The sequence below is a fragment of the Gossypium hirsutum genome, chromosome A12 (genome assembly GCF_007990345.1).
Source record: "Gossypium hirsutum isolate 1008001.06 chromosome A12, Gossypium_hirsutum_v2.1, whole genome shotgun sequence".
NCBI lineage: Eukaryota > Viridiplantae > Streptophyta > Magnoliopsida > Malvales > Malvaceae > Gossypium > Gossypium hirsutum.
This window is the reverse complement of record NC_053435.1, coordinates 21,244,829-21,316,917: the sequence shown is the minus strand read 5'-3', so window position 1 is coordinate 21,316,917 and position 72,089 is coordinate 21,244,829. Positions and strand designations below refer to the sequence as shown.

The 72,089-nt window shown below is 33.9% G+C and overlaps 2 non-coding genes across 2 annotated transcripts; one reads left to right on the top strand and one right to left on the bottom strand.

The window, feature by feature from the left end:
• Window positions 1-25,849: 25,849 nt before the first annotated feature.
• On the bottom strand, window positions 25,850-25,956 carry LOC121211583 (small nucleolar RNA R71). Its single transcript, XR_005906804.1, has one exon. It is a non-coding gene; the product is annotated as a small nucleolar RNA R71 (small nucleolar RNA).
• A 22,173-nt stretch (window positions 25,957-48,129) lies between these two features.
• LOC121211921 (small nucleolar RNA R71) lies at window positions 48,130-48,236 on the top strand. Its single transcript, XR_005907137.1, has one exon. It is a non-coding gene; the product is annotated as a small nucleolar RNA R71 (small nucleolar RNA).
• Window positions 48,237-72,089: the final 23,853 nt, after the last annotated feature.

Here is a 72,089-nt window from a genome sequence, read left to right as displayed (position 1 = left end):
CATAATTTTATTATAATTATATGTATAATATCTTTGATAGCGTGAAAACAAAATTAAAAAACAGAGATATTTATTGAGTAAATAAATTTTACTATTTTTTATGGGGAGAAAGGATTGTATGAATCATAATTTCTAGCATTTTTAGTTAGATTTGAATTTTTTCAGGAGAAGAAAAGTTAAAAATTAGGAGGAAAAATCTAATTTGTCATTCTCCCATTGGAAAGGGATAATGATGACATGAAATCACAGCTTCATACAATCACTTCTCTTCTTATGGGTTCGATTTTACTCGTCATCATTATGAAAATGAAATTAAAAAAAATTATTATATTTTATTGAGTAAATAAATTTTGTAATTAAAGTGGAAGACACACAAATATTAAAGTTGTGTTTAATAAATCATTAAAAAAAATTTATTCCTTTAATATTTTAAATTTGTCTTATAATTATTTTAATTTTTTATTTAATACAAAATTTAAAAAAAGGGGTGTTGAATAAGATAAATAATAGGTTGGTTATGTTTGATAAACCAAAATATTAAGTACAAAAAATTAAATATTGAAAAATTAAGTGTTGAATTTAAGTTATAAAATATGTTTGATATTTTATTTAAAATTAAATACGGAATATAATTAGATTGTTTGATAAGATATAATATTATCTTAAATAAAATAAAAAACCATTAAACTTATTCTCTATTAAGTGATAAGTAGGTCTCTATCTACTTATCATTTTCTACACCTTTTTGTACAAAAAATTCTATCTAATAGTTTTCACCGTGGGTTATCAAACGTGTTTAATAAATTAAGTTGATGAAAATATTAATTTTAAGTTGATTGAATTTTTTCAACACTTTATCAAACAGGGTCTAATGTAGAAAATGTTAAGTAGATTTTATTTTTATTAAAAAATTAAAATAAATTATCTTTTTTAAAAAAAATAAATATTCAAATTACCATATTTATCTTTCATCTAAAACTATCTAAAATAATATAAAATATTATATTAATAAGATAAAAATTTAAAAAAATAATTGTTTAAAAATTAATATTTATTTTTATCAAATAACTTAATTATATTAAATACTTATATTTAATAATAATTTACAAAATACTTTTTAATATAAATTCTTCACTTATAAAATTTTGGGTCTGCTAACGTGGCCACTGTTATAGGCATATTGGAAGGTAGATGAATATAAATCCATCATATTCAAATTTTATGATAATATGATTAAATTCTAAATTAAAAATATTATATATATTTTTAAAAATTCTCTTCAAAACAAAAATAAAAGAAAAGAAGATAAAATAATTGGAATGATAAACTTGAATTGATAATTTATTTATTTAAGGCCTCAAAATTATTATTTTGGAATTTTAAAAAAGTAAAATTTAGAATTATTGTATAATTTTTAATATTTTTAATTATATATTATTTATAAAAATTGGAAAGAATTATTTTATAAATATTTTGAATTTTTTGTAATTTTTTAGAGGGACCAATTTGCATCTTTTTAAAACTATTAGGGACCCACTGAGTATTTACATCAATTTATTATTTGAGTTGTAAAATTCAATTTGACTCAAATTCAAAAAATCAAATAACTTGTTAGAGTTGATTTGAAAAAAAAATGAATAACCTAATTCGATTAGTTCGACATTCAAAAAAAAAATTAATTTTTTTAATTGAATCGAAATTTATTCACGCCTAATTACACTATTCAATTCTTGGGAGGGGCGTGAGAAAGAAGAGAAGCGCATGGTTAATTAATCATAGTGACCTTAAAACTTTATTTTTATCCTTTTTTAAAGTTCAAATTTAAATATAATTGCACTCTCCTAGTCAAATACATCTTAAGAAAAAGAATTGTTTGTAATAAAAAAAAGATGTAATTAATTGCTATCCTCATAATTACACTCCCATACAATAAATTTATAGTGTTCATATATACCCTTAATTCACATAATCTTACTATTAAAAAAATATAAATAACGTATATTATGTAATTTATAGGAAAATTATCCCATTGTCGGTGAAAATTTTTTAGACTTCACAAGTGTATCAAATAATTACTTTATATTATTAAAATAATATTTAGGAAAATATTTGATACATTGTTAGTAAAGTTTTTAAACTCCACAAACAGATTAGGAGTTAACAAGTATCCTATATAGATATAATAAATTATTAAAAATATAAATCTACCTAAAAAAATCCACATATTAATTTTTTAAGATTATTTATGAAATAAAAAAATACACTATGTACTAAATATTCACCCATAATATTTATATATTTGTAGAAAATTTGATGCACCTATATTGCATAAATATTTTATACTAATATGTATTATTTTATTTCGAAAACCATTGCGCTTCTTTTATAATTAACTTCTATCTCTCGAAATTTCAAGAACTTAATTTCTTTTAAAAGCATTTTACCTAAAAAAACACAAATACTACTATCTCATAATATCTTATTGCTAAATTACTTAAGAATTTTAAAAATTTCCCTCCAAAGTTATTGTAAAGAAAAAAAAGAATGCATGGAGTCATCATCCCATTCCAGCCCAATCTAAGGAATTAAAAGGCCTCTTTTAGTTCAATCTCACTGTGGGTGTAGGCTGATTATCTAAGCCTCTTTTAGGTCGGGTATACAGAAAATATATAGCATTGTTTAGTCTTTCCTTCGGAAATTCCTTGCAAATAACAAATAGTAAGCATTAAATTGTTAGGTCAACAGTAAGAAGTTGCAGAAAGCAAAATCAGCTTCAATTGCAAATGCTTTTCATAGCTTCTAAAACCTACGAGTCACTTCACTTTTAGAAGCTACAAAGAAACGAGAGAGAGAATGGGGGGTTTATAACAGCTGGGAATTTGAGTTGGAAAGCTGAATATATTGTACATGGTACACAACAAGACAATATATTAAAAGATTCTTGACAGAAATATGTTTTTATAAACTCTTAATGGTGAGCAGGTGGGGGCTAAGTTAATTAAGTACACTACTCTATGTATTCAATAAAATAGATCACATATACAAAAGGATATATTGATAGACTGAAAGTCTTTAATTGATATTAGTAGACAACTCATAACTCTTATAAGAGAATAATATATAGTAGAAATCACATTAGGTTAAGAAGAGAAGGAGAATAAATGAATAAAGAACAGTTGCATGGCCCATGCAAAATGTTGTTGGAGTTTAAGTGACCATAACCTAAGCTCTATGGCCGCATGTGGAGAAAGATTATGTAATTTATTTACACCTTTTAATATATATATATATTTATCAGTCTTTTGACACCTCTTTTCTCGATCGATCTTCGTCTATAAATAGAGCTAGCACCATAGGGAACGAAGAAGTCTATAAGCAAAGTTGCTAAGTATCTTCTTCTTCACTTGTTTTAATTCCACATTTTAAGCTTTACCTATTTTATATATGGCCCAAAACAATCTTCTCTCTATTCTTGTTCTCCTTTCGCTTGTTCTCTTCCTGGAAATTGAGGGAATTTTAGGAAGGCATTTGATTTTGGAGCAGAATCAGAAGGTGAGAACATTTAATAGAATCCTAGCAAAGGAAAGTAGGAATATTGTTGATCCCAAAATTAATGGTGTTAACAAAACCAAGTCTCCACCTTCACCACCAACTGTGGTAATTGGAGCCTCGCCGCCGAAAAACGACCAAGATTTCAGGCGCACATCCCCTGGACACAGTCCTGGCATTGGCCATTCCATTCAAAACTAGGTCCAAATATCCTTACTTCGAAGACAGACAGATGGTATTATAGTGCCACACAGATTCCTATCCTAGAAAAGATTTCAGCTTAAGTGGTTCGGTTTCTATTTGTGTTGTCTTATCTTAGTTTAAATTTCAGTTTCAGGTACCTTAGGTTTGAGTGTTTGTAAATTATATTTAGTGAAGTCAGTGAGCAAATGAAATTCTTGGATTTTTACATTTTATAACTCCTTCTTTGCCTATTAATTAAAGTGGTATAAAATATATTTGAAGAGCTAATAAATAATTTAATCAAAATAATTAATTAATGATTTATTAAATTCTAAAATTGTTTTTATTTTTTAAATAAATAAACCTATCATTTTTCCATCAGTGAAACATTTTAGTCCCACTAATATCCAGGTCGTCTACTAAACTGGGGTAAAATTATCCAAACAGAAAGAATGGTGTGATTGCACCAAAAAAATCCTTTAAACTCCGTACTGGAATTGCTTGGGTATCCAAAGGAGCCCAAGCAACTGAGGTATATGATAGGGAAAAAAAAGGCGTAATTAACAAGATTACCAACTTGGTTATAGAATTGAAGATGGCCCATCATAACTTCTTGATGGACGAATGGGGTCGTTTTGGTTAAGGATAAATATAGTCTTTCGAAACAAATGCGTAAAAATAATACTAATATCAAATGTAGTGTAAGAAGTTTATTTATTCTACTTAAGATGTCAAACTCCTTTAAGTTGAATGCCGTTTTATGAAATCTGAAGTTCAAATGGCGGATTTGAGGTTTGATTGATATTCACTAATTACTGTAATATTACAAAAATATGGACATTTCTTTCGTATATCGTCTATAAGAAAAGGAAGTTGAAAGAATGGAGAAACCCTCAGAGCATATATGTATTATATACAACGTATAATGCTTCAAATATGTGAAAAGAATTGAGTAAGCTCAAAGAGACACAAACCATGTGAGGCAGTGCAACACAAACTATAGAATTGGGATATTTGAAGTATTGGAGTAACAGGACCAGTTAAGAATAGGAATGAATCAAAAGATCACGTGTTTGTCACTCTCTCTGACTGTACAGTTGCATTTTACAGCCTAGCACGACACAGAATCAAATGGTTTTGTTCATTGCAAAAGCCAAAAAGGTAAAAAAGAAGAAAAAAAAGTCTTTAGCTGCCTTCCTTCTCTGTATGCCAATCAGTTGCAGAGGCTGAGGACTTCCTTAGATGCAGGAACCATTAAAAAAGAAAAAAGTCCTTTTGGGAGATTTTAATTATCAAATTTATTAAACTCTAAGTGGAGAGGTTGAGGGACGGCGAACTGGGGCTCGTTATTTGCTTCATTTGACTTGATCGATCAGGACAAAATTGCCAAATATTTCTTTAGTGCATTCAACGTTGGTGGAGGTACCCTCTCCTTTGGTTGGTGCCCTTCACTCTTGATTAATATTGAGCATGCTCGTCTAAAAAAAAGAAAAAGAAAAACCAAACTATAAGCATGCTAATAGCAGGTAAGACAAACAAGCTTGAAATTAGTAAATAATATTGGGTATATATATGAAAATTATTTGGTACCTTATTGTTAGTGGAGTTTTTAGCTTCATGAGTAGAGTCAAAGGATTAACAATTATATTATAGGGTATAATAAAATATTAAGAAAATAAATATTTAAAATAATTGATTCATAATTTTTTTAAGGTTGGTGGAATAAAAAAAAGTATGTGTACTAAATACTAACTATATATATATATGTGAGTATTGAATGTAACAATTTCTTTTTTCAAATTAAACATGAACTAATCCAATCAACAAGTGTTGTGCGTAGTGGTAAGGCCCATTGCACTCCTAAGAAGAGAATGCGAGTTCGAACCTTCGAGACAACATTTTTAAGAAGGACAACCACAAACACTGAACATGAACCATAAAACAAATATGAAAAAGCATGTCATAGATGCAATGGCAGTTGGAACTCACCTTGGACTAAATTGAGTACTCAAAATTTTTTTTGAAAAATATTAAAATTTTTTCAAAGGTGCAGGAGACACGCTTGTGTGACACATAGCTGAGATACACGCTCGTATCTCTGCCCGTATGGAAGAAAATAGGTAATTTTCCAAGCCACATTTCTCACCCAAATTGACATCAACCTATACACATTAATTTGCACATCACCAAGCCATAACAAGACATTTAAATCAAGCTAGAATCATGTCTAAACATGTGTTACCACAACATACAACCAATATGCCTTTAGGCACCTCAAATAACATCTTATAACATTCAATCAACATCCACAATCACCTATTGGTCCAACCACATATATGCATAATTATGCCAAATATACCAATTTAAACCAATCATCAATATACTTATAAGTTCACCATCACTCAAACATATCAAACACACATCAAACATGATAAGCCATATATATATATATCAAAATATATCAAACACAAGCCATTGAAATGACTAATCACAACAAAACATTTACATGTCAACATTTGGCCAGCTGAACCTATACATGCCATTATAACCAAAATTGATTTACTATATATACTGAAATGGGCCGATGGATAGTGTGAAGTAACTCTAACCAGCTTTCAACCAAATCGAGCTTCCTAATTACTATAAAACTGGGAAAATAAAATAAAGTAAGCATTTAAACTTAGTAAGTTCATATAACATGGAATTTAACTTACCAGTATTTCACATATAAGGCAAGCATACAAAACATATTCCAATAAACTTGGCCAAAAGCCTAAACACATATCTTCAACATGTTAGCCATGTAAGCACATATAATAGCCCATCATCATGGATGAATAAAGTCATTAAACAAGTTCTACATACATGTAAAAATCATTTCATGCTTCAAAATATCAAGTAATATCATTTACATGTACTTCATGTATATACGGGCAATAGTTCATTTCGAACTTGTATTATATCATATCAGAACTTAGCCCGTTGAACCATTTAAAATATCATTGGATACAAGAGTTGTAATCCGTCAATTCATGCACATGTATGTTTATAAAAATATGTAAACGGGAAGCTTTTCCAAGCCATATAATGAGAAGCTCATGTAAGTTGTATAACGGAAAGCTCTTGCAAGCCAAATATCGGGAAGCTAAGAGAGCCATTAATCGGGAAGCTCATGAGAGCTAAATAACGAGAAGCTCGTGAGAGCCAAGTATCGGGAAGCTCGTGAGAGCCAAATATCGGGACGCTCATAAGAGCTGTGGTGTGTCCGCAACACATGCAGGATCACAACCAATTCGGGAACCCTAATGACATTTCATTTGTATCCTTCAAATTTTTAAGGTTCAAACGGGACTTGGTACTTGTCGGATATGTGGTCGATATTATACATGGCATTTTATACAAATCACACACAATAATATTCAATTTAAAACATATAAATATACAATTTAATTACACAAACTTATCTCGACAAGTGTACGTAAATTCGTAGGCTACTAATCCAATACTTTCTCTTTTCCTTGATCTAACTTCGTATTAGGTCTATCTGGATCTATAGAAATAAATTTAACTCAATTTAATATAATTCATATTCAATTCAGTCCAATAGACATCTTCGGAAAAATTACTATTTTGCCCCTATACTTTTAATTAATTATGATTCTGTCCCTAGGCTCGGAAAATAAAATTCATACAATTTAATCCTTATTTCAAGCCTAACTGATTTTCATACATATCCATAGTAGCCCATATATTTCACAAAATTCAAAATTTTTCCATAAATTTTTCATCTTTTCAATTTAGTCCTTAAATTATAATTTTATTAAAATTCTCCTTACAAAAGTTGTTTATCTATCAACAACCTTTCATTTTCTACCATAAAACTTTATACTTAAACTATACTCATCCATGGAAAAACCCTAACTCTTTAATAGTTTTACAAATTAATCCTTGAGATAGCTAGATTAAGATATTACGGTTTCAAAAACATAAAAATCATTAAAAACGGGACAAGAATACTCATCTAATTAAGCAAAATAAGCTTGTCTATCTTTAAGCTTCCATGGCTAGGGTTTACATGTTTTTTATTTTAGGAAAGATGATGAAAATGATAATAATTTAATTATTTAATTCATTTATCATCATTTTATCATTTACTTTCCAAAATTAACTTACTAATTTACTGAATTCCAATGATGAATAATCATTCTTATCTACTAACTACACTAAATGGTCTATTTTCCATATAAGGACCTGTAACGTATAGGTTATGCAAGTGTACACAGGCATTATCTAGTAATAAGTAAGTATCAAGTTATCGTCTCCACAGGGATTGTATTTGTGTTAAATCACTTAATTGTAAAATTATATTAACAACTTGGTAAATAAAAACACTGTATGATTGAGAAGTGATGATTAAAATTAAACATATTAAACTAAATGCAATAATCCCCAATGCAAATTATCCTAAATATGCAAACTATATGAATGAAATAGATTTTAGCAAAATTAAACACAATTTGCAAAAATTATAACATAAATAAACTAGGACATTACTTTAATTAAACTCAATTTATTATTAACATGCTTAATAACATTCAGAAAAACATTCCATGACAACTCGATCTTTCATGAGTTTGGAAACCACATTAGGTCCTCTCGGAATCCTTTACTTAGTAAATATGCATTTTACTGATCCTTATTTACTAAGGGTTTCTTAGCATTTGTGCGAGGCAACAGGGACGTGTTGGGTTTGAAACAGTTTAATTATACATATCTAACAACTATGCAGATAACAAAGCTTGGTTAGAGTTGTTATGTAACCTGCAATTTAATCGGGTTAGGATCTAAATTGAGCATGCACATTTCAATTACGTGGCCACTAGCTGTCGTTTGGTTAAGATCAGTCAGCTAATTCAGGAACATTTCAATCACGTATGAACAAAATACAGACTTGATTTTAATTGAAAACATGATCGATTGAGGCATAAACATTCTAAGCATGAATCAAATAAATATTATTCAATCAAAGAAATCATTCTAGATTAAATAAAATTAAGCTAACATTGTTGTAACAAGAACAAAAAACACATAGCAAACATTTTCAGATTAATCAAAGAAAATAAAGATTAAACCCAAATCAAAGTGGCTGCCACCCAAGACTCTGGTCGACGAGGCTCTTTCGCTCATTCGCTTTGCTCCTTTGCTGATGGCTCTCCAAGGTGGCGGACCAAGGGCTTTTTAAGAGGCTTAATTGCTAAAATCTCTATGAAGAGATTATGCTAGGTGTGGGGAATGGAAAATGCTAAAGAGAATTGAGAGAAAAGAGAGAATGATGAGGGATGAAGGATGATTAGGAATGATGAAATGAAGTCTTATTTATAGGTGAAGAGAGGAGAATAGTTTGCTAAAAATAGAAAGGTTTAGTCTCTTCAAGCTTCTTCAATGAGTGGCCGGACATGATTAGTGGATTTTGAGTTGAATTTTTCTTGATTTTTAAATAATTTAAATGCCATAACAACTCAGGACTGAGACTCGGTCAAATGTAAATCTTCGGGCAAATTTCTAATTTCTTTAACATTGCAAGGACCTTGTGTAATTAAACCAAACAGTGGTTTATATGGACAGCCATGTGTAGCTGGAATTGGGTTAACTTGGTCTTCAATTTGGATGGTTTTTGTAATCCAACAAAGCTATCAGACCTGTCCAAAATAAATCAATAACTTAAATGACCAAAGAATAAAATAAATAAATAATTAAGACCCAAATTATTAATGAAATATTTTAAAATGAATTATTAAATATAATTTTATATTTTATTATTTAATTTAATCATGCATGGTCCATTTTATGTCTTAAAAATATAATATGTTCAAATAAATATAAAATAAGCCATTTTATGCATGAAAACTATATAATAAAACATAAAATCACATTTTAATAATTTTTATGTCCTAATTTCAGATTTTCACACATTTCATTAATTTAACAATTACTTTGTTTTAACAACAAATTTAAGTAAAAAGGTGATAAATTGCATAGGAAAAATCTTATATATTTTTTAGTTTACACACCCCCAAACTTAAATCATTGCTCGTCCCTAGTAATGTTTATGCACAACAAAAGGTCTTTGCTAACTGTGTAAGCAGCATCAATCTTTGTCCCATAATCATGCATTAATAAATTCATGTTCATAGATCTCCTTTATTAACAAGTAATTTATATGCAAACATTTTTAGAAATTTATACTAAGTTTCAAAATATGCCAATATGAATCATAGTTTGTATGTATGTCACAGCCACAGATAACATTCTTTATTCAACATAATTTCTTACCAATCAAGCAAAAAATCATAAGGCTTATTTATGATCTTCATATGTTGAACTTAGTACTTCCTCTCCACTAATGTAGGTGTCATAATCTTCAAATCAATAGGTCTTTTATAAAGTTGTAATGGGGCTTGGTTAAAGGTAGGGATTTAAAGAAATGAGACATTTTGATTTCAAAATCTTAACCTTTAACTCTGTCTTAGATTTCTCGAAATACATCCTTTTTCTTTAAGTGAACTTTTGGAACACCCCCAAACTTATTTTGAACTCATGCTCATACATTTTTCTTTTTGGAGACTGAGCAAACTTTTTTTTTTGCTCTTTCTTCGTCTTTTTTTTAAGCATGAGCACATACATCTTTTTGAAAATTTCCTCAAATGTTGAATACCAATACAACTTGAGTTAAGATGGGTGCACAAAATTAGGATAACTTAAAAAGATGGTAATGTGGCTTATAATGTAGATTCATTGCAGTAAATAGGCCTTTAAGCTCAAAATTACAGTTTCAAGGGTCTAATATCATAAGGTTGGCTCGAAAAGGCTTAAACGATCCAAAGAAATAGTGCCTATATCATTTTAGATTTTTATGTCTCCTAGGATTTTGCCTCAAGAAAGTTACTAAGTCAATTCTAAAGATATAAACCTTCATGCATGTCAATCTCAAGAGAAACTAAGTTTTCATAGCAAACATTACTAAGCCTAAGATCATACAAGCATTCCATTCTTCATGATGATAGACGTTCACTTAGATAGAATCATAATTCATACTTGCATACAAAGTATCTCATTAACAAAAAAAAATGTCTCTAAACATTCATTTATTAAAGCATACTTATGAAAGAAATGATTGAAACATACTTGAAAATTTTTAAAAATTTGAGCAATTTATTTGCCTTACCCCTTTTTAGAAATGTCTTATTACAAGAATAAAGTAATAAATGAAAACTGAACACTAGGTAGGGTTGCAAAGAAAAAGAGGTGAGTCATTAAAATTGCTTAAATACCAAGTCTTTCCTAATAAACCAATCCTAGACATGTTCATTCCCATTACCACATTACTTAGTCTTTTTCTTTTTAAAGAAGTGTTAAGTTTATTCATGCTTGTTATATTTTATTCTGTAGAAATTAAATCATAATTGTGAGAGAAATAAATTCCTAAAGACCTAGAAATAATTAAATAAATAACAAGACAAGAATTCCCTCTTTTATTTTTCTAACTTATTCCTCTTGTCTTCTTCAGCTCCATCTCCGCTTGCATAGTCAGTGTCTCCATCCATGTCTCAAAGATAGCATCTAGGAATCCAGGAACAAAAGTATTAGAGATATTCTTAAAAGTATTTCGAATTGAGTTATCTCTAATTTTTTGCATATTTCCAGTTTGGTGTTGATTGTGCATGAACTTGCACATATCCATCATAATTGACAATTCCAATTTCTTTGAAGTACTTGCAGAAGTTAGCATTGGAGTTGTAGACTCAAGTTCAACACTTAGCTTGACTATTTCTTCTTCTGGCTCAACCTTTGGTTCAGGGTTTGTAGATCCTTCAACTAGTTTAGGACTGTTCAGTTCCTTATCAGATTCTTCTTTGGTGTCTATAACTGAATTTTTAACACCCTTAACCCATGTCCGTTGTCGAACTAGGGTCACAAGGAATTATTGAACATAAACACAGTTCCGAACATTCTCATAGTATCACAGGTCGTATTCCTATATACAAGAAAAGCATATAACTAATTAAATGTAAAGATATTACATTTACAAATCACAGGTTAATCACTTTAATGATAATCGAATGCTATAATAAAAATTAAAGATTTTATTTCTTAATTCTATACAAGTGCATGTTTAACCAACTAAGTCATATTACAGGGCATTATGTCCTTTAGCATACACAGCATAGTCAATTTCATAAATATTCAATAATATTTCATTAAACATTTAAGTAATAACAATTCCATCATTTAATTTAAGTTACAAAAACTAACCAAATGCACATCTGTATACAAATATTATATATATTATTTATTAAATAACCACTTTACTATCAATACATACTCAACACATATTCAATATTTAATTTAATCAATTGTATCTATTTTATAGATCATATATGCATGACAAATGCATATGCACCCCCCAAGACAAACCGAAACATAATAACAAATATTATTCTACTTTACTCATATATCAACCATGGTATAAGTGCATCTATACAAATACATATATAAGTTCAACTAACAAAGCATGCCTAATTAAATTAACATTTATCTTTTGCCATGATAAAGAAATTATAATTTGTATATACCATTATTCCAAACCATATGGGATTACCGAATAAACCTTTTGCATGTATCTTACTTGCCATCTAACTAGTAAGTGATATACTTGGTACAATTAACAACCATCATATATTATATAGCCGAGATATATAAAAACTTAATAAACATTTTATAAAGTGAATATAATCTTAACATGAGTTTAATCTAAGACCAAATAACAACACATCCATTATCAATATAAACTGCCACAACTCACATAAAAAAATATATGTATATGTGCCGATGTAATAATCATTTATACTTAATACCTCTTGCTATCATTTAGCCAAATATACATGCCAACCAAAAGAGGTTATTACTATCATTACAAGTCATAATCGTAGCATTTCAACCAAAGGTAACATATCAAATATATTTTTATACTTACCAATGTGTCATGGCCGAATCATTCAAACTACCACCAGCCCACAAATCAATTTCAACGCACAAAAATATATATTACTAATAACATTCAACCATAGCACCTAGTATTATAATTAAAGTGAACACAAACCATAATTAAGCATAACCGATTTCAAGCAAGGTAGCTAAGCCATTTTCGCATGGCCAATATACATTCATTTCCAAAATAACTAACCCCAAAACTAGCCTATACATGCCATAATTTAAGTTTAGCTTAAAGGTACCAAAGCAGTAGACAGTGTCATGAACTTGGCTGACAATCCCCGAGCTTGTAGCTTGACCTAAAAATCTATAAAACAAAGTAAACATAGCACACAGAGTAAGCTATCAAAGCTTAGTAAGTTATGAGCAAATAAACAACTCAATATCATAATTGACTCATATTAACTAAACGAAATGCATTAACATTTTCATGCTTGACCTAAAACTTATAAATTCTATATACAATACATTTCTCATAGACTATTATCCACCTAAGCCGAATACACATGTAATCATTCAACACTTTGTAAATCATCTTCCAACCAAATAAACATAATAAACCACACATCCATTTACTCTTTTATACAACTTAAGAATCATCAAATGACATCCCATGTTTAATTAATACCTAAGTAGTCGTATACACAAATTATATATACACATATTAAGTAACATTTCAATACTACACAAATTATTCATTCACAAGCCGAATACACATACCAAATACACATGGATTCTTTATTTGCATTGTACATGATTTATAGCACATAACTATAGTACTTCCTTACCTTATCTTAAGTAGATATCGAGTTAACTCATACCTGACCATTTAGCTCGTATTAAACAATCCGTACACAATTTACCTTTGCCCGATGAACCAGTCGGAATTGGATAGGACACTCAGATAATCACATAAGTCGTACAATGCCAATGTCCCAGACGTGGTCTAACATGTAACCACATATCGATGCCACTGTCCCAGACAGGGTCTTACTCGTAAACATATATCGGAATCCTATGTCATAACATATGTATCCTAGCTATTCCTAAGGTTCATATGGGGCTTTCGGACATCGTATCTCGGTTGAATCGAACTCGGAAGTGTAGTAGCCACATTTAATCATATTCGGCCATAGTATATTTAAATTCCAACATTTCATAACAGCATATAAATATAACATTAAATTACCAATAAACACATCTATTTGCTTATAAACTTACCTCGGACGATACAAAACGGAATCGGGCAGCTAGTCAACAACTTTCGTTTTTCCCCGATCCAAATCTGATTTCTTTGGTTCTTGATCTAAACATATTCAAATTAAGTTCATTCAAACATATTTTCATTCAATTTAGTCCAAAAACACATAAATGGGAAAACTACCATTTTACTCCTGACATTTACAATTTTTACAATTTAGTCCCTGTTGCACAAGACACAAGATACACAAAATTTCCCTATACTTATGTTGGGCCAAATTTTTCCCACTCTCAAACAAGTTCATATATTCAATTTATTTCATATTTTAGTCCCAAAAATTATTATTTTTGCAATTAAGTCCTAATTACTCAAAATCATCAAAAAAATTCCAATACAAAACATTTTAATCTAAGACGTATCTTCTATTTTTCATCATCAAACAACAAAAACCACAAGCTATCAACAATGGCACAACTTAAAATATTCATCAAAATCAAAAATTCAAGCATGGGTTTTGTAGTACTCGAAGCAACGATCTCAAAAACGTAGAAATTATCAAAAACCGAGCTGAACTCTTACCTTGATTAAGCTTTAAAGATGGTCGAACCCTAACCTTTGTTATTTCTTTTTTCTTTTTGTCTAGTTTCAGTTAAGAGAGAATGACAAAAACATAGTTTATTTTATGTTATTATAACATATATTAAGTTTAATATTTAAATTACTTTTTTATCCTTAATGCTTTACTATAAAAACCACATAATATAAGTCTTAAACCGTCCCACTAATATATTTATGGGATATTTACAACATAAATGCCCCAACTTAGAAAACCACTAACTATTTGGCCCTTATACTTTAAACTATGAAATTTTCAATTTATGCGATTAAGTCCTTTTATTTAATCGGACATCTAAACGACAAAATTAAATCACGAAAATTTCACAGACATAAATTCACACAAAATAAACACAGAAGATAATTTTTAAATATTTTTTGACTCGGATTCGTGGTCCTAAAACCACCATTCCGATTAGAGTCTAAATTGGGCTGTTACAACTCTCCCCCCTTAGTGATTTTCGTCCCCGAAAATCTTACTGGTGAATAGGTTTAGATAACATTCCTTTATTGTATCCTCTGGCTCTCATGTTGCTTCCTCAACTCTATGCTTATGCCGCATACTTTGATACGTGATATTCGTGACAGGTCTTAAATATTTATAATTAATCGTTCTTGAAACTAACTACTATCACGATGAAGGTGAGTGTACCTATCGAACAGTAGTATAGCTTTAGCAAGACCTGATTGTCAAACCCAAAGGAACCAATAGTACTAGTAATTGCCTTCTTTTTATTATCTAGCCTAAAAATTAAGGGATTTGGTTATCTAAACTAATTACTAAACTAAGAGTGCACAGAGAGAAGATTGGGAAAAAGCTTTTGGGAAAACTCGATTGATTAAGACAATACCCAAGGAAAAATCCACCTAGACTTCACTATTTATTTGACTCTGAATCAGGCAATTTATTCATTTGACTTGATCCGTAAAAATCCCTAAGTTATATTATTATCTCTCTCGAGACTAATAACGTCCCTAGGTTGATTAATTGAAATCTCTTTCTAATTAACACCGAGTGTTGCATTAACTCGATCTATGGATCCCTTTATTAGGTTTCACCCTAATCCGGCAAAATCTTATCACCCTATCTCTAGGCGTGCAATCAACTCCACTTAATTATGACAAATTTACTCTTAGACAGGGTCTATTCCTCCGCTGAATAAGAACATTAACTCGAATCAATATCGTGGAATATTAAAATAAGAATTAAGAACACATAATTAAGAACAAGTCAAATATTTATCATACAATTTAGATAATAATAACAAGATTCATCTTAGGTTTCATTCCCCTTAGGTATTTAGAGGGTTTAGTTCATAATTATAGAAGAAAACATCTCAGAAGAATAGTGAATACAAAACATAAAGAAAACCCAAAACCCCTGAATGGAAATTGAAGGGAGATCTTCAGTTTTGATGATGAATTCGGCTTATGAGATGGACCAATCGACTTCCCTTGAGTAATTTCTTGCCTCCTACTCTGCGTCTCCCTTCTAAGTGCCTCCTCAGGTGTTTAAATAGGCTTTAGAATGCTAAGAGCCCTCAAAATTGGCCTTTTTCGAATAGGGTTATACTTGGGCTCAGCAAGGACACGCCCGTGTGCGAATACTCCAGTCCGTGGTCAAGGCTGTTGAATAGGCATGGGCGTGTAGTATACCTGTGTAAGTCGTGCTTCGATCCTGCCAAAGGGACACGACCGTGGGACACACCCGTGTGAGGAAGTCCAGGCCGTGTTGATTTCCCATGTGGGTCCATTTTCTCTGTTTTCGGCCCGTTTCTCACTCTTTTTACTCTCCTATGCTCACCTAAGTATAAAACATGAAATTAAAGAATTAGGAGCATCAAATTCACCAAATCTAAGGAGAAACCATCCATAAATGTGTTAAGCATGGGATAAAAATATGTATAAATTACGGTTTATCAAATACTCCCACACTTAAGCGTTTGCTTGTCTTCAAGTAAAATCCTCAACCAACAATCGAGATAAATTCTTCTCAATTTATAATCCCTATCAATAATGTCTCAAAACAATCCATATATATTCATACATTGAAGATTCAACTAAAAGTACATCAACGTTTCAAACATACCAAGTTGAGTATTTTATCATGAAAACATAGGTGTCTCCCCTTATCTAAGTGATTACCTTTGATCAAAATATCACAGAGTTTAACATCCTTACTAAAGATTCACTCAAATCACTTTAGGTGTTTAAGGACATCAATTAAAGCACTCATTAGTCAATATGAAAAGTTATTACCATAGGCTTGCTTGAAAATCAAATCTCCACCACTATATATTGAGCTGATACATCAATCAAAAAGGTCTTTAGAGGGTTGTAACGTGGCTATGGTTAAGGGGTGTGGTCACAAGCTAAAGGAAAAGGTTAGAATCGAGATTGAATTGAAAAATTACCTAGCTAGAAAAATAACTAGTCATCAGTTGAATACAAGTGAGCTTCTTCTCAGAATATGGAATTAACACTCAAGCTCAAAAACGGTGAATTACTACTATTATGTATTGAAGTAAATTTTTTTTAAGAACAAGTCAAATATATAGAAGAACAAAACATAGCTAAGCAATTAGTTCAAATCAAATCTCGACAAAAATAGGGATCAAATTAGGGGATTTCAATAATAATGGGTTATGGGTTAATATTGAGGGTAAATCAATTAATGGTTTGTTAGGCTCAAAGGGGTTCACTATGGATTAATATGAAGGTAGGCTTTTGTGGAGTGAGTGGGTTAAATCTAAGTGCCTTTATCATCTTGACATATCATATCAAATCAAATGGTATGGTCTTGACATGCATAATCAAGCAAGATCTAGAATAACAAATCAATACTGACGCACTCATAATAAAAGTGAGCATGAAAGAAATAAAATAAGCTCTAAAGGCTCAAGATCTTACAAAGGTTATGACTTTTTGATGTTTGAACTTGTGAATTTCAACTCAAGATAATATCTAAACTTAGGGAAACAACCTAAAAGTTTTTAATTCTTCAAAAATGAACTTATCATGCTTGATTCCCTAATGTCTTAAAGTTTAAACAATCAATGCATAATTGCCTATGTATTAATTCAAGACATATCAATAAAAATCATAAATTAATTAAAATTCATTCTAATAGTGATATGAGTGATTCACGTGAGAATAAGACAAAATTTAGAGATTTCTAATGTGATATGAAAGACCCCCAACACTTAAGATGTACATTGCCCTCAATGTACAAAGATAGATATATTGAAAAATATAGATAAATAATCATAAGATAGGGAGAGAAGTGAAACTTCCTGAATGATGAATGAACTCCTTGATTTGGAGTTATGGAGAATAATCGGCTAAGGCAAATGATGAGAGTGAAGGAGGATACTCCGGTGGTGGTGAGGTTCATTAGTCCATAAGTTCTGCACCAAAAGAATATTATATCTGGTGGTGGCTATGGTCGTGGTCGAGTAGGACATGGCAGTTGTGGAGAACCTTTCCCAGTGGAGTTTGTATTTCTTATGTGATGATGAGCTTTGGTTCTATTTAAAATTGTAATAGAATCAGGAACTTTTTAGGGAATATAATGAAGCATAATTACTCGTAATGAAATAGCGAAAACTATAAATTATTCAATAAAAATTTAAAAAACTAAAATTAAAATAATATTAAAGTAAAATGAAATAAAGAGTACTTAATTAAGATAAATAAAGATAAAAATGAAAATTAAAAATTAAAAAATAAAAATTTTTTAAACATCGTCATCACTGGATGGTTTGCGAGGTGGTGGTGGCGATAAGATGTGGAAGTGCTGACAAATCTGATGTAGAGTCGCATCAATGTGATCAAAGCGCTAAAAACATTGCTGCTCAAATCATGTAAGGCATTCAGAAATGTCAGAATATGAAGCCACCGCATGAATTGGACGACGGATGGGTGGTGGCTGAGACGGCGGGTCCTCATGACGTGGAGGGACATCATCAGTAATGTCCTTTAGGTCCTCTCCTCGGTGGACTGGATGAGGTGGTACTGAGGAGGGTAGGTGCCACGTCGTTTCTCGATCATCCTCATACTTAGCATGCTCGAGATGCCTTGTGGGGACATCTGGCCGATGAAGGGAGGATGATTGTGCTGCTGTGTTGAGGAGCCCGAAGTGCCGAGCCAGTTGAGTCACATAGGGCTTGATAGAGATGACCCCTCTCCTATGTTGCTCCATCTGATGGAGGATAGCGAGGGCGATGAAGTAAGCGAGGGCGATGAAGTAAGCAAGGTCGAGAACGTGCCCATTCTCCATACTCCATAAGAAATAGGCGACGTGGGTGGTGACAGCGCTAGTGCTCTCTCGTCTCCCTGTCAGAGTGTGAGCCAAGATGGCGTGTAGATACCTCAAGGATGGAGGGAGAGCCGATGCCTTGGAGTGGCCAGGATCGTAGGTGGCCGAGGCAGGGACGAGGTCCTTCCAGCATTTTGAGGGGGAGTAGTGGATGTGGCGGTGGAAGGTGTTGAGTTCATTATCGTCCATGAACTCCTCCGTGTATAGCCCTATTGCAATCCCGAACTCGGGTACGCTCAACTGGCGTACTAGGCCACCAAGGTGGAACTGGACCATTCCAGGATCGTCAAAGTTGGTCATGACGGTTTAAAGATGGAACATCGAGTAGAGTTCCAATGTGAACTCGAGATACGTCGGCTCGACGATCTCAAAGAAGAGCTCCCATGGGTCAGTCGTCAGGAAGGCTCGGACCGCGTCTGCTAAATGAATCTGTTCTAGTGTGACCCAGTCAATGCAGCGACCCACACTTAGGGGTCGGGCCCGTAATATCTGATATAATTCCTCCTGGGGTCCCAAGGGAACCTGGAGGAACAAGTGCCTAATCTCCATGGTAGGACCCGAGGATGATGCTGCTCCTTTCTTTTTCTTCGAGGCGGGAATAGCGGTCTTCTTACCACGTAAGGATGACATTGTGCCTACATTGAAAAGTCGAAGTTCAACCAATACATCCCAAAAATAGCATGGAAAAACAAAACTAATTAGTAATATTTCATGAGACTCGCGTACTAAATGGAGAGAACAAAACTAAAACAACTAAAGAAATTATATCAAGTCATTTAAAATAGGACTATGAGAATAATAAGACAGGAAAATCTAATGCATGAATGTATGTGGGTAAACATAAAATCCATGGAAACAAGAAAAATGAATGAATGTAGTATGAAAAATGGAAATGACAATCATGAGTATTTCTATTATTCTACTATTAATATTCACTTTAAGATAGTTAAATAGATCAGAGAAATCATGAAATAGGCAAGATATTTAAAGAAAATAGAGAGAAAAGAGTAAACAAACGCAAAAGGGAGAAGCTTCATTCATCGGAAACAGTGTTGTAGACGGTGCAAGGGCATGGCAAGTAGGGCGTGGGGAGTTGCAACGGCTAGGGTTAGGGATTTTTGGGGAGGTAGATGATGAATAGTGAGGGGTTTATATAGATTTTGGGGCACACGGCCGTAGGGCACGCCCGTGTGCCCCAATTTTTGCCCGTATGTTTCGCAATTTTTAAATTTGGGTGCGTTTGACATTCGGCCCACGCCCGTGTTCCTCGGCCGTGTAGGTGCACACAGCCGTGTCAGACAACCATTTCTGGCTTCGTTCGCTTGTCTCACGCCCGTGTTGTTTTGGCAGTTTCACCCACGGCCTTATCCCATGGCCGTGGTGACTTATCACAACCCGTGTTCGGGAAAATTTTTTCCCTGTTTTCACACGGCCGTATCGTACGGCCGTGTCTCCTCTTGTGGTACGAGCATGGCCTATGGCATGCCCGTGTGCCTGGCCGTGTGGATGGGAAAACCCTGTGTTTCAAGACTCAGTAGGTTAGTTGTGAAAAACTAGAACTTAAATAAATCATTACTGTTAGTGCTCGGGTTGCCTCTCGAGAATCGTTTATTTATAGTCTTAAGCTAGACTTACCTTTCTGGTGCATGGTTATGGTAGCTCAAGGAGTTTACACTCTTCATCCCTGCTATCAACTTTATCAATATAAAGTTTAAGATGAGTATTGTTTACCTTAAAAGTGCCGAATTTGGGATGAATTACCTCGACTGTGCCATATGGGAAAATATTGAGTACCGTAAGAGGGATTACTTCATTAGGTTCAGAAGTCATAATGCGAGGATCTGCTGCATCTAGTAGTACTTTGTCTCCAACCTTAAGTTGATTTGGTGATGTATTGAGCTCGTCCTGGCTCAGTTTTAGTTTATCAAGTGTTTTCGGTTTCTGTGTCCGCCATTCATCTAGTTCCTCGATTTGTAGCCGTGTTCTTCATAGATAGGTCTTTTGTTGTTGCCTGAACATGGCTCATGTAGGTTCTCTGAACTTATTTCCTGCAAAGTAGGTTTCACCACATGGTCAATTTTAGTAGAATGATTTATACAACCACCTTCAATATTTAATGTGTTATTCAAATTACGAGCTTGAAGGGTGATTGTTTCATCTCCCACAAGAAGTGTGAGTTCCCCTGTGCCAACATCAATAATGGTTCTAGAAGTCACTAAAAAGGGTCATCCTAAAATCAAAGTGCGTTACTATCTTCCTCCATGTCTAAAACAACAAAGTCTATTGGGAATATAAATTTATCGATCTTAACAAGAACATCTTCAATGATACCTCTAGGAAATCTAATGGTTTTATCATCCAATTAAATGCTCATCCTAGTTTGTTTGGGTTTCCCAATACCTAGCTGTTTAAACATTTTATAAGGCATAACATTAATGCTTGCCCCTAAGTCAGCCAATGCATTATGAACATCTAAACTACCAATTAAATAAGGAATCGTAAAAATCCCTGGATCTTTCAATTTGTTGGGTAGCTTATTCTGTAATATGGCTGAGCAAACTGCATTCAACTCCACATGCAACGCCTCATCCAACTTTCGTTTATTTGTTAAAAGCTCCTTTAAAAATTTGACTGCGTTTGGCATCTGCGAAAGAGCTTCAATAAATGGTAAGTTAATATGTAACTTTTTTAATAATTTAAGGAATTTACCGAATTGTTCTTCTGTGCGGTCTTTCCTTGTCGCGTTTGGGCATGGCACACGGGGATTGTACTCTTTACTTATTGGTCTTTGCTCACTGTAGACTACCTCACCTTTATCTTGACTTACCACAATGCCTTGCCTCAGTTCTGATGCAGGCTCAACTAACCCTTCCTTGTCTTGAGTGGTAATTGCATTAAGTTGTTCCCTTGGGTTAGATTCCGTGTTACTCAGTAGGCTACCTTGTGGTCATTCGGATATCAATTTAGCGAGCTGACCTATCTGAGTTTTGAGCCCTTGGATCGACGCTTGTTGATTTTTAAGTGCTGTCTCGGTATTCTGGAAACAAGTTTCTGACACTGAGATGAATTTTGTTAGCATCTTCTCAAGGTTCGGCTTTTTCTCTTGTTGGTAGGGTGGTTGTTGGAAGCCTGGAGGTGGTGGTCTCTGATTCCCTTGGCCTCCCCATGAGAAATTTGGTTTGTTCCTCCAACCTGCATTGTAAGTATTACTATAAGGATTATTTTGAGGTCGAGGATTATTACCCATGTAATTTAACTGCTCATTCTCCATGTTGTAGCCGTAGGGTGGGTATTCTGAATTGCTTGATCCACCTCCACTTGCTTCGTACTGCAATACTGGGTGAACCTGTGAAGAACTAAGAAAACCATCAATTTTCTTATTCAAGAGTTCTACCTGATTAGAGAGCATGGTGACTGAATCGATGTTATAAATGCCAGCTGCTTTTGTTGGCTTTGTCCTCATAACTTACCACTGATAATTATTTAGTGACATCTCTTCTATAAATTCATAAGCATCTTCAGGTGTTTTATTATTGATGGTTCTGCCCGCAGCTGCGTCGATCATCTGTCGAGTCGAAGGATGCAGGCCATTATGAAACATTTGAACCTATAGTCAGAGTGGTAGCACATGGTGAGGAAAGATGCCCTTGTATCTCTCCCATGCATCGTAGAGTGTTTCTAAATCCATCTGCACAAAAGAAGAGATACCATTATGTAATTTAGCTGTTTTAGCTGGCGAAAAATATTTTAGTAAAAACTTTTCGGTCATTTGTTCCCAAGTAGTGATTGACTCTCGTGGTAACGTATTCAACCATTTTTTAGCTTTATTCCTCAACGAAAAGAGAAACAACCAAAGGCGAATGGCGAAACGCCGTTGATTTTAAAAGTGTCACAAAATTCTAAGAAATTTTCCAAGTGAGCGTTGGGATCTTCGGCCTGCAAACCATGAAACTGAACAAATTATTGTATCATTTGAATTGTGTTAGGTTTCAGTTGAAAAGTATTTGCAGCTACAACAGGTCTAACTATGCTCGATTCAGTTCCTGTTAAAAAAGGTTTAGCATAATTATACATAGTGCGTGAGCAGGATTCTGATTAGCAGCAATCGCAGAAGGTAGCAGATTTTCTTGGTTTTCAGCCATCTTCTCGGTTGTGGTTGAAGTATCGTCCTCTTGCTCTTCCTCTATGTATTGTAAGCTTTGCCTTATTTCTCTTCGGTTTCTGCGAACTGTACGATCAATCTCACTATCGAACAGTAATAGTCCTGACGAGTTTCTTCTGGTCATAAACTAGAAAAACCTGTTAGAAGAAAATAAATGAAGAATTAGAGAAAAAATAAAAAATTAAATTGCAATAAAAGTAAAATGGCTAAAGTAATAAAAATTGAGTGTTCCTATTATCCTAGTTCCCTGGCAACGGTGCCAAAAACTTGATACGTTATATTCGTGACAAGTTTTAAATATTTATAATTAATCGTTCTTGAAACTAACTATTATCACGATGAAGGCAAGTGTACCTATCGAACAGTAGTATAACTTTAGCAAGACCGGATTGTCGAACCCAAAGGAACGAAGAGTACTAGTAATTACCTTTTTTTATTATCTAGCCTACAAATTAAGGGATTTGGTTATCTAAACTAATTACTAAACTAAGAGTGCAGAGAGAGAAGGTTGGGAAAAAGCTTTTGGGAAAACTCGATTGACTAAGACAATACCCAAGGAAAAATCCACCTAGACTTCACTTGTTATTTGACTCTGAATCAGACGATTTATTCATTTGACTTGATCCGTAGAAATCCCTAAGTTATATTATTATCTCTCTCGAGACTAATAACATCTAACCCTAGGTTGATTAATTGAAATCTCTTTCTAATTAACACCTAGTGTTGCATTAACTCGATCTATGGATCCGTGATAAACCATAAATTATACATATTTTTACCCTATTTTTAATGCATTTTATGGATGATTTCTCATTAGAATTGGTGAATTTGATGCTCCTAATCATGTTTTATACTTAGGAGAGAATGGGAGAGCGAAAGGAACGAGCAACGGGCCAAAAACGGAGAAAATGGGCCAAAGTAAGAAATTAAAACGACCTGGACCTCCTCACAAGGGCAGACCACACGGCTGTGTCAATTTTGCAGGCTCGAACACGGCCTGAAGTAATCGAACACGGGCGTGTGCCTTGGGCGTGTCCCTACCGAGCCCAGGTTGAATCCAATTCGGAAAAGGCCAATTTTGAGGGGTTTTAGGCATTCCAAAGCCTATAAATACACCCGAGAGGAGGAGAAAAAAGGAGGCGGAGAATAGGGGGTAAGGAATTACTCCAAGAAAGCCGATTGATCCATCTTAGAAGCCAGATTCATCATCAAGACCGAAGATCTTTCCTCAATTCCCCTTTAGGAGTTTTGGGTTTTCTTTATTTTTTGTATTCTTTATTTTTCTGAGATGTTTTCTTATTTAGTTATGAACTAAATCCCCTAAATACCTAAGGGGAAGGAAACCTAAGACGAATCTTGTTATTATTTTCTGAATCGTATAATAAATATTTAACTTGTTCTTAATTCTTATTTTGATATCCCAGGATACTGATTCAAAACATGCTCTTATTCAGAGGAGGAATAGACCCTGTCTAAGAGTTTGTCATAATTAAGCGGAGTTGATTACACGCCTAGAAATAGGGTGACAAGATTTTACCGGATTAGGGTGAAACCTAATAAGGGGATCCATAGTTTGAGTTAATGTAACCCTAGAGTGTTAATTAGAGAAAAGTATCGGTTATTCAATCTAGGGATTAGACGTTATTAGTCTTGAATAGGGATAATAACATAACTTAGGGATCTCTACGGAACAAGTTGAATGAATAAATCGTCCAATTCGGAGCCAGAATAATAAGTAAAGTCTAGGTGGATTTTTCCTTAGGTATTGTCTTTATTCAATCGATTTTCCCAAAAGTAATTCCCCAATTCTATTCTTTGTGTGTTCTTAGTTTAGATAAGTAGTTAATTAAAACAAAACCCCATTATTCTTAGGCTAGATAATAAAAAGACAGTCATTACTAGTACTTTTAGTTCCTTTGGGTTTGACAATCCGGTCTTGCTAAAACTATACTACTGTTCGATAGGTACACTTGCCTAAATTTCAATAATAGTTAGTTTCAAGAATGATTAATTATAAATATTTAAAACCTATCATGAAACATTGCAATCAAGTTTTTTGGCGCCATTGCCGGGGAACTGATATATTAGAAACACTCAATTTTTATTACTTTAGCCATTTATTTTTTGCAATTTAATTTAATTTAATTATTATTATTTATTAATTTTGTTTCCTTCTCTTGGCAGGTTTTTATAGTTTATGACTAGAAGAAACCCATCAAGACCATTACTTTTTGACGAAGAAATCGATTGTACAGTTCATAGAAACCAAAGATAAATAAGGCGCAGCTTAAGATACACAGAGAACGAGCAAGAAGATGATACTCAACCTCCAACCGAAGAGATGGCTGAAAACCAAGGCAATTAGCTACCTTCTACAATTGCGGTTAATCAAAATCCTGCTCCTCGTACTATGTATGATTATGCTAAACCTTCTTTAACAAGAATTGAGTCAAGTATAGTTAGACCTACTATTGCTGCGAATAATTTCGAACTGAAACCTAACACAATTCAGATGATACAACAGTTTGTTCAGTTTGATGGTTTGCAGGATGAGGATCCCAACATTCACTTGACGAATTTTCTGGAGTTTTACGACACTTTCAAAATTAATGGCATTTCTGATGATGCCATTCGCCTTCGGTTATTCCCTTTTCCACTGAGAAACAAAGCTAAACAGTGGCTGAACTCGTTACCACGAGGGTCTATCACTACTTGGGAACAAATGACCGAAAAATTTTTACTAAAATATTTTCCGCCGGCTAAAACGGCTAAGTTACGTAGTGATATCTCTTCTTTTGTGCAGATGGACTTAGAAACACTTTATGATGCATGGGAAAGATACAAGGATCTATTGCGAAGGTGCCCTTACCATGGGTTACCTCTATGGCTGCAAGTTCAAACGTTCTACAATGGTGTGAATCCCTCGACAAGACAGATGATTGATGCAGCTACTGGAGGAACCATCAGAAACAAAACACCTGAAGAAGCTTATGAATTTATTGAAGAAATGTCACTGAATAACTATTAGTGGCAAGTCATGAGGACTAAGCCAACAAAAACAGTAGGTGTTTATAACGTCGACTCAGTTACTATGCTGTCAAATCAGGTAGAACTTCTCAATAAAAAGATTGATGATTTACTTGGTTCTACGCAGGTACATCCAGTAATAAGGTGTGACTCAAGTGGAGGAGGTGTGCATACAGAATATCAATCCTTCAATCCTACAATCGAAGAGGAACAAGTCAACTATATGGGTAACAATAACTTTAGATCTCAAAATAACCCATATAGTAATACTTATAATGCAGGTTGGAGGAACCACCCAATTTCTCCTGGGGTGGTCAAGGGAATCAAAAGCCACAAAATCCTCAGGGTTTTCAATAGCCACCTTATCAACAAGAGAAGAAACTGAACCTTGAGGATATGCTCTCTAAATTCATCTCGGTGTCAGAAACTCGTTTCCAAAATATCGAGACAACAGTTAAAAATCAACAAGCATCGATCCAAGGACTCAAAACTTAGATAGGCCAGCTATCCAAACTAATCTCCGAACAACCACAAGGTAGCTTACCAAGTAATACTGAACCTAAGCCAAGGGAACACCTCAACGCAATTAGTACTCAAGATAAGAAAGGATTCATTGCGCCTGAGCTAAAATTGATGCAAGAAATGGTGGTGAGCAAAGGTAAAAGTAAGGTAAGTCATAACAAAATAGTGAATGAAGAATATAAACCTCGTGTCCCATACCCTAACGCGACAAGGAAAGACCGCTCAGACGAAAAATTCAATAAATTCCTTAAACTTTTTAAAAAATTACATATTAACTTACCGTTTATTGAAGCTCTGTCGCAGATGCTGAACGCAATGAAATTTTTAAAGGAGCTTTTAGCAAATAAGCGAAAGTTGGACAAGGCGTCGCATGTGGAGCTAAACGCAGTTTGCTCGGCCTTTCTCCAAAATAAACTACCCAACCAACTAAAAGATCCAAGAAGCTTTACTATTCCTTGCTTAATTGGTAGTTTAGATATTAATTATGCATTGGCTGATATAGGGGCTAGTATCAACGTCATGCCTTACAAAATGTTTAAGCAACTAGGTCTCGGGAAACCCAAACAGACTAAGATGAGTATTCAATTGGCAGATAAAACTATAAGATTCCCTAAAGGTATTATTGAAGATGTGCTAGTTAAAATCGATAAATTTATATTTCCCGTTGACTTTATTATTCTAGACATAGAAGAGGATAGCAACACTCCCTTAATCCTAGGAAGGCCCTTTTTAGCAACTGCTAAAACTATCATTGATGTTGGCACAGGTGAACTCACACTCCGGATGGGAGACGAAACAATCACCCTTCAAGCTCGCAATTGTGGCAACACATAAGGGATTGAAGGTAATTATTTAAACCATCCTACTAAAACTAACAATATGGTGCAACCTACTTTGTAGAAAATGAGTCTGAAGGAAGCACACGAGTCGTTCTCAAGCAATAGTAGAGGACCTATTCATGAAGATCGAAGACTACAAATCGAGGAACTCAATGAATGGTGAACACACAAACCAAGAACACCCGACAAACCGAAACTATGCCAAAACGAGCCCGATACCTCTCCAAATCAACTTAAAGTTGGTGATATGGTCTTATTAGATGCCGCGGATCCCCACATTGTTACTACCACACCAAATGAGGAAATCCCTCTTACGGTACTCAGTATTTTTCCATTCGGTATGGTGGAGGTGAGTCATCCGAAGTTCGACACTTCTAAGGTAAACAACACCCGATTAAAATCCTATTTTGATGAGATTGATAGTAAGAATGAGGAGTATAAACTCCTCAAACCACCATGATTATTCAACGGAGAGGTAAGTCGAGCTTAGACTATAAATAAGTGCTTCTCGGGAGGCAACCTGAGCACTAAAAATAGTAATTTCTTTCAATTTTTGTATTTAACTCCTAACTTACTAATAAAAATCTTAAATACAGGTGTTTCCGCAAAGACACGACCAAGCACACCGACGTGCGTAAGGCCGTGTGAAAACAGGGCAAAAAGTTTCCCCAACACGAGCTATGATTAAACGCCACGGTCGTGCAATATGGCCGTGGTCAAGCCTGCCAAAACAACATGGGCGTGCGACACGCCCGTGTAGAAGACCCGTGGTTGAAACTGAGAAACTAGCACGGGCGTGAGACACGCCCGTGTCTAACACCCGTGGTCGAACCTGTTAAATTAACACGGGCGTGGGGCTTGCATACACGGGCGTGAGAGAAGCGAACGAAGCTAGACACGGTCGTATGAATCTGGCGTGTGTCAAATTTCAGACGGGCTAAAATAGGAAAAACACGAAACACACGGGCTGAAATTGGGGCACACGGGTGTGTCCCATGGCCGTGTGCCTCAAAATCTATAAATAGGCTACACTATTCATTATCTTCCCCACTCAAAAACCCTAACCTTAGCCGCTGTAAGTCCACACGGCCTCCTTTCCACGCCCGTGCATCGCTTCTCACTCTATTTTTGACGCCCAATCTCTCTCCTTTAGCGTTTGTTCACTCTTTTCACCTCTATTCTACTTATTTTTAATGCTTATTCTTAAAATAATTGTTATTTTTATCATACTATGTTCATTTTGTTCATTATTTCCTGCATTATTAGATTATTTATCATGCATTTTATGTTAATGTAGGCTGTTTGTCATTCACATGGCATTATTATGCTCATCCTCATGCCCTTACAATGTCACGAAATTATGCTATCAAAAAGAATTTTGTTCGTTGATTTTGGTTTATATTTTGGCTGAAATTAGTTGTTTAAATTCATGGCTCTCCAAATTCATGTATTTACTATTATTCTTCTTTATAAGTTATAGGTATACGATGTCGTCTTCACGAGGAAAGAAATCTGTTGTCCCGCTTCAAAGAAAAGGAAGAGAGCGTCATCTTCCTCAGGTTCTACCGCAAAAATTCGTCACCCTTTCCTCCAATTCCCCAACAGGCCCAAAGAAGAACTGTTTAAATACTACGGGCTTGACCTTTAGCAGTAGGCTGATGCATTGACTGTGCTCCTGTCGAACAAGTCTAGTTGGCTGACGCGATCCGGGCTTTTCTTACCACCGACCCTTGGGAGCTGTTCTTCGGGATTATCGAGCAGACATACCTCGAGCTCACGATGGAACTATGCTCAACGTTCCATCTTTAGACCGTAATGACAAGGTACGATGATCCCGGCATGGTTCAATTTCACCTAGGCGGATTAATCCACCAGCTAAGTGTTCCAGAGTTGGGTGCTGCACTAGGCTTATATATGGAGGAGTTTAGGGGGGAATGAACTACATGCTCTTAGTCGCCACATACATTTCTCTCCCTCGAAGTGCTAGTACACTTTGGCCCCTAGCACGACCTCGTACAATCCTAGCCACTCCAAGGCATCAGTTCTCCCACCATCCCTGAGGTACTTACACATTATTTTAGCTCACACGATTACAAGGAGGCGAGAGAGCACTGGCGTCATTAATACCCACGATGTCTACTTCTTATGGTTCATGTTGTAAGGGCACGTCATCGACCTTTGCCTATTTCATCACCCTTGCGATTCAGCACCAGACAGAGCGGCATCAGAAGGGGGTCATCTCCATTGGTCCCTACGTGACTCGACTGGAGTGACACTTCGGGCTTCTCAACACTCCGACCCAAGAGTCATCCCTTACCCTCATTGGCCAGATGTCTCCACAAGGCATCTCGAGCATGCTTAGCATGAGGATGATTGACAGGCGCCGAGGAACCTACCCTCCCCAGTATCGTCTCTCCCAATCTACCGAGGAGGAGGCCTACGAGGACATTCCTGATGATGTCCCCCCACAGCACGAGGACCCATCGACTCAGCCACCACCACCCTCTCGTCCAGTTCATGCAGCGGCTTTATATGCTGACATCTCTGAGTGCCTCACTCGATTCGAGCAGTAGTGTTTTCAATGATTTGACAACATTGATGCTACTTTACAGCAGACTTGTCAGCACCTCCACATCTCATCGCTAGTCCCACCTCGCGAACCATCCAGTGATGAAGATGTTTAGAAATATCTATTTATTGTTTTATGTTTTTAATTTTTATTGAAACTACTTTTTTATTTTTGTTAGATTTTAGAATTTTCTTTTTAATTATTAATTTTGATTATTTCTTTTCGAGTAATTATTCTTCCTCATATCCCCTAAAAAGTTCCTGATTTTATCACAGTTATATAGAGCTTTTAAGCTCATCATTACATAGGGACTAACACTCCACCAGGAAAGGTTCTCTACGACTGTCATATCCTACTCGACCATGACCATAGCTACCACTAGATATAATATTCTATTGGTGCAGGACTTATGGACTAATGAACCTCTAGGACTGCCGGAGTATCCTCCTCCACTCTCGAACCGATTACTCTCCAAAACTCTAGTTCGAGGAATTCATCAAACAGGAAGTTTCACTTCTCTCCCTATCTTATTTATATTTTATAATACCTATCTTTTTACATTGAGGGCAATGTACATCTTAAGTGTGGGGGGAGGCATTCATTTCATTATTAGAAAAATCCCTGAATAATTACCTTGTTCTCTGGAAAAGCTCTCATATCATATTTAGGATAAATTTTAATTGATTTATGATTTTGATCGATATATCTTGAATTAAAACATAGGCATTTATGCATTGGTTGTTTAAACTTTAAGACATTAGAGAATCAAGCATGCTGAGTTGATTTTTAAGAATTTAAAATTATAGGTTGTTTCCCCAAGTCTAGGTATTATTTGGATTGGAATTCACGAGTCTAAACATCAAAAAGCCATAATTTTTGTTAGATTTTTGAGCCTTTTGAGCATCTATTAATTCTTTCATGCTCACTTTTATTATTGCTTTGAGTGCGTCAGTATTGAACTGTTATTCTAGAACTTGCTTGATTATACATGTCGAGACCACACCATTTGATTTGATATGTCAAAATGATTAAGGCACTTAGGATTAACCCACTCATGTCATGAAAAGCCTACCTTCACGATTAACCCCTAGTAAACCCCCTTGAGCCTAACAAGCCATTTCTTGTATTACCCTTAATATTAACCTTTAACCCATTATTGTTGAAATCCCCTAAATTAATCCCTATTTTTGTCGAGATTTGAGTTGAATGGATTGCTTAGCTATGTTTTGTTCTTAATAGTTGGTCTATATTATTTAACTTGTTCTTAAAAAAAAGAAGAAGAAAAAAACTATGTATACATATCTGTAATTTCATATTCTAAGAGGAGCTCTGTTGTACGCAAGTGAAGATTAACTCTCTTTCTAGTTAGGCAATTTTTTCAATTCAATCTCGATTCTAACCCTTTCTTTCAGCTTGTGACCGTACCCCCCTAACCAAGCCTCACTACAACCCTCTAAAGACCTTTTGATTGATGTATCATCTTAAATTATAGTGGTGGAGATTTGATTTTTATGCAAGCCTATGGTAATGACTTTTCATTATTGACTATTGAGTGCTTCATTTATTGTCCTTAAACACCTCGAGTGATTTGAGTGAATCTTTAGGGAGGATGTGAAACTCTGTGATATTCTGAATCAAAGGTAATTACTTAGATGCGGAGAGATATCTATGTTTGCATGATTAAATACTCAACTTGGGATGTTTGAAAATTTTATGTTCTTTTAGTTGAATTCTCAATATATGATTACTTATGGATTATTCTGAGATATTATCGATAGAAATTATAAATTGAGAAGAATTTATTTTGATTATGAGTTGAGAATTTTGCTTGAGGACAAGCAAATGCTTAAGTGTGGGGGTATTTGATAAACCGTAAATTATACATATTTTTACCCCATGTTTAATGCATTTTATGGATTATTTCTCATTAGAATTGGTGAATTCGATGCTCCAAATGCTTTAATTTCATGTTTTATACTTAGGAGAGCATAGGAGAGCGAAAGGAATGAGAAACGGGCCAAAAACAGAGAAAATAGGCCAAAGTACGAAATCAACACAGCTTGGACCTCCTCACACGGGCAGACCACACGGTCGTGTCAATTTGGCAAGCTCGAACACGACCTAAAGTAATCGAACACGGGCGTGTGCAACGAACGTGTCCCTGCCGAGCCCAAGTGAAGTCCAATTCAGAAAAGGCCAATTTTGAGGGTTTTTAGGCATTCCAAAGCCTATAAATACACTTGAGAAGAGGAGAAAAAAAGAGGCGGAGAATAGGGGGTAAGGAATTCTCCAAGGAAACCGATTGATCCATCTCAGAGCCGGATTCATCATCAAGACTGAAGATCTTTCCTCAATTCCCCTTCAGGAGTTTTGGGTTTTCTTTATGTTTTTTATTCTTTATTTTTCTGAGATGTTTTCTTATTTAGTTATGAACTAAATCCCCCAAATACCTAAGGGGAATGAAACCTAAGACGAATCTTGTTATTATTTTCTGAATCGTATGATAAATATTTAACTTGTTTTTAATTATGTGTTCTTAATTCTTGTTTTGATATCCCAGGATACTGATTCAAGACATGGTCTTATTTGGAGAAGGAATAGACCCTGTCTAATAGTACATTTGTCATAATTAAGCGGAGTTGATTGTGCGCCTAGAAATAGGGTGACAAGATTTTACCGGATTAGGGTGAAACCTAATAAGGGGATCCATAGATCGAGTTAATGCAACCCTAGAGTGTTAATTAGAGAAAAGTCTCAGTTATTCAATCTAGGGATTAGACGTTATTAGTCTTGAATAGGGATAATAACATAACTTAGGGATCTCTACGGAACAAGTAAAGTCTAGGTGGATTTTTCCTTAGGTATTGTCTTCATTCAATCAATTTTCCCAAAAGCAATTCCCCAATTCTATTCTTTGTGCATTCTTAGTTTAGATAAGTAGTTAATTAAAACCAAACCCCATTATTCTTAGGCTAGATAATAAAAAGACAGTCATTACTAGTACTTTTAGTTCCTCTGGGTTCGACAATCCGGTTTTGCTAAAACTATACTACTGTTCGATAGGTACACTTGCCTAAATCGCGATAATAGTTAGTTTCAAGAACGATTAATTATAAATATTTAAAACCTATCATGAAACCTCATGATCAATCCCATTATTAGGTTTCACCCTAATTCGGCAAAATCTTATCACCCTATCTCTAGGCGTGCAATCAACTCTGCTTAATTATGACAAATTTACTCTTAGACAGGGTCTATTCCTCCTCTGAATGCAAGAATTAACTCGAATCAATATCCTGGAATATTAAAATAAGAATTAAGAACATAGAATTAAGAACAAGTCAAATATTTATCATACAATTCAGATAATAATAACAAGATCCGTCTTAGGTTTCATTCTCCTTAGGTATTTAGGGGGTTTAGTTCATAATTATAGAAGAAAACATCTCAGAAAAGTAATGAATACAAAACATAAAGAAAACCCAAAACCCCTAAATGGAAATTGAAGAGAGATCTTTAGTCTTAATGATGAATCTGGCTTCTGAGATGGACCAATCGGCTTCCCTTGAGTAATCCTTACCTCCTACTCTGCATCTCCCTTCTAAGTGCCTCCTCAGGTGTTTAAATAGGCTTTAGAATACCTAAGAGCCCTCAAAATTAGCCTTTTCCGAATAGGGTTACACTTGGGCTCGGCAGGGACAAGCTCGTGTGTGATTACTCCAGCCCGTGGTCAAGGCTGTTGAATAGGCACGGGCGTGTAGTCTACCCGTGTAAGTCGTGCTTCGATCTTGCCAAAGGGACACGGCCGTGGGACATGCCCATGTGAGGAAGTCTAGGCCGTGTTGATTTCTCATCTAGGTCCATTTTCTTCGTTTTTGGCTTGTTTCTTGCTCTTTTTACTCTCTTATGCTCACCTAAGTATAAAACATGAAATTAAAGAATTAGGAGCATCGAAGTCACCAAATCTAAGGAGAAACTATCCATAAATGTGTTAAGCATGGGATAAAAATATGTATAAATTACGGTTTATCATACTTTAACTAACAAAATCTTCTTATTCCGCAACTCTTTAGTCTAACGAGTTAAAATGCAAATCGGTTCTTCTTCGTAGGTCATATCAGGCTTAATTTCAATCTCGGACGGACTAATTACATGTGAAGGATCAGATTGATATCTACGAAGCATCGAAACATGGAATACATTGTGGATCTTTTCTAATTCAGATGGCAATGATAGTCGGTAAGCAACTGGCCCAATACACTCTATTACCTCATACGACTCAATGAACCTCGGACTCAATTTGCCTTTGCGACCAAATCTGAGTATTTTCTTCCATAGTGAGACTTTCAAGAAGACTTTATCTTCGATCTGAAACTCTATATCTTTACATTTCAAGTCCGTATATGATTTCTAGCGATCTGATGCCGCTTTTAGACTTTCACGAATCACTTTTACTTTCTGTTCAGTTTCCCTGATCAAGTCAACCTCGTGTATCTTATTTTCACTGAGCTCAGTCCAGTACAATGGTGTACGACATTTATGATCGTACAAATCTTCATAAGGTTCCATTTTGATACTTGATTGGTAGTTATTATTATACACAAATTCAATCAGAGGTAGGTATCCTTCCCACGTACCTTCAAAATGAGAATGCAACATCTCAACATATCCTCAAGTATCTGAATAATTCGCTCAGACTGGCCATCTATTTGCGAATGAAAAGCAGTACTGAAATGTAATTTCGTATGTAGTGCATCTTACAGTTTCTTCCAAAACCGCAATGTAAACCTCGTATCTCTATCCGAAACAATAGATATAGGAACACCATGTAATCTCACAATCTGAGAGACATACAATTCAACCAGTTTATCAAGTGAGTAGTCTGTATGTATCAGAACAAAATGAGCCGATTTAGTCAATCTATCAACAACAACCCAGATTGCATCTTTCTTGCTCGGTGTCAATGGTAAAGCAGATACAAAATCCATCGTGATTCTATCCCACTTCCACTCAGGTATCATGATAGGCTGAAGCAATCTTGAAGGCACCTGATGTTCAGCTTTTACTTGTTGACAAACTAAACATCTTACAACAAAGTCAGAAATGTCTCATTTCATACCATGCCACCAGTAAAGCTATTTCAGGTCATTATACATCTTTCTACTACCTGGATGAATAGATAACTGACTGCTATGAGCTTCATTCAAAATCATCTGAATCAACTCTGAATTCCTCAGAACGCATATTCGGTTTTTGAATATAAAACAGTCATCAGCGTTAACTCTGAATTCTAAATCAGCATCTATCTCACACTGAACTCGTTTTACGATTAACTCATTATCAACCTTCTGGGCATCACAAATTTCTTGAATTAATAACGGTCTTGCTTTTAATTTAGCTACTATCAAACCATCATCAGACATGGTCATATGCGTATTCATTGCTCGCAAAGCAAATAGTGATTTTCGGCTCAAAGCATCAGCAACAACATTAGCCTTTCTTGGGTGGTAATCAATCACAAGCTCGTAGTCTTTTAGTAATTCTAACCATCATCGTTGTCTCAAGTTCAGATCTTTCTAAGTCATCAAGTACTTCAGGCTTTTATGATCAGAATAAACATGACATTTCTCACCGTACAGATAATGACACCAAATTTTTAATACGACCACAATGGCTGCCAATTATAGGTCGTAAGTCGAATAGTTCTTTTCATGTGGCTTCAACTATCTTGACATATAAGCTATAAATTTATCTTTCTACATCAAAACACAGCCCAAACCATTTAAAGATGCATCACTATAAATAACAAATTCTTTACCCGATTCTAGATGAACTAGCACTGGAGCTTCAGTCAAAAGGGCTTTCAACTGATCAAAGCTTTTCTGGCACTTTTCTGACCACTCGAATTTAACATCTTTCTCCAATAGCTTTGTCATCAGGGCTGCAATCATAGAGAAACCTTTCACGAACAGTCTATAATATCCAGCAAGTCCTAAGAAACTTTGGACTTCAGAAACATTTTTCGGAGGTTTCTAATCAAATATAGCTGAAATTTTGCTCGGATCAACCCGAATACCTGATGCTGATACTACATGGCCCAGAAAACTTACTTCACTTAACCAGAACTCACATTTACTGAATTTCGCATATAGCTGCTTATCTTGCAAAGTCTATAACACAAATCTTAAATGCTCAGCATGTTCAGCTTCATCATGAGAGTAGATCAAAATGTCATCTATAAACACAACCACAAACCGGTCTAGATACGGTCTGAAGATCCGATTCATCAAGTCCATGAAAATAGCAGGTGGATTGGTGAGTTCGAATGGCATAACTAGAAACTCATAGTGGCCATACCTCGTTCTGAAAGCAGTATTTGGCACATCGGAGTCTTTAACTCGCAACTGATAGCAGTCCGATCTCAAATCTATTTTTGAAAACATTGTAGCCCCTTTCAATTGGTCAAACAGATCATCAATCCGAGGCAACGGATATTTATTCTTTATAGCCACCTTGTTAAGTTGTCTATAATCGATGCACATTCTCATAGTTCCGTCTATCTTTTTCACAGACAACACAGGTGCACCCTACGGAGAGAAACTCGGTCGTGCGAAACCTTTATCTATCAATTCTTGCAGCTGAGCTTTCAATTCTTTTAATTCAGTAGGTGCCATTCTGTCCAGAGCTATGGATATCAGAGTCGTCTGAGGCATTAACTCAATACCAAACTCTACCTCTCGAATATGTGGCAAACATCGTAATTCTTTAGAAAACACATCTGGATACTCACATACAACAGGTACTGATTCAATGTTCGTTTCGGCCACTTTACTGCCAAGTATATATGCAAAGTAAGCTTCGCAGCCTTTTCTCACATATTTCTGAGCTAACATCGAAGAAATCACTGCTGGTAACCCCTTCAAATCACTAGATCCAATCTGAACAATCTCATCATTCTAACTCTGTAGATCAATGGTCTTTCTCTTACAGTTCACAACAGCATCATGTACTATCAACTAGTCCATACCCAGAATTATATCGAATTCATCAAATGGCAGCAGCATCAATCAGCTGGAAAGCACAGATCTCAAACCCTCAAGGGACAATTCTTACACACTTTGTCAACCATAACACACCGACCCGAGGGGTTTGACACTCTAATCACAAACTCAGTAGACTCAACAGGTAGAGTCTTGCTAAGTATTAATGTCTAACATACATAAGAATGAGTAGAACCAGGATCAATCAATGTAATTACATTAGTATCATAAAGAGTGAACGTACTAGTAATAACATCCGGGGATGAAGCCTCCTCTTGCGCACGAATGACATAGGCTCTGGCAGGTGCACGAGCCTCAGATCTGACTGTTGTATCTTTATTTCCTCTATGATTACCGCTCACATTACCCACATTTCTCGTTGGTCTACCCCGACCCGTAGTATTACCCGATCTTGTGTTCTGCATTGGATTCTCTTCAGCTAACCCTGGGCAATCTCAAATATAATGGTCTGTCGATCCACATTTAAAAAAGGCCCGATAATGCAATCTGCAACTGTCGAGATGTCGTTTACCACAGTGTTTACACTCGGGCTGATTTGATCTGACATTACCCACATTAGCTACTGAGGTAGCTCTCGAACTCACCAGTGGTCTACTTTGGTCTCGTCGAGAATAACCCGTAGTGGCTTTTGAATGACTGAAATCATCTCAGAACTTCTTTAGTGCCGACTGGACTGACCTACTGAATGATCTCTTATGCAAGTCTTTAGCTTCAAAATAAACTTTTCTTTTCTCTTTCCCGAGCTCTTCAGCTTTGCAAGCTCGCTCAACTAGTACCACGAACTCTTTTATCTCAAGTATGCCAACTAACAGTTTAATGTCTTCATTTAGCCCATCTTCAAATCTTTTACACATTATGGCTTCGGTAAAAACACACTCTCGGGCATACTGACTGAGTCTCACAAATTTCCGCTCATACTCTGTCATTGTCATCTAACCCTATTTCATCTTCAGAAATTCTTTACACTTCTGATCGATAAATCTCTGACTGATATATTTCTTACGGAACTCAGTCTGAAAGAATTCCCAGGTCACCTGCTCTCTCGGGACTACTGATACCAGGGTATTCCACCAGTGATATGCTATGTCTTGAAGCAAGGATATAGCACATTTCAAACATTCATCTGGAGTACAGGACAGCTCATCAAACACACGGATGGTATTATTAAGCCAGAACTCGGCCTGCTCAGCGTCATTATCATCAGTGGCTTTAAACTCTTCAGCTCTATGTTTTCTGATTTTATCAACATGTGGTCTATTCAATCGCAACAGATCATTTACTTGAGGTTCAACAGGCATGGAAGATAGATTAATCGAGGGCAGAGGTTGTTGTGCAGCCGGGTTAGTCCGGATATATTGAGTGAACCAATCATTCATCATTTGATAGAAGGCTTGTTTAGCCTCACTTTCTTGATTACTCGAAGTCGGTCGAGAATCAGCCTGCGCTGACCCTTGCCCAAGAGCAGGCGCTACACTCTCGACATCATCAGCTACAGCTTTATCGGGATCCATTTACTATATGAAAATACATTTCAAATGTCAGAGGTCATCACACTATCACAGAATAATATTATGGCATGTATAGCTAGACTCACACGCACTACGTTAGTCCTAGAACCGACTAAACCGTAGCTCTGATACCAATAGAATGTAACATCCGTAACCCGTGTCCGTCGCCAGACTAGGGCCACAAGACATTATTGAACATAAACACAGTTCTGAACATTCTTATATTATCACAGGTCGTATTCCTATATACAAGAAAAACATATGACTAATTAAATGTAAATATATTACATTTACAAATCACAGGTTAATCACTTTAATGATAATCGAATGCTATAATAAAAATTAAAGATTTTATTTCTTAATTCTATACAAGTGCAGGTTTAACCAACTAAGTCATATTACAGGGCATTATGTCCTTTAGCATACACGACATAGTCAATTTCAAAAATATTCAAAAATATTTCATTAAACATTTAAGTAATAACAATTCCATCATTTAATTTAAGTTACAAAAATTAATCAAATGCACATCTGTATACAAATATTATAATATTATTTATTAAAAAACCACTTTACTATAAATACATACTCAACACGTATTCAATATTCAATTTAATCAATTGTATCTATTTTACAGATCATATATGCATGACAAATGCATATGCACCCCCCAAGACAAACCAAAACATAATAACAAATATTATTCTACTTTACTCATATATCAACCATGGTATAAGTGCATCTATACATATACATATATAAGTTCAACTAACAAAGCATATCTAATTAAATTAACATTTATCTTTTGCCATGATAAAGAAATTATAATTTGTACATATCATTATTCCAAACCATATGGGATCACCGAATAAACCTTTTGCAATATCTTACTTGCATCTAACTAGTAGGTGATATACTTGCTACAATTAACAACCATCATATATTATATAGCCGAGATATATAACAACTTAATAAAAATTTTATAAAGTGAATATAATCTTAACATGAGTTTAATCTAAGACCAAATAAAAACACATCCATTATCAATGTAAACTACATGTATATGTGCCGATCTAATAATCATTTATACTTAATACCTCTTGTTATCATTTAGCCAAATATACATGCCAACCAAAAGAGGTTATTACTATCATTACAAGTCATAATTGTAGCATTTCAACCAAAGGTAACATATCAAATATATTTTTATACTTACCAATGTGCCATGGCCGAATCATTCAAACTACCGCCAGCCCACAAATCAATTTCAATGCACAAAAATATATATCACTAATAACATTCAACCATAACACCTAGTATTATAATTAAAACGAACACAAACCATAATTAAGCATAATCGATTTCAAGTAAGGTAGTTAAGCCATTTTCGCATGGCCAATATACATTCATTTCCAAAATAACTAACCCCAAAACCAGCCGATACATGTCATAATTTAAGTTTAGCTTAAAGGTACCAAAGCAGTAGACAATGTGATGAACTTGGCTGACAATCCCCGAGCTTGTAGCTTGACCTCAAAATCTATAAAACAAAGTAAACATAGCATATAAAGTAAGCTATCAAAGCTTAGTAAGTTATAAGCAAATAATCAACTCAATATCATAATTGACTCATATTAACTAAACGAAATGCATTAACATTTTCATGCTTGACCTAAAACTTATAAATTCTATATACAATACATTTCTCATAGACTATTATCCACCTAAGCTGAATACACATGTAATCATTCAACATCTTATAAATCAACTTCCAACCAAATAGACATAATAAACTACACATCCATTTACTCTTTTATACAACTTAAGAATCATCAAATGACATCCCATGTTTAATTAATACCTAAGTAGCCGAATACACAAATTATATATACACATATTAAGTAACATTTCAATACTACACAAATTATTCATTCACAAGCCGAATACACATACCGAATACACATTCTCGGTTGAATCGAACTCCGAAATGTAGTAGCCACATTTAATCATATTCGGCCATAGTATATTTAAATTCCAACATTTCATAACAGCATATAAATATAACATTAAATTACCAATAAACACATCTATTTTCTTATAAACTTACCTCAGACGATACAAAACGGAATCGGGCAGCTAGTCGACAATTTTCATTTTTTCCCCGATCCAAATCTGATTTCTTTGGTTCTTGATCTAAACATATTCAAATTAAGCTCATTCAAACATATTTTCATTCAATTTAGTCTAAAAAACATAAATGGGAAAACTACCATTTTACCCTTGACATTTATAATTTTTATGATTTAGTCCCTATTGCACAAAACACAAGATACACAAAACTTCCCTATACTTATGTTGAGCCAAATTTTACCCACTCTCAAAAAAGTCCATATATTCAATTTATTTTACATTTTAGTCCCTAAAATTATTATTTTTGCAATTAAGTCCTAATTACTCAAAATCATCAAAAATTCTAATACAAAACATGTTAATATAAAACATACCTTCAATTTTTCATCGTCAAACAACAAAAACCACAAGCTATCAACAATGGCACAACTCAAAATATTCCTCAAAATCAAAAATTCAAGCATGGGTTTTGTAGTACTCGAAGCAACGATCTCAAAAATGTAGAAATTATCAAAAACCGAGCTGAACTCTTACCTTGATTAAGCTTTAAAGATGGCCGAACCCTAACCTTTGTTATTTCTTTTTTCTTTTTGTCTAGTTTTGGTCAAGAGAGAATGATAAAAACATAGTTTATTTTATGTTATTATAACATATATTAAGTTTAATATTTAAATTACTTTTTTATCATTAATGGTTTAATATAAAAACCACATATAAGTCTTAAACCGTCCCACTAATATATTTACAGGATATTTACAACATAAATTCCCCAACTTAGAAAGCCACTAACTATTTGGCCCTTATACTTTAAACTACCAAATTTTCAATTTACGTGATTAAGTCCTTTTATTTAATCAGACACCTAAACGACAAAATTAAATGGTGAAAATTTCACAGACATAAATTCATACAAAATAAACACATAATATAATTTTTAAATATTTTTCTGACTTATATTTTTGGTCCCGAAACCACCATTCTGATTAGAGTCTAAGTCGGGCTGTTACAGAATTAGCTTCAGTTCCAATTTCATCTCACTTGGCTCTTCTTGCTTGCCTTGATTCAGCTCATGCACCTTCTCTACTAACCTTATGTTTTAACATGGGCATTTAAGCAAAGTGAAGTGATTAATGATGGGAAATAAGCACTTTCTGTCTTCTTTTTAGCACAATCATGAATCTCCTTGAGAATAATTTTGCCAACGTTAATGGATATTTCTGTCAAAATTGCATATAACAAGAGCATCCGTTCTATCGAGATGGTGGAACTATGTGAGATAGGCATCAAACTGTAGCGAACGAAATAAAACCATACTTTTGCTACTAGTTTTAGGTATTCCCTTCGGCAAGAATGTCTCCAAACTTTTCTTATAATCCATTGGGTTCTCAGATTTGTCACAACATCAAGCACTTGTTGAAGAAAATCCCAATTGATATTGTTCATCATAGGGAGTACTCATCTTTTTCAACATCAGGTAAGTTAAAGAAATCATTAATGGACTTAGAAGTAAGAGGTATCTTTTTCTTTCGAACGATGACCTCAGTAGCATCTTGCATAGTCAAACTACCATAGAATTCTCGAATTAGTTCATCATTGGGAAGTGAACGAGCATCACAAAATCGTTCCCACTTGAGAGCATTGATTTTCTTTCTAATCGGTATAGGAACAACCATCAAATCATAACTCTTCAAGTTAAAACCTTTTTCTGGGATCATAGGTTGATGCTTGAAGATTGAATCAAATCCTTCTTTCACTTTTCATAGATCAAAATCAGGTTTCCAGAAGTAGTCTTTGAAGATGTAGTTCTTTTGCAAGACATGGTATCATTTCTTGAGAATTTGGCAAAGTTTCTGCATAAGGGGAAAAAGAGAAATCAGCAAGGTGGATAAGGACTTGCTACGACGAAAATCTTGTGACGGCAAGTATGGTACGATGGTAACGACAGCGCGCAACAGCAATAGCGGTGCGTAACGGTGACAATAGAGATGTACGGTAGCAACATTGGTGCTTTAAAAATCTTCTTGTGGTGGCAATAGGTGATTTCGACCAAAAAAAAAGAGAAATTAGGGTTTCTTTCAGGTTTTGAGGCTAGTGGCACAAGAGGGAGATTTAGGGATTTTTAGGGTTAAGCAAATTACTTTGAGGGATATAAAAATAGTATAACGAAGATGAGTTTATATAGGGAAGAATTAGGGCAACATGTAGTGAAATTTTAGTTATATTAGGGTTACTTGGGCGGTAAGTAATGGGAGTGGTGGCAAATTATGGATTTTTTTCGTCCTTTTTACTGTCTTAGGCCTCAAACTCAGACTGTATTTACAAACTTACTAACAAAAAAAAAACTAATTAGTACTTGGACCAAATTTGACCCCTTTTATTAACATAAAAATTTAAAATTCAAACAAAACAAATGAAACTCAAAAATTTTAAATCTTAATTAGAAAATTTCTTCTTAACAAATTACATTAAATCTATTCCCATGAAAGGTTGGAGGGGTCACAGCAGTCCCGCTTAAGTTCCAATCTCCTTAGACAAAATTAATTAAATGTAATAAGTTAAGAAAATAAGTTCTAATTATTTATTTATTTACAAAATGCATTCATGAAAAATCAAGGGTCTGTTAATTTGAATGAGGATTCAACTCGCTCAACTTCACCATCCCAGTGGTGTTTGAGACGTTGACCATTAACTTTAAACGTACCTTCGTAATTGTCATATAATTTAATAGCTCCATAAGGATAAACTTGGTAAATGGTATAAGGTCATTTCTATCGGGATTTAAGCTTTCTAGGAAATAACTTCAACCTTGAATTAAACAACAAAAGCTTTTGACTTTCTTTAAACTCGCGAGGTTGTATATGACTATCATGTCATCTCTTTGATCTTTCTTTACACATTTTGGCATTCTTATAGGAAAACAGTCTCTACTCTTCCAACTCATCAAGTTGTAACATCCTGCTCTCACCGGCTTGCTTAAGATCAAAGTTCAACTGCTTCAAAGCCCAGTGAACTCTATTCTCCAACTCTAATGGCAAATGACATGCCTTTCCAAAGACTAACAGATAAGGAGTCATTCCTAATGGTGCCTTAAATTCTATTCGGTAGGCCCATGATGCATCATCGAGCCTTTAAGACCAATCTTTTTTGCTAGGGCGTACTACCCTTTCAAGGATACCGTTGATTTCACGGTTCATTCTTTCAACTTGCCCAGTAGACTAGGGGTGATAGGCAGTAGCAATCTTGTGCTTCACATCATATTTTTCAAGCAACCACTTAAGTCATTTGTTTACAAAGTGAGAACCTTTATCACTAATAATAGCTCTTAGTGTCCTAAATCGTGTAAATACATGCTTATGTAGGAATCGCATGACTACCTTAGCATCATTTGTAAGGTATGTTTCAGATTCAACCCACTTGGATACATAGTCCACAGCAACTAAGATGTATTTGTTCCCATACGAAGAAGGAAACAGGCCTAAGAAGTCAATGCCCCATACGTCGAATAATTCAACCTCCAAAATGTTTGTTAAGGGCATCTCATTCCTCCTTGATATATTTTCGATCCTTTGGTGTTTATCACAATTCTTCACATAAGCATAAGCATCTTTAAATAGTGTCGGCCAAAAGAAACCTGCTTGCAAAATCTTTGTTACAGTACGTGAACCACCAAAGTGTCACCCTCTTGGAGATGATCTCAGCAATCTCACTTTTAGCTACACACTTTCGGATTATATTATCTACACATTGTTTAAATAAAAACGAATCCTCTTAAAAAAATATTGACTATCATGAAGGAATTTTTTCCTTTGTTGGTATGTTATTTCTCGAGTAATTATTCCACATGCAAGATAATTGGCAAAATCAACAAACCAAGGTGTTTCATGAATTCGACTTACCTCAAATAAGTGTTCATCTGGGAAATTCTCATTGATAGGTACACATGATCGAGTTACCTCATCTTGCTCCAACCTCGACAGATGATCAACTATTTAATTTTAGACACCTTTTCTATCTTGGATCTCAAGGTCAAATTATTGGAGTAAAAGTAACCAACGAATTAGCCTCAGTTTTGTATTTTTCTTCATGAGCAAGTATTTAATGGCCGCATGGTCAGCAAATACTGTAACTTTGGTACATTTAAGATATGAGCGGAATTTTTTAAAAGCAAAAACTATAGCAAAGATTTCCTTTTTAGTTATCGTATAATTGAGTTGGGCTTCCATCAAAGTTCTACTTGCATAGTAAATAGGGTGAAACACTTAGTTTCTTTTTTGACCTATCATAGCTCAAACGACATAATCATTTGCATCGTACATCAACTTAAAAGGTGAGCTCCAATCAGGTGTAACGATTATTGGGGCTGAGATTAACCTTTTTTTAGATATTCAAAAGCTTCCAAACATGCTTTGTTGAAATCAAACACTATATCTTTCTCTAACAATAAACACAATGGTTTAAAAATTTTCGAGAAATCTTTGATAAACCTTCGGTAAAAATAGACATGGCCTAAGAAACTTCTGACTCCTTTCACATTAATTAGGGCCGGTAATCTATCAATTACGTCCACCTTTTCTTTTTCGACTTCAAACCCTCTTTTTGAGATTTTATGCCCTAAGACAATCCCTTCCTTAACCATAAAATGGCATTTTTCCCAGTTAAGGAGAATATTCGTCTCTTCGCATCTCTTTAATACCTTAGCAAAATTACTCAAACAAATATCATAAGTGTTACCAAAAATCAAAAAATCATCCATGAAAACCTCAACAAAATTTTCTACCATAATAGTGAATATTACCAACATGCATTGTTGAAATGTTGCAGGTACATTGCATAAACCAAAAGGCATTCACCTATAAGCAAATGTATTGTATGGATAAGTAAATGTTGTTTTATGTTGGTCCACCGGAGCTACAACTATTTGGTTATATCGTAAATAGCCATATAAAAAACAATAGAATTTATTACCTGCCAGTCAAGCTAACATCTGATCCATAAAAGGCAATGGAAAATAGTCCTTTCGAGTGGCTTTATTCAACTTCCTGTAATCAATACAAATTCTCCAGCCAGTAACAGTTCTCGCTGGAATCAACTCGTTACACTTATTTTCAGCAATCATGATTCCACCTTTCTTTAGCACACACTACACCAGACTTACCCACGAACTATCTGAAATAGGATAGATAATTCCTGCATCTAACCATTTGATCACTTCCTTTCTCACAACTTCTTTCTTAATAGGATTGAACCTCCTTTACCCATCAATTCGAGCTCTTTCGCCTTCTTCTAAAATAGTTTTATGCGTGGAAAAAGGACTTATACCTCAAATATCAGCTATGGTCCAACCAATTGCTTTCTTAAATTTCTTTAGAATAGTAATTAGTTACTCTTCTTGATTTTTCGTCAGTTCTACTGAAATAATCACAGGTAAAATGGAATAATCACCTAAATAAGCGTATTTCAAATGGGAAGGAAGTACCTTTAGTTCGAGTTTAGGTGGTTCTTCAATTTACAACTTGGGTTGCAGAAATTCTCTGACTTCTAACTCCAACGGTTCAAACTGTGTGTATTGAATAAAATTTCTCGGATTGGCTTCCATCAAAGCCATTTTTTCTTCACCTTCTTCATCTTCAAAGGGTCAAGACCTAAGGCTTTCTTTAATAGATCCTCTTCAAAATTGCTTTCCATAGAAACTAAGGTTTCTATCTCTTCCATAACTGAACACTCTTCTGTCGGATCGAGAAATTTCATCGCTTTAAGAATGTTAAAGGTTACCTGATCGTCTTGAACTCGAATGGTGAGTTCACCTTTCTGCACATCAATTACCGTTCTTCCCGTCGCTAAGAAAGGTCTCCCAAGGATGATCGTCACTTCTTTTATCTGCTTCAAAATCTAAGATAATAAAATCAGTAGGAAAAATAAATTTATCGACTCTTACCAAAACATCATCGATCTTTCCCTTGGGATATGCTAAAGATCGATCCGCTAGCTGAAGCGTCACATTTGTAGGTTTTACTTCACCTATCCCTAACATTTTGAAAATAGACTTAGGAATCAAGTTGATACTCGCTCCTAAATCATACAAAGTTTTACCATAGTAAAATTCACCAATATTACAGGATATAGTAAAGCTTCCTAGGTCTTTCAATTTCGGTGGCAGTTTATTCTACAATAATGCACTGCACTCCTTTTTCAAGACAACAGTCTCATACTCACTCAGTCGTTTCTTCATAGACATTATATCCTTCATAAACTTCACATAGTTTGGCATTTGTTCTAAAGCCTCCACCAACATAATATTGATGTGTAACTGCTTCAGAACATCCAAAAACTTCTTGAATTGCACATCCTGTTTCTGTTTATGTTTCTGCAATCTTTGCGGATATGGAGGTGATGGAACTTTTGGTTGAATCGGATAACTCTTCTAAGTAGGTAAATCTGCATCCAAAGAAGATATTAAAGTATCTGAATTCACTAAGTTAGGATTTTCTTTGTAAGTCTTTGCAGATTCTGACACTTTTGGTGTAGGAATTTCAACAGCTAGTTGATTTTTCTCAACGGGCTTATCTTCAACATCAATCAATCGGGGTTCCATAATTTTACCATTTTGCAATGCCACTGCCTTGATATGTTCTTTACCCAAATTTCTTAGATTCTTAGTATTGCTCGACAAGGTTCCTTGCAGTCTATTACGAAGCTTTGTAGCTAACTGACCCATTTGGTTTTCCAAATTTTTCAATGTTGTTGCTTGGCTTTAGATCAAAGCGTCATTCTTTGCAATGTACGCTTTCAGCAAGTTCTCCAAACTATTTGATGCCCCAGCTTAAGGTGGTTTTGAGGCTTGCTGATTAAACCCTTGAGATTGGTTGGGTCTATGCTACAATAAGTTGTTGTTCGGTGCATTTCCTTGGTTGCTCCAAGAAAAATTAGGATGATTACGCCATGAAGGATTGTAGAAGTTGGACTGGGGTCCTTTTCCACTCCTATTTTGATGTTCGTTCCCCATATTGTACGCTAACTCGGGATTTGACAGACAATTCTCAAAAGAATGACCTTCCCTACAGTACACACAGGAAACTACTTCAAACAGATTTGGTGGCTAAACTGAAAAATTATTAGCACTATTAGCGGTAAACTGTTTTAACATAGAGGAAATAGATGATACCTGAGCTGATAACGAAGTGAGGGCATCAACTTCATTAACTCTAGCTACACGTCTTCCTGAAGCTGTTCGATTTGTTGGCCATTGATAGTTATTACTTGTGATTCTCTCAATGATTTCATAAGCCTCATTATAAGATTTAGACAAAATTGCACCATTCGCAGAAGCATCTACCATCAATCTTGTATATGCATTGAGACCATTATAGAATGCCTCCAACTGGATACAATGAGGAATCCCATGATGAGAATACTTACGAAGTAACTCCTTGAATCATTCCCAAGCCTCATAGAAAGACTCATCATCCAATTGCTGGAAAGTTGTGATCTCGTTCCTCAACTTAGCATTTTTGCTAGGCGGGAAATACTTAACCAAAAATCTCTTTACTAATTCTTGCCATGTAGATATGCAACTTGGTGGCAATGAATTAAGCCATGCTCGTGGTCAATCTCACAACAAGCACGAAAACAACTTCAACCTCAATGGGTCTTCAGTCATAACGGCTATCTTGAATGAATCACTCACCTCTATAAACAATCGAAGGTGGATATGTGGATCTTCCATGGGTATACCACTTTTGGAGCATTTGAAACATTACTGGCTTCAATTCAAATTGGGCTGCCTCAATATCTGGCCTTCTAATTCTTGGATTTAACTCACTGAAAAGTGGCACAACATATTGTCTGATGCATCGATCCCTATCATCGGCAATGAGGATGGGATTTAATTTCCAAGGTCTATCTCGACTTGTCTTTGAGTTGTTCATTCATGTCTTCTTTGTCTAAAAGTTCGCTCAATTTTAGGGTCTACAAGGTGCAAATAGATAATTCGATCTATGCTCATAAACACCTGAAAAGAAAATCACAAAATTAAAAAGAATAAGTTAGTAATGTCAGAATAAACCAAATTGGAAGTAAATAATTTCACAAAAAAATGACTATGGCAACAGTTAACAATCCTCGACAATAGTGCCAAAAACTTGTAACGCGTAGGTTTGTGCAAGTGTACACAGTCATTATCAAGTAATAAGTAAGTATCGAGTTATCGTCTCCACAGAGATTGTATTTGTGTTAAATCACTTAATTGTAAAATCATATTAACAACTTGATAAATAAAAACACTATATGATTGAGAAGTGATGATTAAAATTAAATATATTAAACTAAATGCAACGATCCCCAATGCAAATTATCCTACATATGCAAACTATATGAATGAAATAGATTTTAGCAAAATTAAACACAATTTGCAACAATTATAACATAAATAAACTAGGACAATTACTTTAATTAAACTCAATTTATTATCAACATGCTTAATAACATTCAGCAAAACATTCCATGGCAACTCGATCTTTCATGAGTTTGGAAACTACATTAGGTCCTCTCGGAATCCTTTACTTAGTAAATATGCATTTTACTGATCCTTATTTACAAAGGTTCTTAGCATTCATGTGAGGTAACAGGGACGTGTTAGGTTTGAAACAGTTTAATCATACAAATCTAACAACTATGCAGATAACAGAGCTTGGTTAGAGTTGTTATGCAACCTGCAATTTAATCGGGTTAGAATCTAAATTAAGCGAGCACATTTCAATTATGTGTCCACTTGCCGTCATCTATTTAGGATCGCTCAGCTAATTCAGGTGCATTTCAATCACGTATGAATGAAATACAGACTTAATTTTAATTGAAAACATGATCAATTGAGGCATAAACATTATAAACATGAATATATTATTTAATCAAAGAAATCATCCTAGCTTAAGTAAAATTAAGCTAACATTGGTGTAATAAGAACAAAGAACACATAGCAAACATTTTCATATTAAATTAAAGAAAAGAAAGATTAAACCCAAATCAAAGTGGCTGTCACCCAAGACTCTAACCGACGAGGCTCCTTCGCTTTGCTCCTTTGCTAATGGCTCTCCAAGGTAGCCGACCAAGGGCTCTTTAAAAGTCTTAAGTGCTAAAATCTCTATGAAGAGGTGATGCTAGGCGTGGGGAATGAAAAATGCTAAAGAGAATTGAGAGAAAAGAGAGAATGATGAGGGATGAAGGATGATTAGGAATGGTGAAATGAAGTCTTATTTATAGGTGAAAGGAGGAGAGTAGCTTGCTAAAAATAGAAAGCTTTAGTCTCTTCAAGCTTCTTCAATGAGTGGTTGGCCATGATTAGTGGATTTTGAGTTAAATTTTTCTTGATTTTTAAGTAATTTAAATGCCATAACAACTCAGGACTAAGACTCGGTCTAATGTAAATCTTTGGGCAAATCTCTAATTTTTTCAACATTGCAAGGACCTTGTGTAATTAAACTAAAAAGATGTGGAAAGCCATGTGTAGCTGAAATTGGGTTGACTTGGTCTTCAATTTGGACTGTTTTTGTAATCCAACAAAGCTATCAGACCTGTCCAAAATAAATCAACAAATTAAAAGACCAAAGAATAAAATAATTAATTAATTAAGACCCAAATTATTAATGAAATATTTTAAAATGAATTATTAAATATAATTTTATATTTTATTATTTAATTTAATCATGCATGGTCCATTTTATGTCTTAAAAATATAAATGTTCCAATAAATATAAGATAAGCCATTTTAAGGATGAAAACTATATAATAAAGCATAAAATCACAATTTAATAATTCATATGTCTTAATTTCATATTTTCACATATTTTATTAATTTATTAAACAATTACTTAGTTTTAACAACGAATTTAAGTAAAAAATATATATAGGAAAAATCCTATATATTTTTCAGTTTACAGGACCTCCAATTTTAAATTCCATATCTATTTGGTACCTTTAGCTACTAGAATTAAGCTTTTGCATTTTGTGCAATTTGATTCTTTTCATCAAATTAGACATGTAAACGATAAAATTTCTTGACGAAATTTTCCTACGATATTTCTATCATACTATGGACCATAAAATAATATTAAAATAAATTTTCTTCCGACCTCGGATTTGTGGCCTCGGAACCATTGTTTCGATTTCATTGAAAATGGGTTGTTACAACTTTTCCCCTTAAACGAATTTTCGTCCTTGAAATTCTTACCAGTAAAGAGGTTCAAATATTGTTTTCTCATAGTTTCCTCGGGTTCCCATGTAGCTTCTTTTATTCCATGCCGTTGCCAGAGGACTTTTACTAAAGCTACATTTTTATTTCTAAATTCATTCACGTATCATGCAAGAATTCTGATCAGTTCTTCATTGTATGTCATGTCAGGTTGAATTTCAACATCCGTCGAAGAAATAACATGTGAAGGGTCAGATCGATATCGTCGTAACATAGACACTTGAAAAACATTATGAATCTTTTCTAGTTTTGACGGTAAAGCTAATCGATACACAACAGGTCTGATTCTTTCTGTAATTTCATATGGTCCATTAAATCGTGGACTTAGCTTTCCTTTACAACCAAACCGAAGAACTTTCTTCCAAGGTGAAACTTTCAAAATTACCTTGTCACCAACTTGAAATTTTATCTCTTTACATTTAAGATCCGCATAAGATTTCTGACGATTTGAAGTTGGTTTCAAACTATTTCGAATCACTTTTACTTTTTCTTTAGTTTCACGAATAAAATCAACTCCATATCTTTTGCACACCAAGCTCAGTCCAATACAGCGGAGTTTGGCATTTGCGACCATACAAAGCCTCATACGGTGCCATCTTTATGCTTAACTGATAACTATTATTATATGAGAATTCAACTAATGACAAATATTTTTCCCAATTGCCTTCAAATTCTAAAACACAATACCATAGCATATCTTCAAGAATCTGGATTACACACTCAGACTGACCATCAGTTTGAGGGTGAAATACGGTACTAGAATGTAATTGTGTACCCAGAGCTTCTTGTAACTTTTTCCAGAATCGTGATGTGAATCGCGGGTCTCTATCTGAAATAATGGAGATTGGCACTCCATGAAGTCTAATAATCTCTTAAACAAATAACTCAGCCAATCTATCAAGTGAGAAATCCGTACGTACCAGAATAAAATTTACAGACTTTGTCAAACGATCGATGATAACCCAAATGACATCTTTCTTTTTTAGAGATAGGGGTAACCCCGATACAAAATCCATAGTAACTCTATCCAATTTTCATTCTGGTATCGTCACTAGCTGTAATAGTCTCGAAGATACTTGATGTTCAGCTTTAACTTGCTGACATATCAAACATCTAGATACAAAATCAGAATTATCACATTTCATTCTTGGCCACCAGTACATCTATTTCAAATCATTGTACATTTTATTACTTCCTGGATGAACAGGCATACTACCACTACGAGCTTCATGCAAAATTTTCTATATAAGATTTGAATTCTTCGGTACACAAATTCTATCTCTGAATTATAGACAATCATCAGGTCCTATCTGATTTTTGAATCAGAAATCGACTCACACTGTACCTATTTAGCTTGCAACTTATTATCATATTTCTAGGCTTCGCAGATCTGCTGTAGAAACATCGGTTTAGCTTTTAACTCTGCTAAAATTGAGCCATCATCAGACAATGACAATCAGGTATTCATCGCTCATAAAGTAAACAAATTCTTTCTACTCAGAGCATCTGCAACTACATTTGCTTTTCCCAGATGGTAATCAATAACTATGTCATAATCTTTCAACAAGTTGAGTCATCTACGCTGTCTCAGATTCAAATCTTTCTGCGACATCAGATACTTTAAGCTCTTATGATCAGTAAATATATGACACTTTTCACCAAACAGATAGTTTCGCCAAATTTTTAAAACAAAGACAATGGCTGCTAACTCTAAGTCATGTATTAGATAGTTCTTTTCATGTGACTTTAACTGTCTAGAAGCATAAGCTATTACTTTACCTTCCTGCATCAAAACATAGTTTAAACCATTCAAAGATGCATCATTGAAAATCACAAATTCTTAACCTAGTTCAGGCTAAACTAGAACTGATGCTTCGGTCAATAGGACTTTCAACTGGTCAAAACTTTGCTGACATTTATTAGACCATTCAAATTTCACATCCTTCAGTAATAACCGTGTCATCACTGTAGCTATCATCAAAAACCCTTTTACAAATCTCCGATAATAACCAGCTAATCCCAGAAAACTTCTAACTTCAGATATGTTTTTTTGGTGGTTTCCAGATAACAATTGCTGAAATTTTATTCGGATCAACTCTGATGCCCTGCCGATACTATGTGTCTCAAAAACCAACTTCCCGAAGCCAAAATTCACATTAGCTAAATTTAGCATACAGTTGTTTTTCTTGCAATGTATGCAGAACAGTTTCCAGATGTTCAGCATGTTCAGTCTCATCTGGGGAATATACCAGAATATCATCAATAAATGCCACAATAAATCTATCCAAATATGGTTTAAAAATTCTATTCATCAAATACATAAATATTGTAGGTACATTAGTTAAACCAAACGGCATCACAAGGAATTCATAATGTTCGTACCTGGTTCTCAATGCTTTTTCTGACACATCAGAATCTTTAATTGCTAACTGATAATAACCAGAACGAAGATTAATCTTTGAAAACACTGTGACACCCTTTAATTGATCAAAAAAATCATCAATACGAGGCAGTGGATATTTATTCTTGATTGTAACTTTGTTGAGTTGTCAGTTATCAATGCATAATCTCAATGATCTATCATTTTTCTTAACAAAAAGAACTAGTGCACCTCAATGTGAAAAACTAGGTTGAGCAAAATCCTTATCAGTCAATTCTTGCAACTGTGCTTTCAATTCTTTTAACTCTATAGGAGTTATTCTATATGGTGCTATCGATATCGGTGTTGTTCCTGGTACAAGATTTATAGCAAATTCGACCTCTCTGATCAGCAGTTATCCAGGTAACTCCTCTGGAAACACATTAGGATACTTACAAACCACTGGCACTGATTTAATCTTAGACTCGGACACTTTAGTATCCAATACATAAGCAACGTAAGCACTACAACCTTTTCAACATATTTTTGTGCTGACATAGCTAACATCACATTAGGCAGCTTATTTAATTTATCTGATTTAATATGAAGAATTTTACCATTCTAACATTTCAATATAATATGCTTTTGTTTACAATTTACCACGACATTATGCAAAGTTAACCAATCCATACCCAATATCACATCAAATTCATCAAACGGTAATAGCGTCAAATCAGCTAGGAAACAATAACCCCGTATCGTTTACAAAAAATTCTTACAAATTTTATCAACCATCTAGAGGGTCTAATATTTAACCACAAATTCAGTGGACTCAACAGGCAAATATTTACTAGACATTAAATTCATCCAAATATATGAATAAGTCGAACCAGGATCAATTAAAATAGTTACATCAGTATCAATAAGAGAAAAAGTACCAATAATAACATCTGGCGTAGAAGCATCTTTACGTGCATGAATAGTATATGTCATAGCTGGTGCTCGTGCTTCAGATCTTACAGTGAAATCTTTCATCGTACCACGACTACCACTCACATTTCCAGGATTACGGGGTGGTCTACCTCTCGTAGCTGTGTTGCTTAGCCTTGAAGTTTCAATAATATCTTTTTCGGGTTTCTCTAGGCAATCTCTAAGATAATGGTCAAAGGAACCACATCTAAAACAAGCTCCACTCTTCATTCTACACTCACCAAAATGTAACTTATTACAGTACTTGCACTTGGGTTTGGAGTTTCTAACACTACCCGCATTTGCTACAAATGCAGCCTGAGATCTAGGACTGGAACGTTGAGTACCTCTATCTCTCCCAGAGTACCCTGCAGAAGTAGTAGAATGGTCATGATATTTTTTTGAATTCTTTGATGCCGAATGGTATGACTTTCCTATAAATCTTTTACTTAAAGTTCTGGCTTCAATATTAGCTTGTTTTTTCTCTTTGCTTAGCTCCTCAGCTTTATAAGCTCGATCAACCAATACAACAAACTCTTTCAACTCAAGAATCCCGACCAATAATTTTATGTATTCATTTAAGCCATTTTCAAACCGCTTACACATTGCAGTTTCAGTCGGAATACATTCTCTAGCATATTTGCTCAATCGGAAAAATTCTTGTTCATATTTAGATACTGTCATATGACTCTATTTAATCTCCAAGAATTCTTGTAACACCCCTTACACGTGTCCGAGGCTGGGACAGGATATGAGGCATTACTAGACTTAAACATACATAATCACATAAAATCAACCATAAAATTTTGTCCAAATTAAAATCATTCATAGATATGTATAACGTCCCTTAAACGGGTTTACGAGGCCCTATACATGCATCAAAGATGATTTGGGACTAAACCAAAAACTTTAAAAACTTCTGGGAAAACTTAGAAATTTTCATCATGAAACAGGGTCACACGCCCATGCGGGTAGGCCTATGGTCACACACACCCGTGTGGCTTGGGACACGTCCGTGTCCTCAGCCTGTATAACTCTCTGTTTATGATGTCATCTCCAAATTAGGGGTACACGACCAAAGCACACGCCCATGTCCCAAGGCCATGTTCCTTACACAGCTGAGAAACACGACCGTGTCTTAGCCCGTGTGACCAATTCAAAGTTAAAGTACAAGATGCAGGGGACACACGGCCGGACTACACGCCCATGGAGGCAGGCCATGTGTCACACACAGCTTAGACACACGCCCGTGTGTCTACCCGTGTGGACCTATTTTCCAAGCCATTTGCCACCCATAGTTGTACACATACACTTATACATCTCTATAACAATTAACATACTTAATTGAGCAATTATATATCCACAATCAAGGCTCAAGCATGACATCCTCACAACAATACATGCATGCACATAACATTTCTCTTATTCAAGTCCAAACTTACCAAAACACATATAATATATATAATTGGTTTACTTCTAATTTATCCATTTATATCATGGCTATCAACATGCCAACAAATATAATTTAAATCTTCATACATTTATGCTTTATAAAAAGAATCCACGTCTTCAAAGCATTGGCACATACATGTATACAAAATTTGATTTACGACCATTTAATCCATATAAGAAAATTTGCACGGCTACCCACAACATCAATTTATTAACTATTACAAGCCAATACATTTGGCTAACTTATAAAGACATATTCATAAAGTGACTTAGTCCCTATACATACGATAAACTTAAGAGGGTTGCATCCATTTTTACCCAACGTGATAACTAGATAGTGTGATGACATCTCCGGCAATCTCTAACCCGAGCTAGCAAAAATTAACCTATAAGAGATGGGAAATGGATGGCAGTAAGCTATAAAGCTTAGTAAGTTCATATGAAAATAATAATAAATTTTATTAATATGCTTTTACCAAATTCTTACGACATGCTCTCAAGGTATCACAATTATAATTGCATATTAATCCACTATTTGATCAAATTCCAGGGAAGCTGTCTACTCGAGTCATAGACATTAAATTATTTATATCTAGAGATATGGAGCTCCAATTTAAGATCTGTTAATTTTCCCTGAAACTAGACTCACATATCTTTCTACCAAAAAAATTTCAGAATTTTTGGTTTAGCCAATTAGTACAGTTTATTCTTCAAAATTATTCGTTGTTCGTTAGTTCTGACCCCTCTTCACTAAAAATTAATTATCTTCTCATACGAGATTCGAATGATGTTCCCGTTTGTTTCTTTTGAAAATAGACTCATTCTGAATAGGGGATTTTTGGTGATTTTCCCAAATCAGAATAGGGGATGCCAAAAACATTCTGACTCTGTCTCACGAAAACTCAAATATCTCATAATCTGATATTCTTTTTCTTATACCGTTTCTTCTATGTGAAACTAGGGTCAATAAGATTTAATTCCATATTTTATTCAACCTCTAACTCACTTTCTATTATTTTTGGTGCATTTTCAAAGTCGGACTACTGCTACTGTCCAAAACTATTTTAGTACAAAATAATGATAACTAAGTCAATAACATTTTTACCAATTTTTCCAACCATCATGGTATAAATACATATCTTACTCATTCGTATCCTTACCAATAATGCATCATAAACCGAATTCACTTCACATGAGTTATATGTAGGTACCTATACCACTCATAATACGGTCACATACCTTCTCGTTTTGAACATACCCGTTGGATCATTCAGAATACCAGGGGTTACTTGGAAATCTCATACATATAGTATCATTTCAATGCCATATCCCCGATATGGTCTTACATGAAATATCATATCAACGCCATGTCCTTGACATGGTCTTATATGAAATCACATACCGAGGCCTTATCCCGGATATGGTCTTATACGGAATCTTAATAACCTTATTGTTTTGACATTTGTACCCTATTCATCTCTAAGATTCATTCGAGATTTCTCATTCATCGGAACTTCGTCATAATCATCATTGATAAATTTCATGGACAAAAATGTACAATTCATGCAATATCAAAATATAAAATACATAACATAAGGTAGTATCATTTACACATGATCTTATTTCTACACCAAGGTTATCAAAAAGGGACCTAACCATCGATTCTTCGTTTTCCCCCCCGTTCTAGGTCCGAACCTCAATTTCCTCGATCTATAATGTCATATTTAGTCTAATTATTAGTCACATTATTCAATGTGGTCTAAATATCATATTTTAGCAAAATTATGTTTTTTCCCTAAACTTTATCATAATTACACTTTTTCCCCTAGGCTCGTAAAATAAAATGCACTCAATTTCTTTGCTACCCAAGCCTAGCCGAACAATTTTCATAACTATAGCATCTCAAAATTTTCATTAAAACACACTCTTACTACACATTTTATAACTTTCTCAAAACGGTCCTTCTGGACGCTTTCACCGAAAATTACTTAAAAAAAGATGTTTATCTAACACCCAACATTCATTTTCTACCATTGGACATCAAAACACATGCATGCCATTCATGAGTAAATTTTTATACATGATTTCTAGCTTAAAATAATGGTAGAAATAGGTAAATCGAGTTATGGGAACTTTAAAAATGTAAAGAACTTTGAAAACGGGGCTAGGTATCACTTACTATTGAGCTTGGAAGTTGAAAAAAACCTTAGCCATGGATTCCATGGGGGTTTAAGCTGGAGCAAGAACATGGAGCCCAATTTTGGCTATTTTGGGCTTTTAATTCATTTATTTACTAGATTACCCAAATGCCCCTAACTTAAAAATTGTTCATTTCACCTATCTCATGCCCATTTTTGTCCAACAAATGTCTAATGGTCCAATTACTATATAAAGACCTCTAATTTAAAGTCGATAGCAATTTGACACCTTTAACATCTAGAACTCACATTTTGCACTTTTTACAATTTAGTCCTTTTGACCAAATTAAGTGCCCAAACGTCAAAATTTTTAAACAAAAATTTCACGATTTCATTCCGTGAAATCCTAGACCATAAAAATACAATAAAAATAAATTTTATTATGTCATATTTGTGGTCCCAAAACCACTGTTCCGACTAGGCCCAAAAATCAAGATGTTACAATTCTTTATGTTTCTGGTCAAGAAACCTCTGAATATTTCTTTCGGCACAATAGAAATTAATGTGTTCCACTACTGGTAAGCTGAATCTTTTAAAAGAGATACTGTACATTTAATACATTCAGCTGATGTACAAGATAATTTATCAAGAACCCTAATGGTATTTTCTAACCAGAACTCAGCTCTTTCAGGATCATCTTCAGCTATAGCTCGGAATTCTTCTACACCGTACTTACGGAGTTTATCAACATGAGGCTTACCAATTTTAATAAGTTTTGGCTTTGAGGTATATCAGGAACCGGTTGAGGAACATGAGGGGGTGGAGGTTGTTGCATAGTTGGATTTGTTCGTACAAATTTAGTAAACCATTTATTCATTATTTGGAAGAAGGCTTCTTTAGCCTCTCCTCCTCAGCCCTCAGATATAGGCCTCGTACTACTTGAAGTTGCTCTTTGCATGGAGGCTTGAGCATTACTTTCAGCTTCTTTGGAATCAGCTCGGTTAGATGACATTGCTATATGAAAACATGTTTTAAAATGGTCAGGAGATATCACACTATCACAAGTTATATAATGGCATGTATAGCTAGACTCGTATACATTATGTTAGTCTGAGAATCGACTAAACCGTAGCTCTGCTACCAATAAATGTAACACCCCTAACCTGTATCCGTCACCGAAACAGTGTTATAGAGTATTACTAGAATTTACAGAACAAATAAACAGATATTTCATATCATATAGCATTCATATTAGAAACCAATCATAATAAAGCATAATGTCCCTTATGTGAGCCATCGAGACCCAAAATACACATTAGAAATAAGTCGAGACTAAATCGGGTACTCAAAATTTTTTTCGAAAAACATTAAAATTTTTTCAAAGGTGTAGGGGACACATGCCTGTGTCATCTGGCCGTATGTGACACACGGCTGAGACATACGCCAGTGCCTCTGCCCGTGTGGACAAAAATAGGTCATTTTTCAAGTCACATTTCTCACCCAAATTGACATCAACTTATACACATTAATTTGCATATCACCAAGCCATAACAAGACATTTAAATCAAGCTAGAATCATGTCCTAAACATGTGTTACCACAACATACAATCAATATGCCTTTAGGAACCTCAAATAAAATCTTATAACATGTCAATCAACATCCACAATCACCTATTGGTCCAACCTCATATATGCATAATTATGCCAAATTTTTCAATTCAAACCAATCATTAATATACATATAAGTTCACCATCACTAAAACATATCAAACACACATCAAACATGATATGATATATATATATATCAAAATATATCAAACAAAAGCCATTCAAATAGCTAATCACAACAAAACATTTACATGCCAACATTTGGCCAAATTAACCTATATATGCCATTATAACCAAAATTGATTTACTATATATACCGAAATGGGCCGATGGATAGTGTGAAGTAATTCCGACTAGCTTCCAACCAAATCGAGCTTCTGAATTACTATAAAACAGGGAAAATAAAACGGAGTAAGCATTTAAGCTTAGTAAGGTTGTATAACATGGAATTTAACTCACCATTATTTCACATATAAGGTAAGCATACAAAACATATTCCAATCGACTTGGCCAAAAGCCTAAACACATATCTTCAACACGTTAGCCATGTAAGCACATATAATAGCCCATCATCATGGATGAAAAAAATCATCAAACAAGTTCCATATACATGTAACAATCATTTCATGCTGCAGTATATCAAGTAATATCATTTCCATGTACTTCATGTATATACGGGTAATAGTTTGTTTTGAACCTATATTATCTCATATCAAAACTTAGCCCGTTGAACCATTTAAAATATCGTTGGATACATGGGTAGTATACACAAAGTGTACAAAACTGTAATCTGTCAATTCATGTACATGTATGTTTATACAAACATGTAAACGGGAAGCTCTTCCGAGCCATATAACGGGAAGCTCACGTGAGTTGTATAACGAGAAGCTCTTACGAGCCAAATATTGGGAAGCTCATGAGAGCTAAATAACGGGAAGCTCGTGAGAACCAAGTATCAGGAAGCTCGTGAGAGCCTAATATCGGGATGCTCATAAGAGCTGTGTTGTGTCCGCAACACATGCAGGATCACAACCAATTTGGGAACCCTAATGACATGTCATTTGTATCATTCAAATTTTTAAGGTTCAAACGAGACTTGGTACTTGTCGGATATGTGGTCGATATTATACATGGAATTTTATAAAAATCACACACAATAATATTCAATTTAAAACATATAAATATACAATTTAGTTACACGAACTTACCTCGACAAGTGTACGTAAATTCGTAGGCTACTAATCTGATACTTTCTCTTTTCCTCAATCTAACTCCTATTAGGTCTATTCGGATCTATACAAATAAATTTAAATCAATTGAATATAATTCATATTCAATTCAGTCTAATACACATCTTTGGAAAAATTACTCTTTTGCCCCTATACTTTTAATTAATTACGATTCTGTCCCTAGGTTCGAAAAATGAAATTCATACAATTTAATCCTTATTTCAAGCCTAACCTATTTTCATACATATCCATAGCAGCCCATGTATTTCATAAAATTCAAAATTTTTCTATAAATTTTTTATCTTTTCAATTTAGTCCTTAAATCATAATTTTATCAAAATTCTCCTTACAAAAGTTATTTATCTGTCAACAACCTTTCATTTTCTACCATAAAACATCATACTTCAATTATACTAATCCATGGAAAAACCCTAACACTTTAGTAGTTTTACCAATTAATCCCCGAGATAGCTAGATTAAGTTATTACGATCTCGGTAACATAAAAATCATTAAAAACGAGACAAGAATACTCACCTAATTAAGCAAAATAAGCTTGTCTATCTTCAAGCTTCCATGACTAGGGTTTCCATGTTTTTATTTTAGGAAAGATGATGAAAATGATAATTATTTAATTATTTAATTCATTTATCATATTTTATCATTTACTTTCCAAAATTAACCTTACTAATTTACTAAATTCCAAAGATGAATAATCATTCGTATTTAGTAACTACACTAAATGGTCTATTTGTCATATAAGGACCTCCAATTTTAAATTTCATAGCTATTTGGTACCTTTAGCTACTAGAATTCAACTTTTGTACTTTATGCAATTTGGTTCTTTTCATCAAATTAGACATGTAAACGATAAAATTACTTAACGAAATTTTCATACGATATTTCTATCATACTATAGACCATAAAATAATATTAACATAATTTTTCTTTCGAACTCAGATTTGTGGTCTCGAAACTACTATTTCGATTTCACTAAAAACGGGTTGTTTCATTTTGTTTCCTTTACTATTATGACATTCACATGCTAACATGCATTAGGACCATTTAGCAAAATATCCCAAAACTATTCTGTAGGTGTCGATACTGGTAAAGAGGTATCGATAATTCTCTCAAGTGCTATCAATACCGCTTAGAAAATAGATACCAAATTAGTTTACAATTTCTCGTCTTAAAAACCCAAATTAGTTAACCGAATTTCAATTCGTCTATATACTAACTCCGTAAATATCCCTATTTAATATTTATAGACTCGGTTTACAAAAATGAGGTTTCAAAACCGTAATTTTTGACACCACTGAATTTCTGGTTATTACATAATTATTGTTTTCATTACGCTCTATCAACTAGTGTTTCTCAAACATCTTATCAAAATCCTCATCTTTCAAAGATTTCATCGATGACAATCTAGTTGCCATATCAACCATCACTCACCCTTTCTCAATTGACCTTTCTCCTCCTGCTCTCTTTTCCCTCCAATAGAAAAATAAGTCTTCTCATCTCTCCCTACAATTTCTACTAAGGGCATCATTGTTCATTTTTGCTAGGTCTCATATGACAAGGTAAGATTGATCCATGATCGGATAACTTTGTGGTAGAGGTTTGGCCGCTACCACTTTGGCTCCCTTCCTTACTAACTTTTTATAGTGCCCCCCTTTAAATGGTGGATTTTTCGTGGTTCCATGTTTTTTCTAATTCTAGGAGACTCTTGCCCCGACTGTAGGAGGTTTGGCCTATGTTAAACGAAAGCTTGGGGCTCCAATGTATGCTTGATTCCATTGACCATGTTTTTATTCTATTCTTTTTGTTGCTTTTTCAAGTTTTGGCCATCCACCTTGGTGTGCTATAAAGGTTTGCAATCTTGTCCTTGTCTAGTAAAAGGTGTTGCTTGCTTTGATTCTTACAAGTGGTTGAACGTTGTTCATTTGGTTAAGAATTTTCCTATTGCTCAAGTCTTTCGAATTTGTTTCTCAATGATTCCCTGCTTGAACTCTTTGCTAACTTCTTTGATTCGTATATGAAGGATCAATTTGTGAATGAACTTCCTTTTTTGGTCGAGGTCATGATTTTTAGCACTAAACCTTGTATTGTTGCTTTATCCACTTTGTAAATCATGGGCCTGGGCTTTCGTGCTTGTATCTCTTTACAAATGTTTCAATTTTTGTCGACTGTCACCAAAATATTGAGCATTAATTGTTTTTTTCCTAAAATTGATCCTAACCTCTGTAATAGATTTTAAAAAGTTATCTACTTCACTTGTCAACTAAACGAATAGGCCAAACCCTAAATTAGCTTTATTGTTTAAGCATATAAAGCGATAGACTTACCTAAATGGGGCTACCCCACAGTTAGAAGATACTTTCCCACGTATGCCTGAATGCAATTGGCTGGGCAAAACTACATTTATTATAGGGATAAAAGTAATATTGAATTATTTTTAGTAATTTTTTTACTTGATGTTGAATTTGGTCTAAATTATTGTTTAAATTTAACTTTTGTCACACATTTTAATCATTCTTTTAATGATACTAAGACATATTATATTGTACTAATATTGTGTCACTCGTGACCTAAAATTTTAAAAATAAATTATATAAATTTAAAATTTAAAATTTATATTTAATTTAAAATATATAAATAAAAAATATAAGAAAAAATCAGAAAACCTTTTTAGCTGCAATCCTTTGCTAGATTTTAACTTTCGTTAAAAAATAATGTTGTACCTTATTTCAAAGGCTTAATAGTTGATTTGATCCTTAAGTTATGGTTAAAAATTCATTTTAATTTTTTAAAATTTTCTAAACAATAATTGAAAAAAAATCTTACACTAAAAATTATTAGAAAATTTATAAAAACAATTAAAAATCATAATTTTTTTAGTATAAAAATATTTAAATATGTATAAATCTAAAAAAATTAAATAACATTTCTTGAAAATTTTTATTATATAAAGAAAATCTTAAAATTTTCAAACTAAATTCATTTGTTTTTCACCATTGATGAACACCTTCAATCACATCGATAGCTTTATGTTATTTTACTGAGAAATTGCTTTGCAAATTTTATATTGTTTTATTTTTTTCTCGAAACCCTAAAAGCTTTAGAAAAAACATATCAATGCAAGATTCAAATTCTACTATTAGACCAAGTGTTAGTGCTTAGGTTTTCAAGAAGCAAAATCCAAGTTTGCAACATTATTTTCATTCTTGAGAATCGTAAAAACTTCTACCATTAATGATCTATCTACATGACTTTTTTTTATCATTTATGGGGAAAAAATGAGAAAAATTAAGAAAGAAGAAGGCAACAGAAAAGACTAAAATATTGTATTGTATTGTTTGAGTTGTTTGATAAATTTTAATTTTTTGAAATTTCTTTTCTAAATTTATTATTTCTTTTCTGTAATCTCAGTTACTACTAGATAGTTTTAAAATTTTAGATATTTTAAATTTATAATACAAAGTGTTTTTTTTCTTTTCCAAACATATCATTTTTTTCTCTAAAAAAATGTTATTTTCAATTATAAATAAAACATATATATATTATTTTTGATCAGCTTAAAAAAAGCAAGGAAAAATGAAAATAAAACAACAAAGCTCTAAATAAAATTTTGTGAGCAATAACAATCTTTTCTTATAAGATTTTAGTTAACCTTCAACCCTTTAACAATAATGGTTCACAGATCCTAAGCTTTTTAATAACAACCACCAAAAAATGAAAAGTTTCAAATAAGCTAATCAAAATTTCATCTATCGTCTCTCAATCTTAATTTAATTCACCAACTCAAACAATCATCTATCGTGTCTCTATGCAGAGATAAATGTGTGTGCATGATCTAGAAAGTAGAAAGTAATAACGGAACTAATTTTTTGTTGTCATACTGAATTTAATGGAGACGTTGGACTGGAAGCCCATATACTTCCTATATTAGTTACTTTTAGAAACCTAAACTTATCTAAGTGCTTAATGGACCTTGAAAAGCCTACCAAAGGATAAAAGTAAAGATTTACTGATTAGGTCTGATGAGTTAATACATTTATACGGTAAATTTAAGATTTTGTTCCAGATTGTTGTTGTTCTGTTGCCTGCTTGTGGATGCTACTTATAGCGGTCGATCTAATGAAACTCTTGCGGATTCTAACCTCAAAAGAATAGAGTATTTACTCGTTGACTTCCAAATCATTAAGATATTTACTTGGTGTAGAAGTTGAACAAGTGTTTTGCACTGGACAATATTTACCTGTAGGCTGAAACCATGCTTAATTATGTGATACAGACTGCTGCAAAAACTGTCATAGCAATGAAGATGGCCTGCAATTTATTCTCATGTAAATGGAGCATCCTTGTATTCAAGGTGAAGTTCCTCATCGGTAACTCCCCTATCCGACCTCACCTGACCAGATTATATTTTCAAACCCACATAGATTAGTTGATAATATTGCTGATGAACTTTTCCTATTACGGATCAGCCCAGGGCTAAAATAGGATTTCATCATTATATCTTTTTAAGCATGAATATTCTTGCATTTGGCAGATCGCATCACATGTGTCCTCTAAGTTGGAAGGCATAAATATTGCTATATGAGAAGGTAAGTATTGATTCAAAGTTAATTGCATAAACTTGTTATTGCATTTGCTGCTGTCTAGTTTGTTCTTGTAACAGCTCGTTTTTGGTCAAATCGGAATAGTAATTTCGAAACCACAAATCTGAAGTTAAAATAATTATTTTATTATTATTTTAAGGTCTACAACATGATAGTATGTTTGTGTGAAATTTTCGTTAAGAAATTTTATCATTTGAATGATTAATTTGATAAAAAGGACTAAATCGCGTAAAATATAAAATGTATTTTCTAATAGTTTAAGGTATTTATTAGCTATGAAATTAAATAGTTGATGGATTTATGTTGCAATTATTCCATTATATTTATAAGTGGACATAGATGGACATAAATTTGATGATGTATGATGTTTTTATTTAGGGTTAAAAAGGCAATTTAGTGAATTAATAAGTAAAATAATCAAACAACAAGGTTATCATCTTTGTTAAGCCCTCTCTACCGAAAATTGAAGAAGAAAGAAACTCCATGGATGCATGAATATTCAGCTAAGCTTTCTAGCTCATTAAGTGAGTGAATTTTGTTCCGTTTTTAATGATTTCTGTATTTTTTAGATCGTTGCAGCTTAGTCTAGCTAGCCCAGTGACAATTTTGTAAAATTGTTAAAGATTTAGGAAGTTTCCATTGATGAATAAGCATGTATTTTAATGATTGATGATAGATTATGAATGTTTAATGATAGATTATGAATGTTTAATGATAGTTATACAAGTTATGTAAAGTGATTTTTGAGAAAAATGTTAAATAAAGATTTAATTGAGAAATATGAAAAGTTTGCGGGTAAATTGTGAAATAAATGAAAATTTATGGGCTGATATGTGAACTAGGAAAATTTGGCTAGCATGGGTTGATATTAAATTGCATGAATTTGAATTTTTATGTAATAAGAACTAAATTGTAAAAGTTGTGAAATACTTAGGGAAAAAGTGTAAATATGCTTAAATGAGTGTTTTTGGATCAAATTGAATAGAATGATAATTAAATAAGCTAAATTTGATTACATATAGATAAAAAAAGAAAAATTCGAATCTAAATCGGGGGAAAAACAAAGTACTCGACTAATCAACCTATTTCATCATTTTTTTAAACCGAGGTAAGTTTGTATGATTAATAAGCTTAATATTATATGTGTTTATATGATTAAATATTATAATTGTGATATTACGACATTGCGGGATCTATCGACAAAGCATTAACACAGTGAGAATCCTGGATGAACCTTAGGAATAGATAGGATACTAGTAACATGTCATTAAGAGTTATTGTGATTATGTGATCCGGGTGTTGGTCTTGTACGTCCTACCGGTGGTTGAGTATCCAGCATGTGTTGCGGTTACTTGATAGCTTGTAAGAGCAGCACCGTGTAGCTACGTCTTGACTGATAGCTTATGTGAGCAGGCCCGTTGATATCTCGAGAGTGAGATATTTGTGATATGAGATTGAGATAACATTGGCTATATAAGTGGCACTTCGGTGCGAGATTCCCAAGTATTCGATATTATTCTGAATGGTTCAATAGGAAAAGATGATGGTACAAGGATGTAAGTAATGATACGGATCAGTTCAGGTACTCGTGATAAGTTTGGCAAGTAAGTGAAAGTTGATGAATTTATATATGATTCATAGAATTATGAAAATGTGCAAATTGTTGAATTGAATGTATTACTTATGTTTACTCGTGTTCTTTAAATCGTGAATGAATTGGGAAGTACACTTGTTAATTCTCTGAACTTACTAAGCTATAAAGCTTACTCTGTTTATTTTACCGTGTTTTATAGTGATTTCAAAGCTAGCTCAGCTTTGGGGATCGTCGGAGACTTCATCACACTATCAAGCTATCGTTTTGGTACTTTTGAATCTATGTTTTTGGAACACAGGGCATGTATAGGAACTTTAGTCATTTTGGTATATGAGTTGATAATGATTTTGATCATTTGAAATGGCTTGTAAATGTTTATGGTTTGGTTTGTATATATAGCCATGAAAGTTGGCTTAATTTGGTTAGTTTGGTTGTGTATATATACATGTGTACATATGGCTTATGTTATATGATTGAGGTTGGCTTTGTGATGTTTATTCATAGTAGGTATTATGGTTGTCAAATGGTTGATATTAGAGAAGATATATGCTTGTAAATTGAGCATAATGATGCATGTTTGGAAATGTTTACTTAGTTGAATTATATGTGTGAATTTGGTATAATGTAATGGTCTATTTTGTGACTTGATTGTATTGTGGATAATGATATTGAGTTAGCATGAATTAGGCTTGATTTTGTTGGTATGAATGCCTATATATACTATGTTTTGGTGTCATTTGGATTGATGTAGGTGTGTGCAAGTTTGGGTGACAAAATGGCTTGGTAAATAACCTATTTTTGTCCACACAGGCGTGTGTCTCAGCCATGTGTGATACATGGTTAGGTTACACGGCCGTGTGTCATCTGGTGTTGAAATAGAAACCAAGTCAGTATGCCCCACACGGTCTTACACACGGGCGTGTGACCTGGCCGTGTGGCATAAGTCAATATACCCTACAGGTTTGGCACGGCCTAGCACACGGCCTGGTACATGGGCTTGTGTAGCCGTTTTTAGGGCACACGGACTTGTGAGTTGGCCATGTGACCCAAGTTAGAGAGTTACATGGGGTCGAACACGAGCTGGGACACGGCCTTGTGCTCCCATTTTGAATGTCCACACGGCCTGTGACACGAGCATGTCTTTGGCCGTGTGTCCGTGTGAGACACACGGCTGAGCCACACGGGCGTGTGTCCTCTGTTTTTGGAAAATTTTCTATGAGTTTCAAAAGTTTCTAAAGTTATCGGTTTAGTCCTGAACCTTCTCAAATGCATATTTTGAGCCCGTAAGCTCGTATTAGGGACGGTGTGAATGATTTTGATTGATAATTAATTGAAATTTGAAAATGTATATGAAATGTATGTGTAATTGTATAATATGTTTTGTAACGCTCTGTAATCCTATTCTGGTGTTGAATAAGGGTTAGGGATGTTAGAGTTCCCTTCAACAGAATTTGTCAAGTGGGTCACACTTAAGAGGCTAGCAAACTTCATTGTACGTACATCACTACCCAAAGCATTCTAGTCAGCCCTCAATGCATGCCGTACAGGCACACACAAGTTCAGAACCTTATTGAGGCAAGGTTGGGATTCGATATAAAAGCTATCTGAATATTTTAGCTTTCTCTTTATAATGATTCTGAGCGTTGAATGAATTGCGATAAGGGGCATTTTCACATGTTGAGACACTGATGTCGACAACTCAGGATAGGCTTTTGTTTTGAACCAGAAATGGAGCCAACACTAAGACAAGATGATTGTGAAGCAAACTGTATTTATATGGGAATTTCTGGGGACCATCTTCTGTCAACAAAATCTAAGCTCCCAATCATTTCATTTTCTTTGGTGGTTGTCTCGTATACATAACCTGTGAAATTCTGTGTCTGGATTTTGCTTACTAAATGGTGCAAGCAGATGAACTCTCTTCTAGGTAAATGCTAGTTGTTCATTCCAGTCTGTAAGCAGGTTCTATCTTGGTGCATGGGCACCTATCCAAGGTGGTCCAGTTTTGTAGGTGCTCGTTTGGTTATTTGGACCACGGCTACAGCCAATTGGGACAGTGATCGGTCGGGCATTTCCATTTGGGGACCTCTCTGCTGATATTGCATACAAATATACAAACTGATCTGGTTGCTGTAAGAGTAGTGTTTGTATTTAGTAGTAAGTAAAAACTTTAGCAGTATCAGTTCTCAATTTATAGTTTATACCCTTTTTTTAAAGCCTGAAAATCTGTCGGAGGCCATGTCCCTCGTAAATTGATTTCTGCCTAGGTCATGGTAGGGGGATGGATGTCCACTGCTGTTGGCATCATTTTATGATCTGTGTTATAAGATATTTTATAAATATTAATAGGTTAACCATTTGTATTATGTGTACTTTAAAACATTTGTGTATTTATATATATATTTTTATATCTCATTGTGTTCGTGTTATTAGTATAGCCCCATATTTTCCGTCATTGGCCATGTAGATCCATGATCTCCTGCCAATAGACAAAAATAACACAGTAAAATTGGATTCTAATATTATTTTAAGAATTTAATCCTAGGTAATTGACATAAATATAAAATAATGATATTATTTCCAACTGGTCGGTCACCTTTTCAAATGTCATGTGATCTGGAAAATCTTACTTCTAATACTTCATAAAAATTAGAGTTTGCATGATAATTTAAAGCCTCCATATTGGTTGTTGTTCCCCATATCAAGGAAATAGCAAATTGAAAGTGTTGAGAGATAATTAAGAACCAAACCAAAAAATTTACGAAAATATTAAAATTTGTACAACACATGTTAAACACACGCAATTCAGAAACACAAATTGCCGCTTGAAAAAGCCTGATTGTGCTGCCCCAGTGGTTGGTCCTCGGCAGAGAATTGGGCGATAGAACCTTATCTTTTTGCATGTGGATCTGCTATATCGCCCTTTGTTTGCATAGGCTGCATCAAACTTAAGCATTTGCTTCCACTTTTCTACTGTCACCCAAAATTCCAAAGAGGCTCACCTTCTTTGGGACCACCCTAAACGAAAGAAAGTATATTAAATGAAGTGGCAGCTTGAGAATTTGGGACCATCTCTTTGTAGTATTTTAAACTTTTATAAAACTCAAGACTTAACTTTATTAGTTTTAGATTTTAGTTGTCTTCTTTTTCTTTTCTTTTTTTTTTGTTATGAATCTTTGCTTTGGGTGTTTAATCCTATTTTACACCTTACATTTTGTTCCAATTAATTTTTGTTCTTTTATGTGTGTGTGACGTCTTGAAACTAATAGTCTATTGAAATCTCAGAAGATCTGATTGTTGTTTTGTTGTGTGTGAACTCTCAACTTAATGGAGGTTTTATTGTTTCCCTTTTTTGCAAAAATTTACTTGGATCCCCCCCCTTTCTTTCTAATGCTGCATATCTAGGCTTGGAAATTATGATTCTTTAGTGCTCATGATTTCCGAACGGTTCACATAAGGTAAGGGAACTTTTTTTTCTTAATTAAAATACTCTTTCCGTGTATATAATTTTCATTCAATTCTCAATTTATCTTTTCTCCTTTTCATTTTTAATAGAAGTTGGATTAAACCAATCTCTTAATATGGGCACTTAAATTATTGGAGACGAATCTAGACTCTCTTCTCTTTTTTTTTTTAAATTCAATCTAGACATATTTATGTGTTAAGAAAATAACATTTCACTTTATTTATAATAGTTAAATTCGAATATAATTTATTTAGTTTTTTTTTAAATCTCTTCACTCTGTCGATTGAGGCTTATCTCGATTGGTATGGGTATTGTTGTCAATGTAGGAGAACGTGAGTTCGAGTGTATTGAAACACATTATCCTCTTATTTATAAGTTGGGGAGAGATTACGAGTAGTTTTAGACATTATTAAAAAAAAAGAAAAAAAATACAATCAGAACTTATAATGAGAAAATCATCATTTTTAATTTTATTAGTTTCTAATATCATATGTAAGGTTTCATATTTACACAATTTTTTAAATATTATTTTTTTAATTGCAATAATTAACATAAAATAATATTTTAATTATTATATTTAACTAAAATATATTAATTTAACAATTCGATTATTATAATGAAAAATTTTCAAATCATAATTAAAGCATTTTTAACATATTCAACATATATTATAATTTTACTTTATCTAATTAATACAAAATAATATTTTTGAAAATAATAATTAATTAACATAATTAATTATAATATTAATTAAGTGATAATTAATATGCTTAAAATTCTATTCAAGTGATAACTCTATTTTACATCAATAAAATTAGTATAACTTTTTTAAAATAAAATTAGCACAATATTTTTAACTAATAATTATATATTAAGTTATAGTTATTTTTAAACAAGTAATTATTACAACTTCTAATAAATTATAATTTTTTATTTTTAATGTGAATTTAGTAATACGATGGAAAATAAGGTATATTTTTTTAAAGTCCTACTTATATATAATATATATAATTAACTTAAGCAAAACATATTTTTCTATAAAGTTGGATATGTTCATATATATAAATTGTATTTATATATTATTTTTCACGCTTTATTATATTTTGCATCACATTTTTATATTTTATCTGAAATGATTAGATTTTCTATTGGGTGAACGGCTCTGCTTGAGAGCACATGAACACTCACGTGGTTCTGCTGCTAAAAGCTTATATATCATTCAATTCAATCCATGCAAACTAATGACTAATCATTTTTATTTCTTTTATTTCCTATTTTTATATTTATATATCATATAATGCCTTGGGAATGTCTCTCTCAAACTTTACTTTAAAGCTGCTTATCTTTTTTCCTTTAAATAATCCATGTACTGTTTGATTATTAATCACATACAGATAAGCTTGATAGCCATTTAATAATATTAAATACGGCTCAATTATATTAAATGAATTTGAAGTGTAAAAAATAATTTGAGCATACCGATAATAAATATACATACCAATACTGATTTTTTGATAAAATACTTAAACAATAGAAATGTTTTTCTCACACAAAATTTATGTACATATACACATATATACACACATGTTGGTACAAAGCTTAGCAATAAGGGTATTTGGGTGGAATGTAAGTGGTTTACACTGTAGTGTTGAAAGCCGCTAAGTCTTTATTACGC